Here is a 60,948-nt window from a genome sequence, read left to right as displayed (position 1 = left end):
AAGTTAATCTGCTATTTTATGTGTTTTTTTGTGAAATGATTCTGTTGTTTCTGATTTAAGTAGGAAACAAATGTTTCCTTATATAGGCAATCTGAATATGCATTGCAAAACTAGGGCTTGTTTCAGTTGTTTCTCTTTCTCCTGATTTTTCTGGATAATTTTAAAATTAATTGATTTTTGGGTAGTTGAAAATTAAGTTCAAGTCTTCTGTAGCCTCTTTTGTGACTACTAAATTCTACTTTTTTAAGTATCGGTCTTTATATTCTCCATTACTTATATGATTTTTTTTGCAAATAGGTGTGAACATATCAATTCACCAGCAAAACTTGGCAGCAGCAATCTTAAGTTAAATTCTAATATCTAACTTTTAAAATCAGAAAAATATATTAACTGAAACGTCAAGGAGAACATATGGTGAGGGTTAAATAAAAGATAAATTGAATGTAAGGTATTTTTCCTTCATTTGATTTACTATAAATCTCCTGAGTTTTTCAGTACTGTGTGATAGTTATAATGTTGCAGTCTCCTTTTTAGGAACAAGGGATGGCAGAGATCACCTGTCTCCAGCAGTTGGCAGTAAATGTCAAAGACACCTACTTATGGAACTGAATGTCTTCATTTGCAAGGGGCGTATTCAGTTCTTCCACAGGCAAATAATAAGTTACGCCCATTTTGGTTTCTCTGGTGGGAATAAGATTATGTTGTATTCTACATGACCGTCATAGGTTGAAGTTTGACAGTGTTTCATCTTTGCAAGTTCTTGTTGAAAGGTAATGATTGCTTTCAGAGCATGTTGGAATGTCATGAGCATCATGTATTTCCTCTTCATCATCTGAGTGGGTAAACTCATGCATGGCTGTTCTGCACCGACTGTGCCCACCTCCTGGGACGCTATTTCCCTTACTAACTTTTCTCTCATTGCTTAGTGTTCCTTGCTGAGCTATCATGAATGTGAAGTAAAACAAAGGTGCCCTGCTCAGCTGCAAAAGCATCTAGTCTCCTTTTCAGAACTCAGAGCTTTTTGGTATCTGTGTTACTTGGTCTCCTTCCAAGCCTGAACCTTGTCTTTCATATTCATCTGAAAGTTCTTCTCAGGTTTGATTTAAACAGCAGAGCTATGAGACAGTGGCATATGGCTCAGCATGGGTTGTACATGCTTTATGAAGATATTGGGGACAGCTTCTAGTGGCAGTCCTTGTTGTGTCTTCACTGTGGTCAGTGCAGATCAGAGCAGGCAGTGATCTCCAGTCTACTGAAGAGGATGCTCCTCCTCCATCATCACCCTGAAGATCTCTCCTCTCCTGAGCTGGGCCTTTTCCCCAGCTCTCTCTGGGAGGAGGTTATTGGGGATCTCTGAAGAGGAGGCTGGTTGTCAGGGGGCCTGTAGTGTTCTTTAGCTCAACAGGTCAGGGTTTATGGGTAGGTGGGGAATACTAGTCTCAGCATGCCAGAAAAGGCAGGTGCTGTTTTGTGTTTCTCCAGGCTGAGATGCTGTCATGCAAAGGCATATCTTCAGTTGTCTCATTATACACTTGTTAGTAATTATTAAATGACCAGATTTGAAAGTATATGCCTGTCTAACAACTGTGGAAATTAGGTTTACAACTTTTTTATTGAGAATGGTTTACTTTACTGCACTTGCTGCCTCCTGGATGTGAAAGTTGCACAGTAGTGGAGGATTGCAGTGCTGAAGTACAGACTGCATATTATCAACAGGACTCGTGGGACTGGTTTCTCCTTGCTGAAATACTGAAACTTGACAGTCTGCTTCAGGGACTACTCATACATGATGGAAAGCAAGACCTGGCCTGCAATCAACAGCAGCAATTTATTATTTTTTATTTTTTTGTCTGACAGTGGCTATAGAAAGCCAAAAACCAGCAGGAGGAGGAGGTGCAGTCAGGTAGTACTGAGCAAGAAGCAGGGCAACATAGTGACTCAGCAGGAAATATGAAAATGTAAGTGTCGCCTGGTTAGAGTTTATTTTCTTCCTGGTACAGAGCTGTATTTTGGATTTAATATGAGAACAACGCTGATAACACACTGATGGTTTTAGTTGTTGCTAAGTAGTGCTTACCCTAAGTCAAGGACTTTTCAGTTTCTCAGGCCCTGCCAGCCAGAATGCTGGAAGGGCACAAGAAACAGGGAAGGAACACAGCCAAGTCAGCTGACCTGAACTAGCCAAATAGGTATTCCATACTATGGGACAGCGTGCTCAGTATATAAACTGTATGTGTGTATATGTGTGTTTGCTGGAGCCTAATGATCATTGCTCAGGGACTGGCTGGGCATCGGTCAGCAGGTGGTGAGCAGTTGTATATCACTTGCTTGCTTTCTTCCTTTCCCCTCTGGATTTTATTCTCACTCCCCTTCCATTATAACTTATTGTCGTTATTGTTCTTTCCTTTTTATTCTATTTCAATTATTTTGTTCTTATCTCAACTCTCAAGTTTCACATTCCTTTCCAATCCTCCACCCTATCCCTCTGGGTGAGGAGGTAGTGAGTGAGCAGCTGCGTGGTACTTTACCAGCTAAGGTTCAACCATGACATTTATCCCTTCTGTACCCTTAGTGGTAGAAGGAAAGGAAGAGCAAACTAAAATGTAAGGTAGTCTCAACTTAAAGGCCTAGTTATAGGCCTTGTCTGCAAAGTCCTTCTCCCAGATGCAGACCTATAGCCCGCACATATTAAAATATTGTACTAATTCAGGAGATAATTTGTGTGTTTAAATCTGTTGCCAGCTGTGATGCTCTGGCTTGGATCCAACATAAGAGCAAAACCAGGAATGTGTTAAGAAAAAGGAAAGACTCACTATTACATGGAGATTTTTAGGCTTATTTTTCCTGGATTTGTCTGAACTCACTCCTCACCCCTGTGGTAAATGTTCTGGCAGTCCTGATGCTGCCAGGGAGGGAGTCCCCTGATTGCAGGGTCCAGGGCTCAAATGCAGCTTGCCAACTTAGGGGTGTGAGAGGCTGAGAAGCTTAGCAAGTTGGGCTGAATCCATGTGCCTCCTCAGAAGGAGGATGGAGGCTTTGACACTACAGTATTGATTTGGAAACTGTGAGGGGCTGCTGCTGCTGTTCAGATGGTGAAATGAGATTGCAGCAAGAGACGTGCAGCTGCTCTTACCAAGCTCTTCTGAAGAAAATGGGTGTGCAAGGCTCTGGCTTTTAACCACTTAGTTCAAAAGGTGAAGCTAGTGATAAGAACCTTCTGGAGAATTACAAACAGCTGTTAAGTAGAATCCCTGTGATTCAGGATGGCAGGAAAACAGAGGTGCTTGAAAGATCAGGAGATGAGCTAAAAAACTTTGCAGAGGTTTATATTGTATATACATATACTCAATATACTAATACTATTTTTATGACTCCAGCATTGCATGGTTAACAATTGTGTCAAAACAAGAAAAGACTAGATGGGGCTGGTCATTATGAATTGTTTTGTCTAACAGCATTGATCTTTATGCTAAACAACTGGAAAAAGGGAGGTGTAGGTATTTTGGATAGGTATTTTGTTTTGTACCTAGTATCAACCATCACTGAAGACATCTTGCATACCTTTGTCTTCCCTTTCTTCAGGAGCTAAGCAATGCTCATTTAAATTACTTGGCAAATTACTGCTCCTGTTGTTCAGATTTATATCAGCTTGCACTCCTATCTATTTAAAAAGAAACATAAATCCTTTCTTTCCCTGAAGTGTTATTGTGTCAACCATTGCAAGAACATGCATGCTCAGCCTAGGAAACCACAGCACTAAATTCTGGTATTTGACAGAAGTGGATTGTAAGATTTTACAAATAACATAGTGCTTTTCAGGGTCAAAGATTAGCATTCTTTTTCTTAAAGAGAAAAAAAAAAAAAAGATGACACAAAAAATGTTTCAAATAGTATAATTTAACCTGACAGATTTAAGAATTTGGGCAGGTTTTCTTACATAAGAGAATAGGAACTTATTCCCCACAGCTTACTATCTAGTTTGAATACTGGGTTATACTGCTGTGATATGTTACTCTAGATCTATTTAAGTCCCATCAAAGATTTTACTATGCTAAAGCCATAATGTTTTAGTGTTTGAGGGAAATTATTACTACTGTACCTGCATCTCCACATATTACTTTTTCCACTCTTCCTGTTAATAAAATCATTTAGGTTGGAAAAGACCCTCAAAAGATCACTGACTCCAACTGTTAACCTAACACTACCAAGTCCACCACTAAACCATGTCCCTAAGCACCACATCTCCACATCTTTTAAATACCTCCAGGGATGGCGACTCAACTGCTTTCCTGGGCAGCCTGTTCCAATGCATGACAGCCCTTTCGGTGAAGAAATATTTCCTAATATCCAATCTAAACCTCCCCTTGCACAACTTGAGGCCATTCCTCTTGTCCTAGCACTTGGTACTTGGGAAAACAGACTGACACCTGCTTTGCTACAACCTCCTTTCAGGTAGTTGTAGAAGGCAATAAGGTGTCCCCTGTGGCTCCTTTTACCTAGATTAAACCACCCCAGTTCCTTCAGCCACTCCTAAGACTTGTGCTCTAGACCCTTCACCGGCTTCATTGCCCTTCTTTGAACACACTCCAGCACTTCAATGTCTTTCTTGTAGTGAGGGGCCCAAAACTGAACACAGTATTCACAGTGCCAAATATAAGGGGACAATCATTTCCCGAGTCCTGCTGGCCATGCTATTTCTGATACAAGCCAGGATGCTATTGGCTGCCTTGGCCACCTGAGCGCACTGCTGGCTCATGTTCAGCTGGCTGTCGACCAGCAACTCCAAGTCCTTTTCCACTAGGCAGCTTTCCAGCCACTCTGCCCCAAGCCTATAGCATTGCAAAGGGTTGTTGGACTATGGCACTTATTAAACCTCATACAATTGGCCTCAGCCTATTGGTCCAGCCTGTCCAGATCACTCTGCAGCGCCTTCCTGCCCTCAAGTAGATCAACATTCCCCACCCCCCAACTTAGTGCCATCTGCAAACTTCCTGAGGGTGCATTCAATCCCCTCATCCAGCTCATTGATAAAGATATTCAACAGGACTGGCCCCAATACTGAGCCCTGGGGGACACTACTTGTGACAGGCCACCAAGTGGATTTAACTCCATTCACCACAACTCTTTGAGCCCAGCCCTCCAGCCAGTTGTGTGTTTGTTGTTTTTGTTGGGTGTTTTTTTTTTTTATACCAAGTGAAGCATACACCTGTTCATGCCCTGAACAGCCAGTTTCACCAGAATGCTGTGGGAGATCATGTCAAAGGCTTTACTAAAGTCCAGGTAAACAACATCCACAGCCTTTCCCTCAGCTAAGCAGGTTACCTTGTCATAGATCAGGTTAGCCCAACAGGACCTACCTTTCATAAAACTCAAGCTAGCTAGGCCTGATCCCCTGGTTGTCCTGCACATGCCACATGATGGCACTCAAGATTATTTGCTCCATAGCCTTCCCCAGCATCAAGGTCAGGCTTGACAGGCCTGTAGTTTCCCAGGTCCTCCTTTCAGCCCTTCTTGGAGATGGGCATCACATTGGCTAACTTCCAGTCAACTGGGACCTCCCCGGTTAGCCAGGACTGCTGATAAATGATTGAAAGTGGCTTGGTGAACACATTTTGCCAACTCCCCTCAGTACCCTTGTGTGGATCCCATCCAGTCCCATAGACTTGTCTATGTTTAAGTGGTGTAGCAGATCATTGACCACTTCCCTTTGGATTATGCTTCATTCTGCTCCCCATCTCTGTCTTCCAGCTCAGGTGGCTGCATATGCTGAGAACAATTGGTTTTACTATTAATGCCTTTTTTGCCGCAGTCTTTAAGTACCTCAGCCTTTGTCACTGTTTCTCCTCACATCCAATAAAAGATGAATATTCTCCTTTAGCCCACCTCTTGTCTTTTGCAACAATAGCCAGATGAAGTTCTAGTTGGGCTTTGGCCCTTCTAATTTTCTCCCTGCATAACCTCATGACATCTCACCTCTTCCAAAGGTCATAACATTTCTTCCCCCCCCAAGTTCCAGCCAAAACTGGTCATTTTCTGCACTGGCTCATCTTTCAGCACACAGGGAGCCTGCATCCTTAAGATTTCCTTCTTAAAGAAGGCCTTTGCCCTTCAGGACTGCCTCCTAAGGGATTCTGTCAACCAGGCTCCTAAACAGGCCAAAGTCTGCCCTCTGGAAGACCAAGGTAGTGGTTCTGCTGACCTCCCTCCTTACTTCTGAGAATCAAAAACTTTATCATTTCACAACTGATATGCCCAAGACTGCCTCCAACCACCACATCACCCACAAGTCCTTCTCTGTGCACAAACAGGTCCAGCAGGGCACCTTCCCTAGTTGGCTCACTCACCAATTGCATCAGATTATCTTCCACACACTCCAGGGACCTCCTAGACTCTGTCCTCTCCGCTGTATTGTATTTCCAGCGGACATCTGGTAAGTTGAAGTCCCCCATGAGAACAAGGGATAGTGATCATGAGACTTCTCCCAGCTGCTTATAGGATATTTTGTCTGTAACATTAGGTAGAGAATTAGCGTGCATTTCAGCAGTACCTGTAGTACCTTAAAATGTGTTCAGTTATTGCCAAATAGTTCTGAAGAGGAATTAGCAAACAATGCAGATTCATGAGAAGCTTTACAATTAAAGAAAGGTTTCCAGACATTTATTTCTGGAATTGTACACCAGGTATTAAAGTACAACAAATACAAAATAATGCTAAAAAAAATAAAAATCAGTGTTTATGTACAAATATTAAAACCAATGCAACAATAGCGACTTTCTGTTGAACATCTGATATTAAAAACATGTTCCGATTGTCACTAAATTTGTTATGCACAGGGTATTTTGAATAACTGGAATCTCTATTTTATTAAGAGGACTATAACCATACCTACTGTATTTTACAATTGATAGCATTTTCCTTCTTCCAATGAAAAATAGGGATAAAAAAATAGTAACCTTGTCATCTTATAAATTATTGTATTTAGTTTCCCCATCTGTAGACAATGTGCTTGTAGTGCTGGGCAAATAGTGTCCTGTTGGTCAGTTTATCCATTAGCTTACATTCAAAAGTTGAAATATTCACCTAAATACTTTGGTTAAATTAAGTAGTATCACTGTGTTCTACTTCATATGAAGTTTTCATACATTTTTGATCCTCAGTTTTAAAAATCAAACAGGAAATAATTGCACAATTCATTGACCTAATAGTATACAATTTAGTATCCTTCAAGTAAATTCAGCAGTTTGGCTATGACAAGAGGAAAACTAAACATTTAAAAACCTAGCTTGAGAAGATGACATACAAGTAACTAAAGTCAAAGTATTGCTATAATCACAGCACCAAGTTACACTTCTAAATGAATTTGCTATCCTCTTTGTATTCCCTGTACATAAAAAGGATACATTTACCAACACTGCAATTGCCCATTAAGGATTTTTGGTTTGTTCGTACGAAGGAAAAGTATGGCAGAGGACACAGAATTCACCACAGTTTGTTGTAAGAATTGTGTTTCACTAAAGAACCAAGGCAATGTAATTTCTTTATACGGTTGCAATTCAGTTATCTTCATGTGACTTTCAAAACGCAATTATTTTAATAAACAGTAACAAGTTCTCCATTTGAAATGTTTAAACTGAGAGAAAAATAATTAAGTCCAGCTTCTAAAAGGAAAATTCAATAAATAGCTATTTTACATGGATAAAGTCATAGTGGTACAAATTTATGAATGTCACATCAAGCATGCACAAAAATGTTACTATACACAAAAGTAGTCAGAAAATATTGAAATAGCTATCTAAAAAGATATGAAGAATTTACATATTTACAAAATCTTGCAAATTATTGCCTCATTTTAACAAGGAATTAAAAGTAAACTATACCAGCTAGCTAGCCAACAGGCTAAATAAGATCATCATTTAAAATTCTATTACAATAACTGGAATTCATTTTTCTCTCATCATTTTTTGAATTTTGGTCAAAAGTCTTATTAAATAACTAAAGTGTCCATTCAACTTGCTGACAACCCAAACCTTAGACAAGTCTGTCTACATTAAGAGCCCAGCAATGCATAGATAAATTGAATATGTTACTGCATCAGCTAATATGAATGGGCATGTTCATTTAAGTGCAACTGGTATAAGCATTCGGTCATCTTTATATGATTTTTTTTTTTTTTTTTTTTTTATACAGACCAGCCACTCACTGTAAACCCATAAACTTGAATGTATAACAATTATGGATTATGGCCAGTATTTTATAAAACTACATAAAATGTGCTGATTCATAAATAAAAGAAACAAGGTACACAGATCAGCACAAAACACAGCAACAAGAAGCTGACAACTTGGCTAAAAATCTCAGAGTACAACACAGGGCCAAGGCTACCCATTATTTACTGTGTACTTACTAGAATTACATATTTCAGATGTATAAGTTAAGAACTGATTACAAAGTTATCTTTACTTTTGTCCACTGTACTACACTAGTTTGTTTCAATATGGTAAATGTGCTATTGCATAAACACTTCAAAGCCATCTTCATTACAATGCTGTAAAGAAAACTCCATGCACTGCATCCAAAACTCAGGATGTCAATGCAGTTCACAGTATGCATAATAAATACCCTCTTCCCTTTCTAATATTAAAGTCACTAATTACTCAACATAACCTTGAAGCAACTATTACAAATATCAACAATGCAAGCTTAATCACTTCAATAATGAAAACAAGTTAGTGGCAATTAAATTTGTAATACAAACAGTGCAAAGAAAATATGGAGGGAAAGGGGTAATCCTATCAAAGTAATGTTCTCCCACAAGAATTAGAACAAACATTTGCAAGACAAACATCATGGATGGCTAAATTGCACTCAATGTTCAAAATAAAAATTTATTGAAGTTAAATAGTTGCTTTTATGGGAAACATTTTTACTCCACCTTCCCTATGTGACTAAGGTAGCGAGGTGCCATTTTTGAGCCAATGACTTGCCAAAACAAGTAAATGCAATCCACAAAGACTTTCAAATGTATACTTCAAGGTTCTACTACTGCTATATAAACTAGGTAGTCCCTCAAAACTGTAACGCTTTGAACTGCAGTGCTCCAAACAATTTAAGATGCCTTCCAAAATGTAGACTGTTTAACAGCAAATCCTAAGCTGTGCAGACTGTAGCTTTATACATCAGCTGCCTTAGGAAAGTTGTTACACAGGTGCATTAATCTTCAAATTTGTGGACAAAACCCATCTGAATACCATAGCCTAAAAAGCATCTGTTTAAGAAAGTAAGTTTAAAGTACACAGATATCTCTGGCAGCATAATTACTTCTGTGTAAGGTAGCCATAGCCTATAATCTTGCAACAACATCCAAGTGTAGGTCTTCATACTTTCTTTACTCATGTTAAATCCCTTGTGCTAGCTTCCACCAAGATGAACTTGCTGGTTTTTTTTAAACTGAAGTGCTCTAGTTTAATATCACATGAGAGAAGGTTCCATTTTAAAGAACATCCTTGTATGTTTGTGCAGTTTAAGTTCAAGAAACCCATCCCTGCCTTTAGAAGAAAAAATAAAATAAGCTACGTTGAGCAGAGACCAGGATTGGTACCTGTAAATGTTGTTATTACACTGCATCCATTACAGCAAAAGAAACAGACTAAAAAGCCACTCCAATCAGTTCAAAACTTCTGTGCTGGTTTTGAAATGGTGGCTTCTGTCTACAGACTTTAAAAGTAAATATTGAAGCAGAGCTTAAAGCTGCACCACAGGGTTCTCTTAGTCCCAAACTCTGCCGAACATTTCCACATTTATGGACTGAGAAAAGAAATTACTCTTGATAAATCAAGATATAGTTCTATACATAAAAAGACATCACTGATGTCAAACTTCAAACTTCCAGTGAAAGACTAAGAAAACTTGATAGCTCTCATCAAGTTTACTACTACTGCATAAAGTACCCACTGTTTGTTTAGCTTTCCACAGTCATTCTGAGTGAAGGGCAGTATGTTGGTGAAGAGTGTGGGTATTGATAAAACCATTTGTTTCATTTGCAGATAGACTGCTGAATTCAGCCACCGAAACAGCCATTTTGGCACTGGTAATATGGTGTGTGTGGTTCTCAAAGTCCAAACCAAGGTTATTTACAGAGACATCATTCATGTAAGATTCTGGGACAGCAATTCCCATTTTCAATCGTTTTGCAGGTCTTTCTGTCTCCTCACTGCACATGTTCATTGTGTTTAGCTCTGAATGATAAAAGCCAGTCTCAAATAAATTAAAACAATCACTTTCACCATTACTAGGCAAGTTAAGCAATTCTTCTGTTCCAACAGGCACATGATTAACTGGTGCTCGGGGTAAGCTGTCCATAGGAGGAAAGGCATCATCTAGGCAGTTCACATCTGAAGTGTGGCAGGCTGTAACTACACTGTTTGTCAATGCTGGAAAAAAGATGAACACAAAAACCTGTTTATATAGTTACAAGAAAAAGTGGTTTGGTTTTTTTTGGGGGGGTTGTTTTTTTCTCCTCAGTTTACCTGTGAACTCATTGGCAGTGATAGAGTTCAGAATGTTTAGCTGTTGATCAGGAATGGTTTCTGTTCGAGTATTAGATGTTAAGGCTGAAGAATGTACTGCTCCACCAAGGGCTTCTGTTTCATCTACCAAACGATCCATGTAGTCCCTTAAAGAATACAGCATTCATAATGGGTTATTTAACAGGAAAACAAGGCCTAAAAATGATGATGGATTTAATTTCAGTTACCATAACCACTGCAGCATTACACTGCAGTGATGGGAAGAAAAAAAAAAGATAATCTACATTTATGATTTGCAACAGAAAATATATTCCAATAACATTTAACTTACGTAACTCCTGGATGATGGTTATATCTCTTCTTTCCAAATCTTGTTTGCTGAGCAAAGTAATCATAACGTTCTGACTTCTTCCACATGTAATAGAAAGCCACACACTCGGCAACTGTTCTGGTTCTTACCTAAAAGGCAGCAAGAAGAATTAGCAAGATTATGCAAAGAACTAAGCTTTGTAATCTCCCCAATCCCCATATTCCTGCAATATTATGGTTTTACTGTTCTAGTATCTGGAACAAACCAATTAAAATCAGGAGACTTGAAAAGAGATCTAGTTTCAAATTTCTTTACCAAGAGGATGGTCAAACACTGCAGCAGTCTTCCTAGAGAGGTGGTCAATGCCCCAAGCTAGTCAGTGTTTAAGAGGCATTTGGCCAATGACCTTAGTAACGTGCTTTAATTTTGGTCAGCCCTGAAGTGGTCAGGCAGTTGACTAGATGATCATTGTAGGTCCCTTCCAGCTAAAATAGTTTATTCTCAATAAGTATTACATCTGTTCTATTGTATGAATTATTGTTTATTTAACTAGATTAAAACTGTATCTACATCTGAAGCATTTCAGTTCATGGTTTAAAAAATTGTTATATAGGTTATAAGACAGACTCTCTTAAGATTGAAAAAACTAAGCAAATCAATGACCAAAAAGAAGTGAAGCAGAAAAGACTTTGTTATTTAGACAAATTCTGGTCCGTACTGACAGATAGATCAACTCACATGCTTTATTGCATATTGGGAAAAATATTTCTAAATTATTTCTTTGTATCTCTGGTGAATTACTGTTTATTGGTAAGGTCCATCTAAAATTTGAAACACCCAAATATTTACCATAAAACAAGTTAAGCCAAGTGTTAAGCAGGATTATCTGACTGTTCTTGAACAGCAACCACAGCCCTATCCAGTATACAACAAAAACACCATTCTCCTAAAGAAAAAAAAATTGTCATGGTTTAACCCCAGCCAGCAACTAAACACCACACAGCTGCTTGCTCCCTCCCCCACCAGTGGACAGAGGTGGGGGAAGAAATGGAAGGGTAGAAATACGAAAACCAGGGCGACAGAGGGGTGGGCAGGGCATTACAGCCCAAGAAAAACAAGTGATGCAAATGAAAACAGAGTTGCTCACCACCAACCAACCAATGCCCAGCCAGTCCCCAAGCAACAGCAGCCCCTACCAACCTTCACTCCCACAGTTTTATTGCTCGGCACATCATCATATAGTATAGAATATCCCTTTGGTCAGTTAGGGTCAGCAGTTCCAGTTGTGTCCCCTTCCTGACCTCTTGTGCACCTCCAGCCTACTTGCTGGTGGGGCAAGTGTGAGGAGCATAAAAGGCCTTGATTCTGTATAAGCACTGCTCAGCAGTAACTAAAACATCAGTGTGTTATCAACACTATTTTCAGCACAAATCCTAAACATAGCCCCATACAAACTACTATGAAGAAAATTAACTCTATCCCAGCCAAAACCAGTACAAAATCTCAAGGTGGTATCCTCCATACAGGAGGAGATGGTACAGAAAGTTTGGGAACATACATATTGTCAACTGTACTAAATAATACATATATTTCATTAAAAAAATATAAAAATATCCAATTCCCATTCTTCAGGCACAGAGGAGTCAATCAGAAGCAATCCAGATCAAGATTAGAATTCCTTCGTTGGCCAGAAACCAGCATACTGATGGATGACTACACTTTCTGAAAACACAAAGAACTAAGCCTGTTCCTGGTGAATTACACCCTCCAGGTGATAAAAATATTTAAAGATGCATTTTCCCCTCCCACAGCCATGGTATGGAAATACTATACTTCTAGGAGAGGCAGACATGTAAACTAAAGTATAATATAAATGGAAGTAATATCAACATAAGTAAATTTCAGAGATCATACATGGACTCATCTTGCAATACCTAGCATTTCCAATGACATTGGAGGTAAAATTAGCACAAAAATGCCAAGCCCATTTTAATATGTTGGTTCTTATTTCACTCTTCTGCATGGCTTCCAAAAAATGCATTGCTTTTACAAATTTTCAGCATCATATCATCTACTAACTCTTCCATTTAACTGTAAAATACTAACCTTGTTTTTCTGTATGAGATGAAAGTCTTTTCCATAAATCAGAAGTGCATGTTCAAAGCTTCTGCATTCTTCTTCTGTCCATGCTGTCATCTCTTCTGGACAATTGCAAAAGTAGCATGATAAATATTTCAATTCACTAACCTTTTACAGAGAATAAAGTATTTGTGTTGCTAATGCATGAATATCCATACTCACTCTAAAAGCCCCAATAGTTCAGTCAGTCAGACCCATGTCCTTTACTGTACAGATATCCTACTTGAAATCTAATATTCTTGTTTATAAAGACTCATAAGAGTCTGATTTCTGAAGTTTTTTTATCCTGGAGGGCAAAGGACATTCAAAAGACTTTATTTATTATTTCTTTAGTTTGTCATCAAAAATCCAGGATTTGATAATCTCATTGATATCTTAGGGTGTTATTTTTCTGAATATTTCTTCTTGCATTAGATAAAGAACAGTGGCTGTTGAAAAAAAAGAGTGAAGGAACAACCTCTCTTTAAGATAAAAGTGAACTTTAGTTTTACAAATTAAAACAAAAAGAGTTACTAAAACAGAGCAAGAGTTTTAAAACAAAGTAGCTCAAACTATTTGAGTAGGTCAGTTTTGTCTCAAGTATTGTTGCTTCCCTATCTTTATTATATATGGACACAAAGCCATAATCATGGAGGGATTCAGGCATCTTACATTCATAATGGTGATTTGTTCAGCTGTCATTTAAAGCTGGGGGGGGGGCGGGACAAAAACAGAAAACAGCCAACAGACACATTTCAAAACATTTCTGGAATCAGACACTGAGACACTGGAACCAAGACCTTTCAGCTCCCAGATGAAGGTGATAATCATTCCACTACAAGGCCATTCCCCCCCCCCCCCACACACACACACAAATTTTGCATTCCTTACTATGGAGTTCTCAAGATTCAATAAGAAGAGAAGATCCCCACATAAAGTCTCGCTGTTAAGAAATTATCTTGGGAGATGTGGATTTTAACTCCCATCTTGAGAATAGCAGTGAACTTCAGTGGGTAGAGTAGATCATAGCACAATGGTTACTCTAAGAGACAGGCACTAACAGTACTATCCTTTACCATTTTTAATGGGGTTATAAATCCAATCTGACTTGGGGGAGGTACTAGCCCTTGGTACAAAATTTGGGGCTCCGATACCTCTGCCCATTTGTGTATTTTTCAATCCCAAAACAAGAATCTGAATCCTAGAGAGGCGCATGGTTTAGGATACAACCCTACAACTGTTACTTCCTTATTGTTTAGCTCTACACTCTTCTTGTATGAGAGCTTTCTAAAGCACTACTCTGATATTCCTTATTGTTCCCTTCAGCTTTACTTTAGATACTTAACTTTCACAGCACCTAAATTGTAAACAGTCAAATTCCCTTTGGATCCAGTTCCAAGTAGAAAATATCTGCCCGAATACCAAGTTATACCAGGGTTCATTTCTGCTTTATGCAACACACATTAAAACACAGAACAAAGAACAGCCTTTACTAAATTATAAACTCTGATTTTAATTTAAGGGAGTAATAAAGTTAGGGACAGAAAAAGATGGAAGCTCATTTTCTGTTGTAAACTCGAGCAACTCTCTCCACACTCTAAAGACCTATAGAACTATATGGTACAACCAACTTAGGATTGACATAGCACAATGCTAGTACAGCAACGAAGAGTATGACTCACATGGCCAGCTATGTTCTCCTGATTCTGATATAAATGTCATCATATTATAATTGATCAAACACAAAAAGGAAGCCTACAGAGGGTGGAAGCAAGGACAGGTAGCCTGGGAGGAATACAGAGAAGTTGTCTGAGCAGCCAGGGATCAGGTTAGGCAAGCTAAAGCCCTGATAGAAGCTTTTCTTGTTGCCCTTGACATCCCTGGCCAGATGTAATTCTATAGGTATGTCAGTGATAAAAAGAATAATAGGGAAAATGTGAGCCCTCTCCAGAGGGAAATGGGAGACCTGGTTACCCAGGATATGGAGAAAGCTGAGGTACTACTTTTTTGCCTTGGTCTTCACTAGCAAGTACTCCAGCCACACTGCTCAAGAGACAGAAGGCAAAGGCAGCAACTGGGAAAATGAAGAACTGCCTGTTATGGGAAAAGATCAAGCCTGAGACCATCTAAGGAACCTGAAGGTGCACAAGTCCATGGGACCTGATGAGATGCATCCGCAGGTCACAAGGGAACTGGTGGATGAAGTGGCTAAGCCACTATCCATCATATTTGAGAAGTCGTGGCAGTCTGGTGAAGTACCCACAGACTGGAAAGGTGAAAAATAGGCCAATTTTTAAAAAGGGAAATAAGAATGGCCTGTAGTTTCCCAGGTCTGTCAGTCTCACCTTGATGCCTGGCAAGATCACCGAGCCGATCCTCCTGGAAACTACACTAAGGCACATGAAAAATAAGGAGGTGATTAGAGACAGCTAATATGACTTCACTAAGGGCAAATCGTGCCTAACAAGTCTGGTGGCCTTCTACGACTGGGTTACAGCATTAACAAATCAGGGAAGAGCAACTGATATCATCTACCTGGAATTGTGCAAAGTTTTTGACACTGTCCCAGCACAGCATCCTTGTCTCGAAATTGGAGAGACATGGATTTGACAGGCAGACCACTCTGTGAATAAAGAATTGGCTGGATGGTCACACTCAAAAAGAGTTGCAGTCAACAGCTCGATGCCGAAGTGGAGACTAGCGACAAGTAGCATTCCTCAGGGGATGGTATTAGGACCGATGCTGTTCAAAATCTTTGTTGGCGACATAGACACAGGTATTAAGTGCACCCTCATCAAGTTTACCAATGACACCGAGCTGAGCGGTGCACTTGACACACTGGATAGAAGGGATGCCACCCAGAAGGACCTTAACAGGTTTGAGAAGTGGACCCATATGAACCTCATGAAGTTCAACAAGGCCAAGTGCAAGGTCCTGCACGTGGGTCAGGGCAATCCCAAACACAAATACAGGCTGGGCAGAGAATGGATTGAGAGCAGCTCTGAGAAGGCCTTGAGGGTGCTGGTGGACGAGAAGCTCAACACAAGCCAGCAAAATGCGCTTGCAGCCCAGGAAGCCAACCAAATCCTGGGCTGCATCAGAAGAAGCATGGCCAGCAGGTCGAGGGAGGTAATGCTCCCCCTCTACTCCACTCTCACGAGACCCCCCCCACCTGGAGTACTGCATTCAGCTCTGGGGCCCCCAGCATGAGGAGGACATGGACCTGTTGGACCGAGTCCAGAGGAGGGCCATGAAGATGATCAGAGGGCTGGATCACCTCTCCTATGAAGAAAGGCTGAGAGAGGTGGGGTTGCTCAGCCTCGAGAAGAGAAGGCTCTGGGGAGACCTTATAGCAGCCTTCCAGTACCTAAAGGGGGCCTACAAGAAAGCTGGAGAGGGACTTTTTTACAAGGGCATGTAGCCATAGGACAGAGAGTAATGGCTTTAAGCCGAAAGAGAGTAGGGTTTAGATTAGACATTAGGAAGAACTTCTTTACTGTGAGGCTGGTGAGGCACTGGAACAGGTTGCCCAGAGAAGCCTGTGGATGCCTCATCCCTGGGAGTGTTCAAGGCCAGGCTGGATGGGGCTTTGAGCAGCCTAGTCTAGTGGAAGGTGTCCCTGCCCATGGCAGGGGGGTTGGAACTACATGGTCTTTAAGGTCCCTTCCAACCCAAACCATTCTATGATCTCAAAAAGATACTGTAATATGGGTGAGAACTGCCTCACAGGAGCAAAATCATGACTCCCCCCATCCTTCTCCTCAGTCTGTGCTGTTTTTAAAACAGCAATGGAAGAAAAGGTGTAAAAGCTGATCCTGCAATGTTTATACAAGTTGCAGACTTCTCCAGCAGAAATTTCCATCTGGCCACTGGTCAGATTATACATAATCCATGGAAAGGGATGTGCTTGTCAATCTGAATCTCACTCAAGGTTTTTCTACACAACTTATTTTCTTCCAAATGTACATTTCTTAAAACGCAGGTATTCTCTTACCCTGAGATGCCTTTCCATTTGAGCAGTATCTCTCAATTGCTTCTTTAACATTATGGCTACTTTTGAGAAGTTCATATAGTGCCTATAAAATATAAGAAGTCTTTAGAGTAAAAGTTTGCAAATATCCAATCTAAACTTCGGAAACTAGCCTTTCAACAAGCATATCTAATATAAAAAAAAAGAGGATTTATCTTTATACAGGATGAAAGTTTTAAAACAACCATCAAAAGCAAAACCATCCAAAAAGTTGAGTCAAGGTTTAATTAAGCAAGTGTAAAAACATTTTATGCAATTATAAGAAAATCTGGATTTGTCAACAGCATGGCAATCAGAAACGTCACAGATCACAACACTACAAGTATTAGCATGTTGGCAATTTTAAGCATGTTCTTAAAGTTACAAATAAGATCCTGACCCCAATAACATCTATACAGAAAAAAGAAATTTAATATTGCTGCCTTTATAATACAAGGCAGAGAAAGAGAACACATAGTAATTCCATTTGCGACACTGCTTTGTAACAGGATATAAAACATACTTGTTCATTGTCCCGTGTATGTAGTCCTTCAGGAATTCTACCAATCATGTTTTCATTTCCTGTTCTTAAGGAGGTTTCAAAAAGGTATTCTTTAACTTTACTTTCTGAGATCACATCAGGTTTCCAGAGTAAATGGTCTTCATTTTCATAGGCTGTTAAAAACCAGAAATCCATTAATGCCAGGTGTGACATTTGTAAGGCTATAACATAAAAAGCTATTTCACAAAGACAAAGAACAGGAATACAGAAGTAATCAAATCAAGCACCATCATGCTACTTTTAAATTGCAACTCAATTTTTCCCCAAAAGTCTCAGTTAAGAGACAGACTCTGCAGTGTGGTATGGCAAAGAAATTCAGGTTCCATGAGGATGAGATAAGGGATTGAACTCTTGAGACAGAGTCTTTACAGAGGAGCAGCTTGTTGACAGCTAGATGATTCAAGTCAAATTATGCATATGTATTAATCATCTTCATATAAACAAACTAGCAAAACCACTCAGTTTTACTCAGACGTTTTCAACAAATAAGCTACAGTTTACAGTAAATTAGTGCAGGATATTAATTTAATATTTCAAATATTACATATAAAAGAGACTGTGGCTACTTATCATTTTCAACTAAAATTTGCCAAAACTTTAACAGATTGGAAATCTAGGTCTCAACGTGGTAATTTCTTTTTCTGTTCACTAACAATCAAATGCTGTTAACTTGTACGTTCCATACCTTACAAGCAATCAGGATGCATAGTCCTCCTTCATAGTATACTGAAATCATGTATACACCTCAAGTAGCTTATTTGAAAGACAATATACTGTAAATATTCAAGAGTTGGCCTGAACCTTTGTCTGTGCACACATTTAAATTCTAGATTAAACTAGAAATCCTTTATTCTGATCAATAGATGTTAATAACATTACACATAATGCTTCATGTACTCTTGGCAATGCAAAATGAGTTATTAAATTCAAACACACACAAGCATAATGGCAATTACAGTAGAAGAGATGAAAATTTTAAAATCTCCTGTAAAACTGCAGGAAAGAATTTTAAGCTGAGGCGAGGAATAAAATTACAACTCCTTTGAAAGTTCTGTTATAGCTTAAGAACATGAAAAGCTTTTCGACATTTTACAAGTGTAAGGTTTATAGAAGAGCAAAACTGTCTTCTAACAAAGTACTGGTATCTGGGACTACATAGCAGAAATATAAGTCCCTGTCTGCCATCACAAGCTCTTCAGTGAGTACAGAAGAGGCTTTCACAGAATCCTCTACCCATACAGCCAGGTCCAACCTCTCTGAGCACTGCTGATCCTCAGCTTCAACCTCCATTATCAACTAAGACAACCCAGCACTTCTTGCTGGAGTCCATGCCTGATATTCTCAGGAGAAGCTCCTCAGGCTTTCCCATCTGGGAACTACCTCTGCTCTTGGCCATGCCAGTGAACAATACTCTCAGTGGTTCTCTCTAGCACCACTTCATTCCAGACAAAGTTGTCAGATTAATGCCTTCCTGATCGTCCTCCGGTTATTGGCCCTTCCCTAGTTCTCGGCCAAGGAGAAGTCAAGATGTATAAATAGTAAAAGGACTATACAAGATAAATCTGGTTCTTATTCCTCCATTTCTTACAACTGGTAAGCATCACGCCTGAATCTTAGAAAAGAGGAAACTTCCCTAGGTCTCTTAAGCAACACCAGAAATGTTCACTTGCTAATGCTTCCAGCTCCATCCATACGAAATGTTCTTCTCTATTGCAAAGGATCATTCTTCAAAAAGCAGTTGACAATGGTGAAAAGACTTGATATACTTCAGTAGAATGATATTCCCATGAAGTGTTACAGTTCAAACAACTTAAAGAAAAAACAGAATGCCTTTCATTTATTAACATATCCTCCAAACTGTTCCTTAATTTCACAACTGTTCCACCCATGAGCAAATTTCTTTCAATATTTGCTTTTTGAATTCCACAGCTATGTGCTATACTTTTCTCTTAGTGAAAGTCTCTAAAGATACCAAATAAAACTCCATTAAGTTATTTTTTCTACTCTAGCACAATTGCAGTTTTTAACCAAAATCTACATAGAAATATCATCATACTTAAAACACCTTGTATTTTAAAAAATACGATGTATCAGGACATCTAATCATGCTATAGAAATTTAAAAGTTTATTGCTTTTTCATATTCATTTTGTAACCCACACTGTTGTGCTTGCCAAAAAACAAGCAAAGAAAAATAGCTTACATTGAAGATCTTCAAAACATTAAGTTACATGCTCATAGCCCAGTTATGACTGATTAAAATGTTTCCTTGATCCACAGTTTGTTACCTCCTAATATTACTAGATACTTCAGAACTAACGCTGTAATCCATCCTCCTATGTCTTCTTGAGAGTCTCCTCTGAAAGTTGTAGAATCACACTTCCAAGATATAATTATGTGGTTGTGTTACTTCAGTTGACAAGGGTTTTTTTTTGTTTGTTTGTTTGTTTGTAAGGTCTCTGAGACTTTAAGACATTGAATTTATAAGACAAATTTAAATAACATTTTTCCATCAACTGCTATGTAGAAACATAAGATAAGTAAAACAGTCAGAACAACTTACCCTTTTCATTATCACTGTATCTGCCAAGGTAAGGTGGAATTTCAGCCTGATACTGCAAACCAATCATGATTTCCTGAAGATGTAACAAAAAAAAAAAAAAAAAAAATCACAAGAGAATTAAGGTACTATTTTAGATACGTACTATAAATCTTAATGCATTTTTCTTAATAGTAAAGTTTTTCCTTAACTTTTTAAATGATATAGTTATTACCTTTCTCAACTCTTCAGATGAATTACCACTGTCTGCCTCTACGTCTTCACCATCCGATTCCTTATCTCCATCACACGTAGTGTTTGCTTCAGACACAAAGAAGTTTGGTTTTAGCTAGGAAGAATTTTCAGTTCAAACATAGAACTGCCAGATATTCTTTACTTTTGAAAGGAACCCCTGCTTTTATTCTGGAAGACATCCATCATGAGTCTGTTGATCTACATTTTTATCAAACTAGCACAAAGTCAGAAAGCACTGGTACTTGTATATTGCAGAACTGAAACATTTATTATTACTGCAACTGAGACAATTACTATATTTCTAACAGTCAAAAGGAAGTGAGATAATCTGCTTATTCCTTTTTAATATTTTTTTCCTTAGGAAGAAATACAGTAGAGCACTCCAAGTAATTCAAATACAGTACTCCACAGAATAACTCATGTTTTAGAATCTGGAATGCTGTGGTACTGGGTTCTGAAGTAATTCTATTTTTTATTTTATTCCTGGCAGAATGAAATCTACAGTTCTGATAAGATTAAAACTATTTTGTATTCTCAATTTTCAGTAACAACACGCTCATAAGTAGGGTTGCAATTTTAGCTTCATCACAACTAAATAGAATCATTGTACAGTCTTGACTATTGCCTCTGATGTTAGGCTGAGGCTCCTCTTCTAGAGTCATTACTACAATCACCAGTCTATCTCTTTTTGCTGTTGGAAGTAGCAGGCAAGAAGCTAACATGAATGCATGAAACAACAATATGCCTGGATAATAACATGCAATTATTTTTTCCAGTTAATCCAGATTTAATAAAATAGTCTACGTGTTAGATGTTAGAGAAATGGACAGGGATCAGAAAAAAAAAATAATATATGAAACTTTCAACAGCACAGAAATCTGACATATCCTTCCCTTAAACGGTGGATATTCAATTTTAAAATGCCCAAAAGTTCTAACAGAGAAAGAGTAACATTCTGATAGAAAACCATGAGAGCTGAAAGCAAGGATGACTGTTTCTTAATCCTGAGTAAGATGAGTGGACTCATTTTTTTCCATAAAGCTGCCAGGCATTCAGTGTCATATTCATTAACGCTTAAATATTGCTTGTGAAAAGTGCCAGCAAGGTTGGGGTTTGCTTAACTAAAAAAGGGCATTATAAACTTTAAAGGTTTTTGTATCTCTCTCTCAATAAAAGTGTCTTGCATAACACAATAGGCAGCATGCAAAGGGCTACAATTGGTGATGACTGAGACAGCACATCCCCTTTATCATCCCCCTTCTCTAGTGGGATGAAATCCCCCAGAAACAGCTCAAGATACTTGCCAAATTAAAACTATAATAAAAACCCTCCACGTCGCCTATTGCGGTTCATTTGTTCATTGGGGTATTAGAGTTGGAACAATAAGAAATATCTTTGTCCAGATTGGATAAACGAACAACTGGTTCTTGGATCTTTCCCATAATAGCTCCACGGGTAGTAAAATTTTGGTGGTCATGGGTTCATAGGCCCCATCCCATATAAAACCACTTTGGCTTATGAAGTCCCATGGAAAACTGTTGAATGTGTGAAGGAAAATTACCACAAAGAAACCATGTCCTAGTTCACATCCACAGGCTGAATGAAGGAGTCACTGGTTTAAAAGCAGCAGCAAAAATTTCAGTTGAGAAACACTAATTTAAAAGAATGGGCTACATATTAGTGTCATTCACTAACATATTGAAAATCACAAAGAGTATTCCTCAATACATTAACTATTAATTATGAAAAGTTACTGTATTTGTAGAAAAATTAATTGTACTTGTGCTTTGAGACAGTACTAAATATAGGTCTTTCAGGTAATCAATAATACCAACCAAAGACAACATTAATGTACAACATCCTGCAAAGCACTGTGTCTCAATTCCCAGTAAAGTCAGCATAACTCTGCAATTTTGATATTTTAAACTAGGAAGGTATATATAATGCTAAGACTTTGAGTACTATTATAGAATTAGGTTTCCTACATCTTAATGGCCGAGGAAAGAAGTTGGTAGCCTCATGTGAAGTAACTGATGGCGTCAAGTCGTCAGCAGAGGACTGTGTTTCTTCATCATCACCCGACAAGAGGTCTTTAGCTATTTCCTCCTGTATCATTAAAATAAAACCTCAGACTATTAAGAATAGACTGGTGAGCATTTAGATTCAGCAAATTCTAAGTTCCATTTAAATTAATTTTTATCATAAGCAAATCTAGCAGATCATCTTCTCTTAAGTAAAAAGCTAGTTCATTCCTAAATCTCAGAATAAATATAACCATTAATTTCAGAGTTGAACACAGGGGGTCATTTCCCCCTTGTCTTCTATTAAAATAAATGCACAAGTAGTAACCTCTGCAAGCATCAAATCTCAGATGTTCCTCCAACTGCTTCCAATGGAAAATGCCAGTGGAAATCTTTAAAATTCTGAAATTCTGTCATTCTTTGCATCACAGATATACTAAAGTTCTACCAGGCTGTTACCCCTTGGGCGGGGGGGGGGGGGGGGGGGGGGGGCACATTTCCTCCACTAGCAGACATTTGAATCCCTCTGTATAGATTAGGGAGGGAGAGAACTGTATTAGACAAGCCAACTACATTTCTGTAGCCTCAACTCAATCATGACTCCTAATGAGAGTCAGATGTGCAGTCATCTACTTTCTGTGGAGTTTCATTTCATCATATTTAGAGAAAGTAAAAAAAAAAAAACCAAACAAAAACCACATACTTACTACCTACAGATTTTATAATTCAAATTACTAACAGCATATGCCTTATAGCAAAAAATCAGATTAAATTCTCAGAATTCAAAGCTAGCCTGCAAACCAAAAAAGCTGAAGTTTCATTTTTTTTTTTATATTCAACAACGCAACACAGTCATTGCACATAAAACAATCTCTCTCTCACCTCCCAATTATATGCATTTGGAAGGAACATTCCAAAGCATTCAGGAGTGCATTTTCAAGTTATCCACAAAGGTTTGATATATTATATGTATGTTGGAAGTCAAAATTATTTCTGGATGTTGCATACATTAAAACAAAAATACAAATCCTTTCAGAAAAATCCCACTTCTATAAAAAAAGAAATCTATTTAAAGTTCACTAGATGTGTTTTTAGAAGAACCATCACCTTATTAATTTCTCATTTGTAGTAATATATTGCCACTAAAGTTACTACGCATGTGTGTGATAATTATAATTATAATTAGATTCAGATCCTCAATATCTTTGAAAAAGAATGAATTCAGAGTAGAATCACAGAATCATTTAGGTTGGAAAAGACCTTTAAGATAAGAGTCCAACCATAAACCTAATGCTGCCAAGTCCATCACTAATACAGTAACTCTTAATTGTATATTGAAAATGACAAAGACATGTATTTTGTAACATCAGGAAATAGTGAAATGGAATTTAAGGTCACCTGAATTTCTGCTTTTAAGCCACAACAGAGGGGAAAATAGTTCTGACTTACTTTATCTAGAGTCATATCTGGAAGTTCATCTGCAAGTTCACTTGGAGAGCTATCCACACTGGAAGTGGCCATAACTGGAATTGCGGGTTCATAGCCATAGAATGCCAGTAAGTCTTCCAATGGCATGTTTCCTTCCTAATACAAGGAGATATACAGACATTTTAACAGCTAAATATTTGTAAACAGTTCAGGCCTAAAAGAATAAGACATATTTTGAAAAACAAAAGACAAACTTAATTGAAGGGAGGAATCCTGATTAAAAATCTAAAATATTTTCAGGTACAGGACTGAAATAATTCATAACCATGTCTCTTGGCATATAATGAAGTCCCATCAAGCTATTGAAGAAAATAATTTACTGCATGTAATTAAGGAGTAATTATTAAAAGTTTCCTCCTTATCCAATTCATATTGTAGAACAGGATTTGCCTATATTTCTTCAAGAGAGAAGATATACTAGAAACACTAACAATCCCCCTACGAGCAAGAAACAAAGAAAATCTTGAAGACTTTAGTCATATATAGTTACACCTGCAAGTGTACAGAACACCACAGAAGTAAACCAATACAGCAACTTTTTACCCCTCCTTTCCACCTTCTGCAAAATATATTTCATGATGACTGTTGAGAAGGTTTTGTGGTTTAACCTCAGCTAGCAACTAAACACCACGCAGCCACTCACTTGCTGCCCCCTTGGTGGGAAAGAGGAGAGAAACAGAAGGGTAAAAGTGAGAAAGAAGCTTGTGGGTCAAGATAAAGAGAGTTTAATTATTTTTAAATATTTCTTTTTAATAAACATAAGGAAAAGGAGAAAAAAAACCAAAAACAACAAACACCACAAAACAGAGAGGGGGGAAAAACAAAACCTAAGACAGACAATTGATGCAAGTGAAAACGATTGCCATCGAGAAGCAACTGTTATCCCTGGCCAAAGTGCAAAGCACATTTTTCACATCTTGTCCTGTCCAGACTAGTTCATGCAGTAGCACTTGGGCCATCTCCCCTTTAATTTGTTCAAAGGCTTGCTGCTGCTCAGGGCCCCATTCAAAGCCATCGTTCTTCCAGGTTACTCAATAGAGAGGGCTTACGATCAGACTATAACCAGGAATATGCATTCTCCAAAACCCCATGACACTTAAGAAAGACTGTGTTTCTCTTTTGTTAGCTGGTGGAGACACAGCTGTTATTTTCTTGATCACATCCATTAGGATATGACAACACCCATCCTGCCACTTTATTCCCAAAATCTGGATCTCCTGCACAGGTCCTTTGACCTTACTTTGTTTTATGGCAAAACCAGCCTTCAAAATAGTCTGGATTATTCTTCTCCCTTTCTCAAAAACTTCCTCTGCTGTGTTGCCCCACACAACGATATCACTGTATTGCAGCTGCTCCAGAGCTTCATCTGTATTAATCCACGACAAATGGTAGGACTGCATTTCCACCCCTGGGGCAGTTGATTCCTCTGGGTGTACTGGATACACCTCCACATGAAAGCAAACTGGCCTGCACTCCACTGCCAAATGCATTGGGAACACACATTAGCAATATCAATTGTTGCTTATCATTTGGCTGCCTTTGATTCCAGTTCATATTGGAGTTCTGGCACATCTGGTACAGCAGCACTGTGGCGGTGTGACTTCATTCAGACCCTGACTGTTAGCCTCCACTCTCCATTAGATTTTTGCACTGGCCATATGGGACTATTAAAAGGTGAGCAGGTCCTGATCACTGACCACTCCTTGGTTCTCCAGTCTCCATATCAGCTTATGGATGGGAACCAGGGAGTCTCAATTGGTGCAATATTGTTGCCAGTGCACTGTCACTGTAGCAATTGGCATCTGCTGTTCTTTAACCTGCAGAAACCACACCACAGAAGGATCCTCTGAGAGACCAGGCAAGGTAGACAGCTGCTTAATCTTCTCTGTACTCAAGGCAGCTATACCAAAGGTCCACCGGTACCCTTTTGGGTCCTTGAAGTTCCCTCTCTTGATGTAGTCTATGCCAAGGATGCATGGAGTCTCTGGGCCAGTCACAATGGGGTGCTTTTGCCACTCATTCCCAGTCAGGCTTATTTCAACCTCCAACACAGACAGTTCTTGGGATCCTTCTGTCACTCCAGAAATACAGATGGATCCTGCCCCTTTGTAATTTGACATTATTAGAATACATCATGCCCTGGTGTCCACCACAGCTTTATACTCCTGTGGGGCTGATGTGCCAGGCCAAACCCATGCAGTCCAGTAAAGCCAGTTGTACCTTTCCTCTATTCTTGGTCAGAGTCTTCATTACTTGATTTTTGTAACTGCAAACCAGAAGTCCCTTCATCAGGGTCAGAAGTACAATCAACCCTACACTGGAGCAGTAATTTTCCTGAATGGATAACTTTTGGCTGTTGTTTTTTTCTTGCAGTTCCTGTACCTGAGCTTCTAGTCTCCAGGTAGGTTCACCATCCCACTTCCTCATGTCCTCCCCCTATCATGCAGGAAGAACCACAGGGTTGCACATGGCATGTGCCACCAGTACCCTCCCCCTTGAACAGAAAAAGGCTGAGTCTTAATAGCAGAGACCTTGGTTGGTGTGGATGAGGAAGACCTATCCTTCCTTCTTGGATTGCTGAGACAATTCGTTGGAAAGTTTCTCCACAGCCAAAAGAGAGGCCCCTAGGGAAGAAGCGAGATTATCTTTGTATTCTTGGAGTTGGCTAGCCAATCCATCCATAGTTGGTGCCTCCATGTCTGTCCAGCTCATTATCGCCAGAGTGTTGGCATATGATGGTGTACTTCATACAAACTTTCACCATGTGGACCACATGCACTGAATTTCATCCAGGTCTTTAGATACCTGGTTGTCACACAGGTTGTTATAGATCATCTCCACCACCAATGGACCACCAATTGGTGGTCCATTTGCCTCAGGAATTTGCAAGTTCTTCCTTGAAGAGATACCTGTCCTTCACACTTGACAGGAGTCACCACCAAAGACTGAGGACTCCTGCTCTTTTTCCAATCCCTTTGTCATTGACCTTATCCCTAGGAAGGGATCTCAGCTGCCAGGTTTCCTTACCCTCTAATTCCTGACTATTGGCCCCAATATCAGCACTGGAGTAACCAGCTGAGAATTTGCTTGCCTGGTTGACAGCTGAAATCTCACAGCTCACTTAATGATAGGGATTGGGTGGTTTGTCTCATTTATGATTTCAGTCTCTTCCTCCTCTTGTTCTTGTGACTGCTCTACTGCAGAAGAGGCTGCCTCTTTGATTCTCTATCCTGCTCCCTCTTAGGAGAAGCTGCTTCATCCCTTACTAAACAAGTTGAGTTCCACTTCCATTGTTTTTTTTTTTTAGTTATAGGGGCGACTGATATAGTTGAGGGCTGAGTCTCTGGTTTAGCCACAGTGTCTTTTGGTACGTTTTCAGGTCCAGAGACCCTCTCTTTTCCTTGAGGGGGCTGAATAGTATCAAGCAGTGTTTGGTAGGTGCAGGCCAGGGCCCAGCACAATGTGATAAGTTGTGCCTCTTTGGAATAGCCAAAGCATCTTCCCCCGCACAAACATTCTATCACTTCATCAGGATTCCACACTTGCTTGGGAGTGAAGTTCCAGACCAGAGGTGAGAAGCTTTCTAGATACCTTCCCATTTTCTCCCATATGCCTTGCCACCCATAACCACACTGCCACAGGGCCTGGGTCATATTCCTAAATAGCTTAACCTTAGAAAAAGCCAAAACAATATTCCTAAGAAATACCAATACAAGTATTTTGACTACCCAAGAATGTTCAAGATGCTGAAGAGTTATTCTAACAAGGGAGAAAACATCACAAGAGGTGGTGGTGAAGGTGCTATTCTGTATTTCCTCCACAAAGAGAAAGAAGTATAATTGTTAATTGTCTCCATGCGATGGTACCCAAAGTACAGTAATGGCTTCAGTACAAAGCCCAAATACCAAATTAAGCTCAAGGCCAGCAGTTTAATAAATCTCCCAGACAAAACATCACTAAGTACTACAGAGCACAGCAAACTGCAAAAGGCAACACCAGTCTTTAACATGTACAGCAAAAAAAAGGAGCATGGCACAGATCAGATAAACTAATATTGAGAACAGATAAATCAGTATTGTGACCAGCAACTGTTAACAGATATAAATTCCTTCTAATATGCTCTGGTCAAATCGGTTATTATTTCTAACCCTCTGTGCCCTGTATTGGGCCTTGGCTGGCAACTAAACACCACACAGCTGCTTGCTCACCCCCCCAGGGGATGGGGGGGTGGGGGGGGTGGGGGGTGTCTGGGGAGAGAATCAGAATGGTAGAAGGGTAAAAGTGAAAAAAACCAAACTTGTGGGTTGAGATAAAAACAGTTAAAAATTATTATTCTTAATTATTAAAAAGTTGTAAGGAAAAAACAAAAGAAAGAAGTAGTAAAACCCAGGAAAGACAACCAATGCAAATGAAAAAAATTGCTCACCACCAACCAACACCCAGCCAGACCCCAAGCAGCAGGGCACTATGAGGAGCATAAAAGGCCTTGATTCTGTATAAGCACTGCTCGGCAGTAACTAAAACAGTGTGTTATCAACACTATTTTCAGCACAAATCCTAAACATAGCCCCAAACTACTAAGAAGAAATTTAACTCCATCCCAGCCAAAACCAGTACAGAACGCAATAGGAGAAAGATAGCTAATGATACAGAAGGAGCAAAATCAAGAGAACGGCTTGGTTTATAACTTGTTTTTTCTAACGGCTTTTGATCAAATTATTTTACTAAGTATCATACTCACATCTTAACACAATTAATAAAACAGACTGTGGAGATTTATTTTTTTTAGTTACCAGATTCAAGTCATCAAAAAATTAGAAATATTTTCCAGTATTTATACCTTTAAAGTTATATTACCTTTAAAAATTTGTTAAACTCGTACACTGATTAAATTACATTTACCCATTGTGAAGTCTTTGTAGGACTAAGACCTTAGCTGACTAAAGAAAACAAGTAAACTCATGTCCCAGTCTTTCCAGAATTGGGACATAAAGTAACAGCGTTTAAGATAACTGGCTCTCAGTTCTTTTTCCTTTTATTATAGGGGCAATAAGATCATTTTGTGGAGTAACAACTCAATTTTAATAATTTAATAATAAATTTCAATTATTAAATTGTTCTTATCTCAACCCTTGAGTTTTACATTCCTTTCTGATCCTCCTCCCCATCCCTCTGGGTGAGGGGGGAGTGAACAAGTGGCTGCATGGTGCTTGGTTGCCAGCTGGGGTTAAACCACGACACTAAAACAGGACTGTGTTTCCAGATTGGAAATAACAGAATAAAACACAGCTAGCTGTCACTTAGTAATATGTAAAACATACAATACTTTCACTTTGGAAGAGAAATTACTGAAGCAGGTTTTAGACCCCTGTCATCAAATATCACTACTAAGTTTTATAAGTTGGAAATAAATTTAAGTGAAAAAGAATCTGAACTTAGCTTTTCAAAGATATTAGTGTTATGTTAACTTCAGCCTTTTTGTGAGGATGCACTGCTATATCTTAACCAAACCTGATTATTATTTTTTTTTATTTAAAAAAACTGCAAAGGCAGTTTGCAGGAAACTATATTATACAATACAAACTAAAGAATGGGTTGAGTGTTCTTCTCACTAAAAAAAAAAAAAAAGGTATAACATATACGGACATTTAGGAGAGAGTAAGTCACACTTACCTTTTCTAAATCTTCAATTTCAGAGCTGAAATTTTTGTTTTCTTCCATCATTTCCTCCTCCTCTTCAAGAGTTCGCTCATCATCATAATCATGTACCAGCATTTCAGCAGAAGGGTCAAAGTCATGATCCTCAGACGATAAAGAGCCAACTAACAAAAAAATCCTAATTTGAGTAATATTTTTTTCCCCTGTACCAACATATGAAATTACATCATAGAAAAAAAGAATAAGGTTGCATGGATTTTTGCATAGGTCAGAACACTCAGTGGAATAACTGGAACAAATTCCTAACTACCTGACAAATTCAGCTATTTTAGCTGGCCTTCCCTTTTCATACTTGTAATAGGTGCAGTTTTCTATCTTGCAGTATAGAGTACTTGGGAGAAGTATCTAAACTACTGAAACAAGGTTTCAGAAAATACAATCCCAAATTAATATTTTACTGAATAAAAGATTATTCAAAACACCCTTGAAGTCATCGTTAAAGTCCACATCACAAGATTTCAGATGCTGCAAGACACCGATTTATAGACTCTGATTCTATTTATATAATTTATATGGTAACTAACATAGTTTTTTCACTGATAAACAGCTAACTTGGGTTGTGAATCAGATTCCTACTAACAGCAAAATAAGCAGTGAGACTCGCTTCAGGTTAGTTTAGCCTCACAGATAAGATCTTTTATTAGAACTAATTTAATTCTTAGCACTTGATCTAAAAAAGGAAGAACATAGCAGTTTCAAGAAATAGAGGAAAATATACCAGAAATATTAAAATGCTTCTAATGAATCACATGTTAATTAACAAGTCATTGTGACAGCTGTGGTCCAACAGACTCTTTTTCATTACTCCAGAGTATACTCTTAAGTCATCAAAAAAGTACTGTTATTATCTTAAGTGTATTTTCTCAACTGTTAGAAAGGTTATCATTAGATTCAACAAGTTTCAAAGATGCAAATATTCTTCACTGTAAAGTCAGTGTTCTACAATGAAAATTACTGAAATACAGGGTGGTTTTGTTCTTCAAGGTTCGCTTTCTTAATGCTTTTAGGATGGAGAAGAGAAAAAGATTAGGATATTTCTCTTTCACTTCTGGTTTCCCCCTCTAATTCTTACATACTAGTGCTCTGTTGCAATTCTTGCCTTACAAGCAGCAAAGAAAAGGTTTTTCAAGAATTATTTCCACATAAAAACTTCTGTAGAAATTTTGAAGGAAATAGCTACAGATTTTCAATGCTTTTCTTCAAAAAAAAAAAAAAAAAATAAAGCAGCATCTCTGCATTGCTTCTAGTCTTTAAGGGGACAGTTGCATATACTAACACTTCTGAGTCTTAAGGAACCTAATTAATTTTTAGCAATTATGCTAAATGTTCATTCCTTATATGCAGGTAATTAAAGTACACTTTGTCTGTTTAGCTTGCTTAAGACAATACTGTTAAAATTCATAATGCCATACTGTAGGGAAACATTCAGGCCAAAAATGCTTTTTAGTCACATGCCATTCATATTATGGTCTTATAAAACTCTCAGTATAGCTGATAATACTACTCCAATTATGACATTACATGTTGAATTTTTCTACTGTTGGTCATCACATCCTGATCCTATAGCTCTTAAAGAACCGTCAACTGCCTTCATATGTATTTATATATATGTATAGTAAAGATTACTGCTTCTAATCACTGTTCTAATTAATTTTGAGTAACTCAAGCGGAAGTTCTATTTTACTCACAGACTTTAGATAAAAAAGTACCACTTTTTAGTAGCTCTGAACACTCAATATCTCCTTTGAAATATTTAAAGCCATATTCAAATAATGAGCTCAATTAGTCTTTTTTTAACAGCCAATACTGAAAGCAGTTACACAGAAGCAAATGCATTCCCCAAATACTTCTTCATGAGTAGCTACTGATGTTAAATATGCTTGCTTGTGTAAAGTATTCCAAAGAACCTTAACAGCAGTTAAAGCCTCAAAAATTATGTAGTTATGATTTTAAACATTTTCTGATATTATCAAGAAGTCAAAAATTTACACAAGCCTGCAGTTATCAGCAACAAGAGAAGCAGTTTCTTTCCAGGCTGTATGGCTTTACCGAGACATTGTCTTAAAAGTGCTACAGAACTTTGTTTTCATTTTGGGTTCTGAGCAGCAGATTACTAACTGCAACCAGAATTAAGGTAAGAACTCCACAGCGCATATCTCCTCTTAAAAAAAAAAAATAAATAATCAATCAGGCAGTTAGTTACATGAACATGAAGCATTAGGAAAGCTATGAGGCAACAGGGGATAACTTTGGGAAGGAGCAGAAAGGAGAACGCGGCATACGGGCAGCAGGCTAGGCGCCAGGGCAGGAGATGAGCGAGGACGAACCTGGGCTCGAACTCCCAAAGGAAGCCTGCGGGGAGAGGAGAGAGCGAGGTGAGACGCGGGCTCCCTCCAGCTCAGGAGCCAGGTAGGTGTTCTCCATTTCACGCCCCCTCCCCTCCACCCTGGAGCCGCCCCGCGTACCCCACCAGCCTCGCCTCCGGCTCCCACCCTGCTCGCCCCTCCATCCCGTTCACCCTCTCCCATCCCTCCTTCCCTCGCTCGCTCCCCACCTGCCGTTCTCCTTTCCTCCTCCCCCGGCAGAAGACCCCCAGGAGCCGCGCCCAGCCCGGCGCTCCCACTCCCTCTGGCCCCGACAGGACATGAAAGGGGCAGGCAGCGGCAGAGGGAGCCGGACCAGCCGCCTCTTCCCCGCTCCCAGCCCAGGGCTCGCTCCTCCTCCCTCTCACTGGGCGCTTCTCCATCGCCCGCGCTGCTGCGGCAGCACCACCACCGGCCCAGCCCGCGCCTCCCGGGGCCTGGTGCGGCGGACGCGCCTCCCCTCCGCGGCTTGTCGGCCGCTCACGGGCTGCGAACCCAGCACTCGTGCTGTACAGCACCCGCCGTGCGGCCTAGCCGTGCAGACTTCTACTTCCCCTACGCTGCTGGCCGCCTCACTAGCCACCCCGCGCCGCCTCACCTTCCCGGAAGCGCCTTATGGGGATGGCAATGCGGACGTGGGGGGCTTGCCGGCGGCAGGGCCCCGCAGGGAGCCAGTCGAATCTCGACGCCCCATCCCGCTTTTCCCACTCACCTCCGCCATATTGGGACGACCAGACTGAGCAACAGCGCTGCGTCGAGTGCCCGGATGGAGCTGCTAAGCCAATGGCAGCCGCCGAGCTCCAGCCGGAGCCGGCCAGAGAGAGAGGGAGGGAAGGAAGGAAGGAAGGAAGGAGCGGAGGGGTCGATGGGACTGGACTGGGGCGGAGGAGGCAATATAGGGGCGCCGCAGCCTTCCACTCTGGCCCTACTCCGCCCGAAGAGGGTGTTCGGCCCCAGTCCCCGCCCTCTCCCCGCCCCGCCGCCCGCCCGGAGAAGCCTCTGTCAGCACAGGCTGTCCGTCTCGGTGCGGGGCGAGTGGGGGTCGCTGGTGCCCTCGCTATGCTGCTTCAGGGGCCCTGAGGCTGGGTGGAGCCCCAAGTGACTCGGACACCTCCCGGTTTCGGCGCCACGTCGCGCCCGTCTGGATCGGCTTGTCTGTGACTGCCACGACTTGCAGTCCCGTTCCGGGGCCGGGAATACTGTGCGGGAACGTTACCCCACGGTCGAGTGGTACCGGTTGTGTGATCTGCTCTTCACTCCGTATTGAGCCCCTTCCTAGGTGCTGGTGTGGAGGAGGGCTAGCGTCTGAAGCAGGAAACAACATGTCAAAGCCTTCAAACCTCGCTGTTGTTGATTGTCTGGTGTGGGTTAAACAGAGAAAGTGAAATTTACTATGCAGTGGATACTGCATCTAAAAGTTGAGGCGGTTTATGTACAAAGTAATATCTACTCCTTTGTTTTAGTGGTATTTTTTGCCCTGGTACACAGGAAGTGGGAATCTGGCCATTTTCAGCTTGATACCAGACTATAAAGACTCATGCTTTAAACTCTGGAATGACATGTTTCTGCTTCTGGCCAAAATAGCGTTTGCTATACTTGCTATATCGAATATTCATCTGCTGGAGGGTGTGCATCACAGTAACACTCGGTTGCAACAGTGCCCCAGACTGTCCCATCCTGAGAATTCAGGAGGCTAAAGGCTGTATCCTGAAGTGAACAGTTTCTTTGGATGCGTCCTAAATTGGATTTGCAGACAGTGCAGAGATCCCAAGCTATTTTAGGTACTTAAGTAATGGAGCTCTATACTGTTTAATTTATTCTGCTATTATTCTGAGAAGCAGAGTAAATGAACTTGTGTCATGTGCTGCACTGCTGAGTCTAGTCTACTTCCAATATATAAACTGTTCACATATCTCCAAATTACACAGCAGCCTAAGATGTACCTAGGGGTAAGATGTTCACAACATAAAAATCCCAAGACTTGGCAGAAATGCATTTTTTAGGAAAGTTGTCACAGTCACAAGCAGCTCCAGCAGGGATCCTCTGATCCATCTTTGCCTTTTTCCAAAGTTGTATACACAGATTAGGGAGTTATCAGGTAAAAATGATCAGCAACAGACAGGCTATGTCAGAGCACACTGCATGTACTCAAAAATTAAGGAAGATTTTATACTTTCCACCTTTGATCTAGAATGCCATTATAACTCACTAATGCATTTTTCAGGTTTGTTCCCTCCAGATAGAGCAAACCCAGTTCCTGTCCCAGTTCCCTTGAAGCCTCGGCTCTGGCAAGGCAAAATAGCTTCCCATGAACACAGAATGTGTAACACATGAACAGGTCTGTGTATCTAATCAACATAATAGCACAGAAAGTGCAGCAGGAAGAATCTCCAATTCAGGGAAGTACATATTTGCTACTATACACATTTTCTCAATAGGAATTCTCCCCGATTTGGATGCAATTAGCTATTTCCTAATTTATGATGTAGTTTACTTCACAGTCTTTCAACTGTTTAATGTAATTAAGTTTTTCAGTTGTGTGCAATTTTACAGAGAAATCTTCTGCTGTTAATTTGCCACTTAAAAACTTATATATATTAAAGGGAAGGTTTTAAATTATAATTCAGACCACTTAATAATATGAACTCATAGCTCTACCACAGCAGATCATTAGATGTGTTCCAGAGCTGTCATATAAGTTGCAGCAAGGATTCTGGAAAAACTACAGTGCTCAGAGCTGTAGTGGACAGGGGGCTACAAGACAGGAGAAAAAATAAAACTTACCTGGTTCTAAATCATATCAGTGATAAAAACGAGCATTTTCTTTTCTTGTCTTTTCCTGAGATTCGGTTTTGCACTTGGAAATTGAAGCTATACAGAAAAACTTACAAATATTTGCAGACTCCAATATCTACAAAAAGGTTGGTGAAAAACTGGATCCTGAAGATTTGAAAAGGACTGCTATGATCCTGTATCTGAGTTGGGGCTGGATTTTGATAGCAATATCTACAGTGCAATTATGTTCTATGCTGTAACAATACATTTTACCTCCTGGTGCTTTTCACTGTGTACAGATCAAAATAAAGAGTAAGGACTGGTGAAGTTACTGTGGTAAGCTTGTTTGAAGGGGGTGGAAAGGAACAAGTATGTGTTTGTCCCACCTCTTTCTCAATTAGCATTTTTCTCCAGAAACAGGGATGAGAGCATGATGTGCTCTTAAAGTGTAGCTTGGAAGCCAAACCACCTTGTGCTTTTCTGGAATATGGTATGGTGCTGCATCATCAGGAGCTTCCACTGGAGGCCAGTGCTTTCACAGGTGTGCTTCTGCTCTCTACCTCACTTCCTTGAGCAGAAGGACAACGTGAGATTGCTCTTTCCATTTTACAAGGACTCTGAATTAGAGATGGCTGAACAAAATAAGTGTATGCATATATACAGTGAGTCAAATAGCTACATCAATGCAAATGCAGTTTTCCATAGCTGCTGGGCATACAAGAATGTACAGAGTTCTATATTTCAAGGTGTCTTTTCTCTTGAATTAGAATCAAGAAGATGGGACAAAAATCTGCCTAAACTGTTCCTTCTGAAGTAATGGAGGAAGATACATTTTTTTCCATATTTTGAATATATTTTATCATCCAAGTTAATCTCAGATTAAAAAAAGTTAAAAAATTTTTGAAACAATCAAAAAAAGGAAAGAACTAAAATTAATTGAGAAGAATCTAGTCTTAAAAAAACCCAACAAAACCAATAATGCAATTAAGCTGAACAGTTATAGATGAGTTGTAAGATAAAGAGTTCAGAAGCTCTAGAAGAAAATTTCTTGAGATCTGTAGTATTTATTCTCCTTTACCCTTAAAGAATGATAAAACTAAGTATCAAGTCTTTTACATTCTGCTCTCTTAGGTATATGCTATCATGGATATATTCAACAGATGTATGATGTTCAGAGAATACCATAACCATGTTTGAAATCTTGGTCTTGTATCTGGGTGGTATAAATGATGTGATATTTTTTCACTTCAGTCCACACTCCTCCAGCAAATATGTTGCCCAAAGCCCTAGATTAACATCCTCAAATAGCCTTTTTCTGTAGGCATAACAAGAAAAAGTAAACCTTGTTTGTTCAGGAAATAGAGCTGGTCTTAGACCCTTAGGCTGTATCTCTAATAGTAAATTAAATATGCTCAGGGATAATTCCTAGACATTAAACCCACAAAAAAGCACAGAACTGCACACACTTCTGCTAGCAAAACCTCTGCTTCCTTCAGAGACCGCCTGTTGCAGATGGACCATTGAACACAATAACTCCTAAAGGGTACTGAAGAAGCAGACTGGTGGAAGCAAGGCACAAAGCATATGGGGACCGGAAGAGGGTCCCCCGTGGAGAGTCAGCCAAGTCACGACAATCACACCAATATGGCTACATGCCGTGCTCCCTTTATTAAACAAACAGGTCACCCGACTTTACACACAGGTGATTGGATAAAAGTCTCTGGCCACGTGGGCGTCCGTGTCGCTGATTGGTGAGCATGCTGCAGGCGCCTGATCAGAGTGTGCCGATGAGAGTATGTTGATTTCGCAGTTCCCAGGACTTGCTCTGCACCTGGCTTCTTGTTTGTGCAGAGCTTGTTTTCTTTCTCAAACTGCTTGTTTCAAGGACAATATAAAGTTGCTCTGCAGCTTCAACTAACAGGCCTGGGTTGTCCAACCCGGACAATGGTAACATATGTCCTCGGTCCTTTAAAAATCCCTCTACATATCCCCCTTTTTCTTTTTGGACAACCCATGTCTGTTTCACAATAGATGGTAAACGTTTCTTCACACAAGAAAATAAACAGCTAAAAACTAAAAACATTACAACAATGATTATAACAAAGTATATGCCTTCCGTCAATAATGTCTTTAACCAACCTGTTATCCCCAATCCTCTCAACCATTCATCGAAGGGTTTATCATCAACAAGAATATGCTTCATGTTTCCCTGCAGTTGCGACAACTTCTTGTGCATCGATATGGAATGATCGGAAAGGTTCACACAACACATCCCTTCAAAATCCTCACAACCGTGTCCATGTGCTAATAACAAACAAATCTATTGCAGCTCTATTTTGTAACGTAGCATGCCTAGTACTATCTACATCAAGCAATAACAAACTTAAAATCTGTGATGTAAGATTAAATTGTTTCCCTCCCCAGCACGCTAACCTTCGGATATTCTTAGCATTTAATGCTGCCATTGCCCCCGGCATAAATATGGAGGCCAGGACATTTGCTGTTACTGAATGTAGATCGACTTGGTCATTACATGTTTCATCAAAGGTGCGCCGTGCCCTCTGTGATCTGTGAGATTGTGGAGCCATTTTCACTAAGTCTTTCATGTGTGGAGCAAAGAAAGTCAAACGCCCTAAATAACATGGTCCACCAACAGGATACAAAGGAATCCCTGGCCATGCTCTGTCCCCACATATAAAAAAGACTCCCAGTGGCAACTGATAACCCCCTGATACATTTACATGGAAACCCCCAGTTTTTAATTCACCCCAAATAGGTGAACCGGTTAGATTTTGAAACCCTGTATAAAACCCCTGTTCACCTTGATGTGTTAGCCATAACTGCCATGGGTCACCAAACCAAATTACTCCAGTGCCATTCAGGGGTTGAAGTGGTGATGACATGTGGGTACAGTCTGCCATATCAGTTGCAGTAATATTAGCATATTCAACAGGTACAACGCTAGCCAATAGGTCTAACTCCTGCAAAGCTAAATGATGTGGCTGATTTAAATTCTCAATAACTGTCTTCTGCCACGCTGCATTACACATAGAAGGCCAAACATATTGCCCATTTGGACTCATACATGTACCATTCTGATTGGAAGTCAGATTCCATGCTTTAACATTCCAAAACCTATCAAAACTTGTTTCATTCTCTTGCAGGGGAATACCAATTAAACAAGTTCTAAAGGGGTTGTCTGCCTGTTGTAGACTTAAACAAAAGTCTGTTACTCCCGTGATATTTGCCCATGTCACCCATATGTTTGTCCTAGGCAAGATGTCAAAAATACTTTGGCCTATAGGTAAAAAATTCACCAAGACCGTAAACCAAGTCCACCACTCAAACATGTTTACTCTTGCAATTTCCACAATTTTTTAATTTTTTTATTTTTACATTCCACCCCACAAATCTATGCTTTCACAGATTCTGATGATGTATACTGTCTCCAATCAGCATGGTATTACACTAGTCATATGTTTTCTCTTGCTTCATGCCCGGTTACTAATCAAACGCACAGTACTCAATTTACTGCCCATACACTCTTCAAACCATTTAAATTTAAATTGGTTTACAGTACAGTTTTACCCCACATAGCATACATTGGAAGAATACCTGCGGTCTACATCCTTACAACAGAGACAGTTTATACTGTCTGCTTGCTCTGAGTCTTTTCTTCAGTCTTCTGATCTTGACATACAGGTCGCACAAACTTGCTAGGGACCCATATAGGCCCTTTATCCGTGGAGATACAAAAATAACCTCTACCGATAAATAACACTGAATTAGGTCCTTCCTATACGCCTGAAGCCATATTTTTATACAGAACATTCAAACCAGGAACTGTAGTTGTTTGGTTCCCTCGCGCTGTTTGGTGATGTATAACAACAGGTGGTCCCTCTCTATCCTCCGTTAGGGGAGAGATAGTTTAAGGTAAACAACACCTTAGTCAACTGTTTAGTTACATCGATGTCGTGCGATACTTTCTGTCTCTGAAGATAATCCTTCAGGGTACGGTTTGCCCTTTCAACAACTGCTTGCCCCGTTGGGGAGTGACGAATCCCTTTAACGTGCTTAATTCCCCAAGTTGTCATAAACCTAGCAACTCGTTGGCTACTATACGCTGTGCCATTGCCTGTCTTTATTTCTACAGGTACTCCCATGACAGCCAAACAAGACATTAAGTGTCTCTCCACATGTAATGCCTTTTCACCGGTCTGTGCAGTGGCCCATATAAAATGAGAATAGGTGTCAATTGTGACATGCACATACTTAAGCTTCCCAAAGTCAGGTACATGTGTTACATCCATTTGCCAAACCTGAAGTGCCTTCAGACCTTTTGGGTTAGTGCCCACCCCTAAACCAGGTCCATGATGACTACATGGAGGACAGGAGCAGACAATACCCTTTGCATCTGCTATGGGCATTTGATACTGTCGATGTAAAGACTTTGCATTTTGATGGAACATCTCGTGGCTGTTACGAGCTTCTTCAAAGTTATTTGTTGGAGGAGTTATTGCCAGACAGCTGACTGCTTCATCAGCTCTAGCATTACCTTCACCCAACCCAGTGGTCCACTAATGACTTCTAATATGCATAATACCAATTTCACGTTTTCTCTGTCGAAGAGTGCTATGCAGTTGTATAAACATGTCACCAAGATGTTGGTTCTTTGTCTCTCTCAACAAGGCATCTTCAATGCGCTGTACTACACCAACTACATACAATGAGTCTGATACTATGTTTACAGGTGTATTGTTCCAGCTTCCCAATGCCCAACACACTGCTTTCAGTTCTAAGGTTTGAAGGATGTCCCGTGGTTCACCGGTGATCACGTGTTTCTGCCACTGATTATCGGATTGCCAAACCAACGCAGCCTTCTTCATCTTTCGTCCTACATCTGTTAACACCGTTGGCCCTTCAACTGGTCTTTTTGAGCATAACGGTCTCGCAATCCCCTGGTAATGCTCTAACATCTTCCAGAGAGGTCCTTTTGGCCGGTTGTTGTGTACAACACCTGTATAGCCCATCAAGGCTTCCTGTATGGCTGTTGAATGTCTCAGGAGCCACTCATAATCATCACCACGGACTGGAATACTGATATCTGCCAGTTCAGTCCCATCAATTTCAACAATCCTGTATCTTCCTTTTCTCACCAAGGCCGCTACTGCTTCAGGGCGACTTAAAATAAGATGTCTGGGTTGCAATGGAAAAACAACCATTCTAAAACGATCGCTGTATTTTCCCCCTTTTTCTTTTGCCATTGTAAAATAAAGGCAAAAGGTGAATTGGCAACGTTACAAACCAAAAGAGATAACGGAAGATTCGCCATTCAGTGACCACACCAGCCAGTCTGAATCTTGCGGGACACAACTTCTAGGGCAGCCTGCTGTTCTGGTGAACAAGTTCGAGGGCTGTTGGCTTTGGTGCCATGCAACCAGGATCGGAACGGTTGCAAATCAGCATTAGTGAGGCCAACTATATTACAAACCCACTGTAGGTCTTCTAAAAGCCTTTGAGCATCATGCAGAGTAATTATTTGTGTAGTAAGAGTTACCTTCTGAGGTCAGATTTGAGCATCCTAGATGAGCCAGCCCAGATATTTCCATGGGGCCAAACGTTAAACCTTCTCAGGTGCCACAACCAAACCACATGATAGAAGGTGGTCAACAAGCCATTTCATTTGACCATATGAAATCCCTTGTTCAGCAGCTAATAAAATATTGTCCATATAATGGTAGATCAGGACATGAGGCCAACACTGCCGTACTGGAACAAGTGCCCAATCTACAAAAGTCTGACACATTGTAGGGGAGTTCTTCATTCCCTGTGGTAAGACAACCCATTCATACCGTTTGACTGGAGCGGTATGATTTATTGGTGACAGAGTGAATGCAAATCTTTGCGTGTCATCAGGATGTAAGGGAATCATAAAGAAACAGTTTTTCAAGTCTAACACAACAATTTGCCAATTCTGAGGGATCATCATAGGAGTTGGAAGACCAGGCTGCAACGCTCCCATCGCCAACATCTGATCATTAACCTTCTGTAAATCATGTAAAAGTTGCCATTTCCCAGTTTTCTTTTGTATCACAAAAATAGGAGTATTCCAAGGACTTGTAGAAGGTCAAATATGACCTATTTTCAGTTGTTCCTGAACTAATTCCTCAGCAATGTGCAGCCATTCTTCTGTTATCAGCCACTGGTCTACCCAAATTGGCTTTTCTGTTAACCATGTAATCTTCAGTATGGGTGGCTGCTGATCAGTGGCTGTGGCACAAAATGCTGATCAGTTGTCATAACTAGTCCCAATTGTGACAAAACATCCCGTCCTATCAACCCTGATAATGTATGTGGGAGTTGCATTACATATGGCCGAACTACAATAGCCTGGCCGTCTTCAAACTGCAATGTAATCAAGTCTTTACTCTGTTTTGGGGCTTTTGCACCTCCTACTCCTACCGCTTGGGTGACTGGAGCTTGCAGTTCCCAATTCTGGGGCCATAGATGTTGATTAATGATGGTGACATCTGCCCCAGAGTCTAATAGAGGTTCCAGACTAATTTGTTGACTGCCTTTCTTCAATTGAATCTTCTGATATGGTCTTTGATTAAGATCTAATGTGAAAAACACCTCATGTCCTGTAGATCCAAAACCGTCTTGTCCTCTTATCTTAGATGTCTGGCCTTGTTGTTTGAGTTGCTCATAAGATTGTCGATGCGCAATAAGGCTTTCATAGGGAAGTATTTGAGCAATTATACTTCCTTTTGGAATAGTAACAGGTGGTTGTAACGCATAGGCCATAACTTGTACATGTCCCATAAAATCCGCATCAATTACTCCATTAAAACAATTACTCCTTGCCTTCCTGTCGAAGATCTTCCCAATAAAAGTCCTCCAACTGGAGAATTCGCGTTAGACAAAGGTCCTTTCACTTCAGTTGGAATTAAAGTCACTTCTTTATTATTCAAAGTTACTTCTACTATGGTTGCCACGTCCACCCAGAGGCTCCCCTGGGTGGGTGGGATGTGCTGGTATAAGAAACCACATTACTCATCTGCGTTGCTGGAGCCTGTATTTGTGTCTGCGTATAGACCCGTCGTGCTGTGCTGCATGTTCCCCGACCTTTTATATCTACAAGCAGCAGTAGCATGTGAACCTTAATTACATGTGTGACACCAAACAGTCTTTGAACAAGTACGCTTCATGTGTCCAGGTTCACCACATCGATAGCAATTACCAAATCCTGGTTTACCATCTTTCCCTTTTTGATGTCCACCTTTATGACTTGTTAAGGCTGCTGCAATTATATGCCCTTGCTCCTTCATCGCAGCAGCAAAGGAAGCCGCTTGGTTATTTTGTTCAGCTCGAGTAGCTCTAACCAACATTTCATCTATGGGACTTCCTTGGGGTAGTGTTGCTAAGATTGCCCTTGTTCTTGGATTAGCCCCTTCACAGGCGAGGGTGCAGAACAAAGGTTCCTGCAGATCCAAAGGTAAATCAGAATTGTCCTTTAATGTTGCAGACAAACGGTCTACAAATTGTCCATTGGGCTCGGTTGTCCCCTGATGAACAGTGGTATAGGAAGCAGGTTTCTTCTTGTCTGGCACAGACAAAAGAGCTTGATGCACTAAAGTTTGAGCAAGTTGATGCATTTGTACAGGATACTGCAACTGAACCTGCGTAGTAGAATAAGGTCCTTGCCCAGTTAACATATCTGCCTGTACACCATAAAGTAGATCTCCTATATTTGGATCCTGATGTCTATTTGCTTCCTCTACGGCTAGTCTCTTCCACTCCCTCTCAAACATTAGATATTGTGAAGGAGTTAATAGCAGGGAAGCAAGTCCAGCACAATCAGTAGGTGAGAGAACGTCTGCTGTGAAAATAAACTGTATGATCTGTCGCGTAGCCTCTGAACGCAGGCCATGAGTAGTGACTGTTGGCTTTGCCTGTTGCAATATTTTCTAATCATTTGGTTCCCATTGTGCACCAAGATTATTAATCAATACTGGACAAGCTAATGAGCTAGTCACCTGCCAGTCACCTTCCAAAATAGCATCACGAACAACACCGGACCAACACTGTAGAATTGGATCTTTTCTCGAGTTCAGCATCGGAGAGGCAGTTGGGCTAACTGGAGGAACTACAGGTATTGAAGTAGTAGGCAGGTTCATTTCAACTCACTTTTCCAGGTTTCTTAATTTGTCTATTACCTCCTGTAAAGATTTCTCTGTATTTTTATCACAAAGCTTCTACCTGCCTTCCTCCTCAAATTCGTCCGATGATGTTTCAGGAAGAGGAGGATACGACACCAGACAGTGCTTTTGCCCTCCCTAATTTGACCTACAAGCTGTAGCCACCCTCCGTTTTGGTCTTGCTCCACCCACAACTCCAATTGGTGCAGCATAACTTGTTGCTCCTCCTTCCTGTGGAGGCTCAACAGACTCTTCCAGTTTCGGCTCATGTGGTGACGCAAGTCGAGACGGACTTAAAAGAAACACTATGTCTGCGTGGCTGGGTTCGGACAAAATGGCCTTTATTGTCTATACAAACTATTTATATGTCTTAGACAGTGCAGGTGTCAGACCCTGATAGGTTTTTGTGTCCTTCTTCTTGCTTGCTATTTGCTGTTGCTGTAGGTGCCCGTATGCTGCGGTTCTAAGTTCCGATTCTTCACATCCTGTTTACATACCTGACAATTTGTGGGTGTCTTAAAGGTACACGGCTAAGTCTTTGAGGTCAACTAACTTATCTGCAGACCCGCTGCAGACCCCAATTCCCCCTTTTTGTTTTTTGAACAGCTAGTACCAGGTTTGTCATGTTCTGCAGGGCCCTTGCAAACATGACGGCAACCAAGGTAATAGCAAACAAACAATACTGCCAACTGAGTGAATGGATGCCAAAATGGCTGACATTTTCTCAGATTTTGGTAACGTTGCTACAATGGGGCGCCTAAAATCCATGCAGCACATACCATCAAAATCCTCACAGCCATGTTCTTGAGCCAACAACAAAAAGCCAATAGTTGCTCTGTTTTGTATATAATGGTGGCAAATTTGACTCACATTCTTAACTGCCTAACAAATAAGGTATCAACATTCAAAGTGCAAACAATATTGACTTCTTTTGGGTTAACATTATACAGAGGTAATCAATTACCGAAAATATCAAGAATTTCAGTAAGATTCTTCATTCCCTGCATACATTCACTTTTTTGCAACAATGTCTGCAAGTCAGTTTCAAGGAAGGGCACACCAAACAAGGACTGGTTCAGTAAGGAGGCCACACATTAGTTGTTGGGTTGACTGGCGGCAGCAGCACTCCGAGGATCCGGCACACTAAGCTTAGGCCGTACACAGTGAGCAGGCATCCATCACGGACCTTCATCTGTAGAAACACAAGCATAACCTCTCCCCCAAGTTAACAATTCATGCGGTCCTGACCAATACCCGGTACGACACCTTCATGCTTTCTGTAATCGTGCCTCTGGGGTCATTCCCTTCATTCCCCATTATTTTTTTATTTTTTTTTTTTTAGTTAGTGCCACTTTATTAATAGACTCACACCAATGTGTACCCCCAGCTAAAAATACACACACTACGCAGACTTTGTTATTTAAAAGGTGATAGGTTAAAACTACTTGTTCACACGCTTCCATCTCATCCTAGTTTCTACTCATACTCCCTTAAAGTTATTTAACTCTTTACTGCAGGATCTCAGCTGCACAGCATTCAAAGCAAGGCCAAAACTGCACATTATCAATGTCAAAACAATCCACTCTCTCTGTTCCGTACAATTCTACAATTCCTTTTTTTTTTTTTTTTTTTTTAACAGCAAAATACATTTCAAGCACTGTAATACAGTAGATTATAGACAGCTTTTCCGCATGACTGAACACAGTCACCCTGTACTGCGAAACAGTTTTTTTCAAGTCCTGTACTACTTTCCAAGCAAAGGGTGTATGAACGTGAGGATTACCAGCAGCCGCATCTCTCAATACAATAGGATATGCGTGCGGTGCATTGGTGGAAGGAGTAGAAAGATCAAGGAGCGGTCCGCCTATCAGTTCTACTAAATCCCAGTTCCTGTCTTTTAATGCCCCATCTCTTATAGCCTGCCAAAATCGCCGAGGGTCGCGCGTCATTACTGTACAACTGGAAACTGGATTTTGACCACCACCAACTTTTTCATTGCCTGTGACTGATAACGTTGTCGTAGCTGGACCCGAATCTGGGTTTTCGGCATTTCCACCCTGTGCAGTCAGGGCCGGAGCCGAGGGGGCGGGTGGGATGGGCGGCGCTGATGATGCGAGCGGGGGGCCCAGAGCCGAGGGGGGAAGGCGTGCTGGCTGGGGGGAGTCAGGGGGGCTGGGATCGGTCCACCGAGGCTTCTGCTTGTCGTCCTCATCCTCGGAATCGGTATCAAGTATAAGTCGATGCAGTTGGAGAGATTTAGGGGATTCGGGGCATTGGGGAGTGGCGTCTGGTAAGGGACACAGACTCTCCCCCTCCCCCACCCCCTCATCCTCTTGTCTGTATTCTGGAGGGGGATACAGGGGAGGTTTGAAAGATGTACCTTCATTCACATTTTGCTGAGTTTTTAAGCCCCCACTTGCGTCTTGCGGACTCTGCAAGTCTCCACTCGCATTTTGGTGATTTGGCAAGCCCCCAATCGCAGTTTGCGGATTTTTCAAGCCCTCATTCACATTTTGCTGATTTTGCAAGCCCCCATTTGCATCTTGCAGATTCTTGAAGCCCCCTACAACATGTCTAAGCAGTCCCCATGTAGGCAAAAACCCGGACGCCTCTTTGTCCTCTTTTTCCAGAGCTTCTGACAGTATTGATCCTATATTGTCCCAGGTCCACACACTAAGAGCAGTCGCGGGGGACATTTCCACTCCATGTGTTTTGGCCCACAATAATATATCTTTTAACCGAAGCCCATCTAAAGTAATTCCACGCTTCTCTAATACTAATTTCCACATTGATAGCACCATGGTATCTTCTTTAGATAACTTACGCCCCATGTTGTCCCTGGTGGCTCACCTTACCGGTGTCACGTTCTCCCGGGATCTTGCAGCCGCTCCCTGCACTACTCCGCTTCACCAGGCTCCGCCTCCCCAGCAACCCACTGGTGACAGTTTCAGGATCACTCCTGACACCCCTTACCGGGGTCTACATCGGTACAGTCTCAGAATCTCTTTTTGATACCCTTTACTGGGATCATATAGGCACATCGGGGTCACCAAATGTGGTGACGCAAGTCGAGGTGGACTTAAAAGAAACACTATGTCTGCGTGGCTGGGTTCAGACAAAATGGCCTTTATTGTTTATACAAACTATTTATATGTCTTAGACAGTGCAGGTATTAGACCCTGATAGGTTTTTGTGTCCTTCTTCTTGCTTGCTATTTGCTGTTGCTGTAGGTGCCCGTATGCTGCGGTTCTAAGTTCCGATTCTTCACATCCTGTTTACATACCTGACAATTTGTGGCTGTCTTAAAGGTACACGGCTAAGTCTTTGAGGTCAACTAACTTATCTGCAGACCTGCTGCAGACCCCAACAGGCTCAGTTACAACAGACCCCCAAGGAGTAACTTCCGGTTTGTCCGCTGTCTTATCTAAAAGCTCCTGCACTGTTGAACACGCAGAGGCTGACATATCCTTCATAGGATGAGTGTGCCCAACTCTGAAAAATGTAGCCAAGAGAGAAGGCTTAGGTGAATCACCCTTCTGCTCTATTGGCTTTTCTACCACATCTCCTCCCAACGCTACTATAGCTGCGGCCGCTACTTTCTTTTCCGCCTTCATAGTTTCCAGAGTGTTAACTATCGACCGCCACATAGCTCCTAATGCTTTAGCTTCTTTTCCTTCTTTACCTCCCTCGATCGTAGTATCCCAGAGGCAATTCCCCACTTCTCTCCATTCCGTAGTACTAAATAATAATGTGGGCTTGGGAATTTTATTCTTTTTTCGTGCCCAGCGAACTAAAGCCTCAACTTCTGTTTCCTTAGTGCTCTCACCTCTCTTAGAGAGGATACTAGTTAAGAGCTTAATTGCCACGTCTAATTCCATTGCGGTCTTCCTTAGTGCTCTCCCCTCTCTTAGAGAGGATATTAGTTGAAAGCCTAACTGCTGTGTTTTTTTCGTCGCGGTCTTACCTCAGAAGGGGTGCGATCTGCAGCTCTACACCGAACTCTGGACTCTGTTTTTCACCTTCCAGGTTCTGCCCGCCTCCGACCTCCAGCTCCCTAATCAGACAACTTCTTTTCGGGTCCGATGCATGGAGACTTCTGCATTTAAGCGAACAGCATTTAAGCTAAACCGCATTTAAGCGAACCACATTTAAGCAAATAAATGGGTCACTGTTTGGGCGCCAGACGAAGAGGGTCCCCCTTGTAGAGTCGGCCAAGTTACGACAACCACACCAATATGGCTACATGCCGTGCTCACTTTATTAAACAAACAGGTCATATTTATAACTTAAACCAACCGCTCACCCGACTTTACACACAGGTGATTGGATAAGAGTCTCTGGCCACGTGGGCGTCCGTGTCGCTGATTGGTGAGCATGCTGCAGGCACCTGATCAGAGTGTGCTGATGAGAGTGTGTTGATTCCGCGGTTCCCAGGACTTGCTCTGCACCTGGCTTCTTGTTTGTGCATAGCTTGTTTTCTTTCTCACCCTGCTTGTTCCAAGGACAATTTAAAGTTGCTCTGCAGCTTCAACTAACAGGCCTGGGTTGTCCAACCCGGACAATGGTAACATATGTCCTCGGTCCTTTAAAAATTCCTCTACAGGGACCATCCTAACAGTTTGATGTTATGGATGGCCATGTGCCAGCACGATTTAATTTATTGGAAAAGCAGAGAGTATGTTGTAAAAATACAAGTCACTATCTACTGCAAATCTATACTCTTTGAGCTTCGAGGTAAGAAGGAAGGAATCCCATCTGTGTATAGCTGACATCACTTACTACTGCTAATCACATTGCTTATTCAGATATACCATGGTTTTGAGGATTGTATTTGCAGTAAAGAATAGACATGCAATGTAAGTTTTTTAATCCCCTAGTTTTATTTATCTCCCTGTGCTTTAATTTTCATGATTCCAAGTAACACAGCTTTCTGCAGTACCAACTGGACTTCTGTATAATGTAAGAAATTTAGACTTATTTAAATAGTCTTGCTTGGTTACCTTTCATGCCAAATTTTCAAAGGGAATAGTTTCCCTTACCTCCTTCCCAAGACTTTTAGTATTCTGCTATTTTTATTTTTAAATAAAGTTTAATTTTGCCCTAAAGAACATAGAAAGTTTTAACTGATTTATTTTTCATAGTAATAATAATAATTTAGTTTTAGTAATAGGCAAAGCAGCTTATTATTTCTGAAGCTTACCAACAGCCAGCAGACTTACAGAAAGGGGATGTTTTACCAAGACTTTCAGACAGATACAGCATATGCATGTAATAACATCACTGGTAATTACATAAGAAATAGTATAATGTGTGCATAGCATATATTTTAATTTAGGGGAATTTGTAGAGTTTCTTTTATGAATTTAAACAATTTCGTTTGTATAGAATCATAAATAGTTGTAAACAAAAAGGTAGTTATTGTAGTAGGAACTTAGGCAGCCTGACTCTCCTGGACAATTCATTCCCTCAGTTCCCCTCTACCAGGAGGAAGAGATTTTTAGTTAACACTTCCTTCTGAATCATCCTTATTTGAATCACTGGTTTTGTTTACTTTTATTTGTCATTTGGTTTGAAGTGCCAAGGGGTTTCTAGCTAGCCGGTATCTTGGTCAGTTTGCCCTTCAGCCTCTTTTATGTGTTGCTTGCACAGCCCCTGTATTGAGTTTCTCCCTCTATCTAGACTCCAGAGTCTTCCCCATCTTTTCTGTAATGTGTCTTCTCACTTGTCCAGATGGCACTTTCCTGCCTGTTCCTTAGCAGGGATTCACCCCCATGAAGCTCCTGCCCACAGGAGCTCCCTTGGGCATTTTACAGAGACAGTCTAAGGAAGGCTTCTTATCAGGGACCCACCTCGGGCTGTACTCTACAGCCCTCCTGGTTTTACCACTGGAGGGGTGGGATAATACTGGTGTGAAGGGGGTGAGCCCCGTGCTCCCTTGAGGGCCCAGCTTTCCCCAGGAAAGGTTTCTTGCTTAGAGAAAGCAGCTTTCTGACTGTCATGGTCTGCACACTGAAATGTGGCTTTACTTGCAATATAACTGAAAACAAGTTAGCCAGCTACATATAGAAAAAAAGATGACCCAGTACCTCCTCTGTATGCCTTACTATTGGGCAAGGAGGAGTATAGGAGTTTTTAAATGAAAGGGTATGTGTGTGATTAAATTGTAAAAAATTAAGAACCACAGAATGGTCAGGGTTGGAAGTGACCTCTGGAGATCATCTAGTCCAACCCCTGCTAAAGCAGGTTCTCCTAGAGCAGGTTACACACAATTGTGTCCAGGCAGGTTTTGAATGTCTCCAGAGAAGGAGACTCCACAACCTCTCTGGGCAGCCTGTTCCAGTGCTCTGTCACCCTCAAAGTAAAGAAGTTCTTCCTCACATTCAGATGGAACTTCCTGTGTTTCAGTTCGTGCTTGTTGCTTGGCACTACTGAAAAGAGCCTGGCCTCATCTGATCGATGCTTGCCCTTAAGATATTTGTATGCATTGATAATATGCCCTTTTGGTCTTCTCTTCCCCAGGCTAAACAGGCCCAGCTCTCTCAGCCTGTCCTCATAAGGGAGATGCTCCAGTCCCCAATCATCTTCGCAGCCCTCCACTGGACCCTCTGCAGTAGTTCCCTGTCTTGCTTGAACCGGGGAGCCCAGAACTGGACACGGCACTCCAGATGTGGCCTCACCAGGGCAGAGTAGAGGGAGAGGATAACCTCCCTCCACCTGCTGGTCACGCTCCTCCTAACGCACCCCAGGATATCATTGGCCTTCTTGTCCACAGGGGCACACTGCTGGCTCATGGGCAACTTGCTGTCCACCAGAACTCCCAGGTCCTTCTCCACAGAGCTGCCTTCCAGCAGGTTAACCCCTAGCCTGTACTGGTGCATGGGGATGTTGCTCCCTAGGTGCAGGACTCTACACTTGCCTTTGTTGAACTTCATTAGGTTCCTCTCTGCCCAACTCTCTAGTCTGTCCAGGTCTCGCTGAATGGCAGCGCAGCCTTCTGATGTATCAGCCACTCCTCCCAGTTTTGTATCATCAGCAAACTTGCTGAGGGCACACTCTGTCCTTTCATCCAGGACAATAATGAATAAGTTGAACAGGACTGGACCCAGTACTGACCTGGGGGAACACCACTAGCTACAGGCCTCCAGCTAGACTCTGTGTTGCTGATCACAACTCTCTGAGCTCTGCTATTCAGCCAGTTATCAGTCCACCTCACTGTCCATTCACCTAACCCACGCCTCCTGAGCTTAACTATGAGGATGTTATTGGAGACAGTATCAAAAGCCTCACTGAAGTCACGATAGACAACATCCACTGCTCTCCCCTCATCTACCCATCCAGTCATTCCATCATAGAAGGCTATCAGGTAGGTAAGGCATCATTTCCCCTTGGTGAATCCATGTTGAGTATTCCTGTTAACCTTCTCTTCCTCCACATGCTTTGAGGTAACCTGCAGGATGAGCTGTTCTATCACCTTTCCGGGGATGGAGGTGAGGCTGACTGGTCTGTACTTTCCTGGGTCCTCCTTCTTGCTCTTTTTGAAGACTGGAGTGACATTGGCTTCCCTCAGGCACCTCTCCTGTCCTCCATGACCTTTCAAAGATGATGGAGAGAGGCTTAGTAATAATATCTGCCAGCTCCCTCAGCACTTGAGGGTGCATCCCTTTGGGGCCCATGGATTTATGGGTGTCAGGTTTGCATAAGTGATCTCTCACATGATCCTCCTCAACCAAGGGAAGTTTTCCTTTCTCCAGACTTCCTCTCTTGCCTCCAGGGTCTGGGAAACCAGAGGTCTAGCCCTGGCAGTTGTTGAGGTTTAACCCTAGCTGGTAATTACCATGCAGCCGCTTGCTCACTCCCCCCTCACCTAGAGGGATGGGGAGGAGAGTTGGAAAGGAATGTAAAACTCGAGGGTTGAGATAAGAACAATTTAATAATTGAAATAGAATAAAAACAAGAGCACAATAATAACAATTATGACAATAACTGTTATAATGAAAAAGGGGTAGGAAAGAATAAAATCCAGAGGGAAAGGAAGAAAGAAACACATGGTGCACAATGTAACTGCTCACCATCTGCTAATTGATGCCCAGCTAGTCCCCGAGCAACAAACCCCCCTGCCCCAGCCAACCCCCCCAGGTAAATATACCAAGCATGACATCCCATGGTATGGAATACCTCTTTGGCTAGTTCAGGTCAGCTGACCTGGCTGTGTCCCCTCCCAATTTCTTGTGCCCCTCCAGCCTTCTTGCTAACAAGGCCTGAGAAACTGAAAAGTCTCCCACCAAAGCCAAAACAGAGCACCATACTAGCTCCTAAGAAGATAATTAACTCCATCCCAGCTGAAACCAGGACAGCAGTAAAGACTGAAGCAAAGGCAGCATTCAGTAACTCTGCCTTCTCTGTGTCCTTCATCACCAGGGAACCCACCTCATCCAGCAGAAGGCCTACATTTTCCCTAGTGTTCCCTTTGCTACTGATGTCCTAAAAGAAGTCCTCCTTGTTGTCCTCACAAGATGTAATTCCAAACAGACCTTAGCCTTCCTCATTGTCTCCCTGCATGTTCTGACAACATTCCTATATTCCTCCCAAGTGGCCTGTCCCTTTTTCCACATCCAATAAATGTCCTTCTTCTGTTTGAGTTTTTCCAGGAGCTCCTTGCTCATCCATGCAGGCCTCCTTCCCTCTTTGCTTGATTTCCTACTCATAGGGATGTATCTATCTTGAGCTTGGAGGAAGTGATGCTTGAATAGTAGCCAGGTCTCTTGGACTCCCCCTACCTTCCCGAGCCCTAGCCCATGGGATTCCTCCAAGTAGGTCCTTGAAGAGGCCAAAGTTAGTTCTCCTGATGTCCAGGGTTGCAATCTTACTTATTGTCCTGCTTCCTCCACACAGGATCCTGAACTCCACTATCTCATGGTCACTGCAGCCAAGGCTGCCCCCAACCTTCACATCCCCAACCAGTCCTTATTTGTTTGTGAAGACAAGTACCAGCAGCACACCTTGCCTTGTTGGCTCCTCCACAACCTGTGTCAAAAAGTTATCATCAGTGCTTTGCAGGAGCCTTTCAGACTGCATGTGCCTAGCTGTGTGGTCTTTCCAGCAGATATCAGGGTGGTTGAAGTCCCCCATGAGAACCAGGGCCTGTGACCGTGAGGCTACCGCCAATTGTCTGTAGAAGGCCTCATTGACTTCATCTTCCTCATCAGCTAGCCTGTAGCAAAGACCCACAGCTGTGTCACCCATTTTGGTCTGCCCCTTAATCCTTACCCATAAGCTCTCATCTTGTTCTGCATCTACCCCTAGGGAGAGCTTGATACATTCCAGTTGCTCCCTCACATAAAGAGCAACTCTACCACCTCACCTTGCTGGCCTGTCTTTCCTAAAAAGTACATAGCCATCTGTGACAGCATTCCAGTCATGCGAGCTATCCCACCATCAGAGCATGATGAGAAATAATTTCTCCTAATTGTAGTATTAGACTTTGCTAATTTTTGTTTTATAGCATTAGCAGATGTGTCCACATTGTATGGAGGAAAAAACATTGCATTTTTCAGTGTCTCTTAGAATATTTGAAACATACACAATAGCCATCATAATTTGAAAAATATTTGCAGGACACTTGCTTTTACTTAGTAACGTGTACTTTTACTTGTGTTTTGAGGGTGTTTTGCCTATTTCTTTTGATCCAATTTATAATAATTAGCGAGTTTATAAAAAGTATCATCATTATCTTCCAAAGAGTTTACAAAGAAACAGGGATTTATATTCTGCAGATGTGGAAACTAAGGCTCAGAAAAGTTTAAAACCTCAGCCAAAGTCTAAGGCAGGATATCTGGCAGAAGTGAAAAACAAAACAAGACAATAGTGATTTGAAGCTATTGCATCATCTTCATAGACTGACGTTTGTATTTCAGAGATTTGAAATTCTTAATTCTTTTCCACTTATTTACAAATACCAGGAGTTTTTAATAGCAACATACAAAAATGTCACTATATAAGTGTATAAGTATCACTTATGTTGGGCAGGTGTCCAGTCAGAAGGAACCATACCTCTAAATTCCCAATTCTGAATGAATAATAGAAAGCCTCCGAAATTTGTTCAGAGGGATCTGGAAAATAGCATAACATAGCTCCAGGAAGACAAGTCTGAGAAAATATTTCATTTGCACTTGACACTATTCACAGCCTTTCATGCCATTAATTTATTTGGCAGGGTTTTTTTGGCAGTTTCAGATGACAGAACCATGCAACAGATAGGAGAAATCTGTGCTGCCCAATTTTGTCCATGAAGGGAAAAACAGAGAAGAGTCACAGGTGAGAAACAGGTAGATTTCACTCAAACTTTTTGCATTTAGCCTTCTCTAGGATACTAGATCTTTGCTGGGGCATTCCAGCCTGGTTTAAACATGGATGGAACTTTCTGCTAATCAGAAAGCTGGTTTTAGTCTTTCTTGAAAATTATTGTAGTTGAATCTTATTTTGGTCATAGGTGATACAATTTTTTTCTCTCTAAGGCTGATTGGTAATAAAGGTAAAGAACTGCAAAAGCTGAGTCTACTGTATCAACCTTGACAACAGTTCTTTTTGGAGATCATGTCACAAAACTCAGATGATCTTTGAACTGTGAGTCATATCCCATAGTGTTTAGTGTATCTGACAATATCTAAGCTTCTAGTGGTTCTAGCAAACAGATCTAAAAAGTGGTATAGATTTGTGTAATCTTTTTTTGGGGGGGAGGTGGACAGAGAGATTATTCTATTAATTAGATCAGTTAATATAGCTGGGAAGACACTGACAGGCTTTTCTACATGCAATTCCTTCATCAGGTTTGTCTTTGTAGAGAAAAAACACATATGTTGGGCCAGTTTCCTAAAGTAAGCCTCTGTAGTAGCTACACATACTTTTAAGAAACATGGTAGTTTGTACATTGTGGGCAAAACTTGCAGAAAAACCTTTCAAAAATTGGTTTGTTCACTTTACTTGGATGTGAAAAGTTGCTAAATTAATCTGGTCATTAAAAAATGGGGGGGGGAATATGTCAAGTTAGTGTCAATAGAGCTTTTTTAAAGAAATAGGGATAACACAAATAGAATTGGCTGTGAAATGAACCTACATTTAAATATGAGATCTGCTCATATTTAGGTATGTGCAAGATCCTATCATTATGCTGGTCATCAGGTCTCCTTATTTCAAAATTAACATGCTCTAAGTTCACAAGTTAGGTGCATTTTAGGGAAAATATAGGAATTTCATTTAATAGAGAAAAGGGTATGGTAAAGATAAGTAGCTAATGAAAAAATAGTAATTCAGTATTGTACGTTCAGTTCATAATTCCTTCAACTTGTTCCTTTTCATCTAAATTGTTCCTTGTGATTAACAGTTATTATTTTGAGCTCTTTGTAAAATTTAGAATAGTGGACATTCACTTGCTGTTATTTCACTTTCCTGGATGGAACAGGGAAAAAGTTGAGTATATTTAGGATTTACTTGCTTATTATTTTAGAGAAGGTGTATAGCATGACTTTATCCTTCAATGGAATAAATGTCATATAGACAGCATTAATTTGGGACATATTTGAAGAACAGTTGCAACCTTTTAACAGGGGTCCTCAAACAACGGCCCGCGGGCCGGATACGGCCCCCCCAGGGTCCTCAATCCAGCCCCCCGGTATTCACAGAACCCCCCCGCCGGGGTTGGGGGGGGGGGGAACCAAGCAGCTGCAGATGATTTCCTGCCACTTAATCCGCATGCCAGCCCCCTGTTTAAAAAGTTTGAGGACCCCTGATATAGTGGTATATAATCACAGAAGGATTGTCATGATGAACCCTGTGAAAGGCAGCAGCAACTGTAAGCTGGCACATCATGGGACTGTTGCGCATGCCCTGAGGAAGCACAGTCCAGTGATACCTCCGCATGGGTTCTTGCTGATTGCCGGTATAGAAAAGGCAAACCGAGGTGCATCATCCGGATGCAGGGGAATAGTAAAAAAACAGTCTTTTAAGTCAATTACCACGAGAGGCCAATCAGCAGTTAGCATTTCTGGCGATGGCAACCCTGGCTGAAGAGCTCCCATAGGTTCAATTACAGCATTAACAGCTCTCAAATCATGCAACATCCTCCATTATCCACTTTTCTTGTGGATGCAAAACACTGGGGTATTCCAAGGGCTATTTGTGGGCTGGATACGTCCTGCTTTTAGCTGCTCATCTACCAAATGCTAAAGATGTTCAAGCTGTTCTTTATGCAGGGGCCACTGGTCAACCCATACCGGCTTGTCAGAGAGCCAGGAAAGCTTAATAACTGACAGTGATAAATCTGGGTTGGACAGCTGTTCAGTGACCCCTATGAAAAAGATGCCTTGTCCAGTTAATTTACATGAATAATAGTTCCAAACTGACTGAGTACATCACAACCCCACAAGGTGCATGGCACCGGCATAACAAATGGGGCAGCTTGAGCCAGCTGCCCCTGAGGCCCTTGAATAGTTAACAAATAGGTGCTCTGTCGAAGGTCTTTGTATTCCACCCACCCCGAGAATAGTGGATGCAGGCTCATTTGTTGGCCATTCCGGGGGCCATTCAGAGCTCTTGATAATAGATACATCAGCTCCAGTGTCTACTAAACCTTGAATTTTTTGCCTTGAAAGTAGCATGTCAAAAAAGGCTGTCTTTGTTTTATCGTTGTGGACCAGTATACCTGAGGGGCTCCTGTGCTACCAAAGCCTGCTCTCCTCCTCCTTTTTCCCTGTCCCTTTGCCGCACCACCGTAAAACAGCACTGAGCTATCTGCTGCTTTGCTGGAATGTGGCAAGGTGGCACCGGTATCCAGGCCATGATTTATATTTCTCCTGTATAATCAGCATCAATAATACCCAGTAAGACAAAAAGACCTAATTTGGTGGTAGATGACTGTCCAATCAATAATGCATGCATTCCTTTGCCAGTAGGGCCATATACCCCAGTCGGCAATACTGTTACTTTAGTATCTCTAATAATTACTTCATGTCGGACGGCCAGGTCCAATCCTGCACTGCCGGCAGTGGCAGGTCAGAGCTCACTGGCCAAGCGCTCGCATTTCTTTTGTTGGTTGGGTGCGTGGCTTCGCCCCCCAATTCCTGTTTCCCAACGGCACGGCAATCAATTGCCCACTAGCATGACAATTGGAGCCACACTCCCTGGCCCAGTGTTTCCTTTTACCCGCACCAAGGACAGTTACAAGCTGGCTTATCCCCCCTGAGCCCTGCTTTAGGGCATTCCTTTTTTAAGTGATCTACAGCGCTGTAACAAAAACAGGTGGCCTGGCCAGCTCTGGATCCTAGTTTTATTTGAGCAGCCAGCACAGACGCAAGGGCTGCCGCATGATGTCCTGTGGTCCCTATATTTTGACATGCTCTTACCATGTCAGACAGTGCAGGGTTGCAATTGCGAAGGGGTTGTAATGCCTGCTTGCAATCTTCAATGGCATTATCATATGCTAGTTGCTTTAAAAGCAACTCTCACGCTTCCTCGTGTTGTTTCCTTACCTTCTAGAGGTCAGATCATATTCCTCCTTTGTTTCTGTCTCGTGGATTTCTTCTCATACTCCCTCAAAGTTATTTACCTCTTTGCTGCAGGATCACAGCTGCACATAGTCAAAGCAAGGCCACAGCTGCACATTATCAACATCAAAACAACCCACTGTCTCTGTTCCCTACACCTGGAGGCATGGCTATGTGAATTGCAAGGAAAAACAATCACAAATGGGGGTTCTTCCAGAAAGGCTGCTGCTCCAGTCTCCAGTGGGCAGTTTCCCAGAAAGAGCGGAAGGGCTGATCTTAGTCCTGATCCTAGGCAAGGGAGTTCTAATCCATTTTTACAAGTAGTAAGTGGGCAAGACTGCTCCACAATACAGCAGCTCCATACCACTTGCTTCACTGGTGGAGAATCTTATGACCAAGATTAGAGGGGCCCTGCCTCCAGCAAGGTGGAGGAGAGGGATAACCAGGTTTACTGGACTGTGTGGATCCAATGGCCTGGCACATCTGACACACAGGAGTATAAGACTCTAGCGGACACCGGTGCACCGTGTACCCTAATGCCATCAAGTTATACAGGAGCAGAAAGCATTTGTATTTCTGGAGTGATGGGGAGATCCCAACAGCTAATTGTATTAGAGGCTGAAATAAGCCTGACTGGGAATGAGTGGCAAAAGCACCCCACTGTGACTGGCCCAGAGGCTCCGTGCATCCTTAACATAGACTGTCTCAGGAGAGGGTATTTCAAGGACCCAAAAGGCTACCACTGAGCTTTCAGTATAGCTGCCTTGGAGATGGAGGAAATTAAGCAGCTGTCTACCTTGCCTGGTCTCACAGAGGACCCTTCTGTTGTGAGGTTATTGAAGGTCGAAGAACAGCAGGTGCTGATTACTACCACAATGGTGCACCGGTGGCAATATTGCACAAACCGAGAATTCTTGATTCCCATCCATAAGCTGATTTGTTGACTGGAGAGCCAAGGAGTGATCAGCAGGACCCGCTCACCCTTTAATAGCCCCATATGGCCAGTGTGAAAGTCTAATGGAGAATGGAGACTAACAGTATACTATCATGGCCTGAATGAAGTAACACCGCTGTTACACAGCTTAGAATGCTGCTGTGCTGGACATGCTAGAACTTCAATATGAACTGGAGTCAAAGGCAGCCAAGTAGTATGCCACCACTGATACTGCAAATTAATTTTTTTCAATCCCTTTGGCTGCAGAGTGCAGGCCACAGTTTTCCTTCACTTGGAGAGGCGTCCAATACACCTGGAATCGACTGACCCAGGGGTGGAAACACAGCCCTACCATCTGCCATGGACTGATCCAGGCTGCACTGGAACAGGGTTAAGCTCCGGAACACCTGCAGTACATTGATGATTTCATTGTGTGGGGCAATACAGCAGAAGAAGTTTTTGAGAAAGGGGAGAAAATAGTCCAAATCCTTTTGAAAACTAGTTTTGCCATGAAACAAAGTAAAGTCAAGGGACCCGCACAAGAGATCCAGTTTTTGGGAATAAAATGGCAAGATGGATGTCGTCATATCCCAATGGATGTGATCAACAAAATAACAGCTATGTCTCCACCAACTCGTAGGAAAGAAACACAGGCTTTCTTAAGCACTGTGGAGTTCTGGAGAATGCACATTCCAAACTACAGTATGATTGTAAGCCCTCTCTATCACTTGACCTGGAAGAAGAATGATTTCAAATGGGGCCCTGAGCAATGACAAGCTGTCATGGTTCAACCCCAGAAAGCAAACAAGCACCACACAGCTGCTCACTCCCTCCCCCCCCCCCCCAGATGAATCGAGAGGAGAAACGGAAATAAATGTAAAATTTGAGGGTTGAGATAAGAACAAATTAATAATTGAAACAGAATAAAAATGAAGGAAGAACAACAATGATGACAATAACAGTTATAATGAAAGGGTGGGGGAAAGGATAAAATCCAAAAGGAAAGGGATAAAGAAAAGCAAATGACGCACAATACAACTGCTCACCACCCGCTGACTGATGCTCAGCCAGTCCCCAAGCAATGATCAGTTGTAGAAGGATTTTTAAAGGACCGAGGACATATGTTACCATTGTCCGGGTTAGACAACCCAGGCCTGTCAGTTGAAGCTGCAGAGCAACTTTAAATTGTCCTGGGAACAAGCAGGGTGAGAAAAAAAACAAGCTCTGCACAAACAAGAAGCCAGGTGCAGAGCAAGTCCTGGGAACCACGGAATCAACACACTCTCATCAGCACACTCTGATCAGGCGCCTGCAGCATGCTCACCAATCAGCGACACGGAAGCCCGCGTGACCAGAAACTCTTATCCAATCACCTGTGTGTAAAGTTAGGTGAGCGGTTGGTTTAAGTTATAAATATGACCTGTTTGTTTAATAAAGTGAGCACAGCATGTAGCCATATTGGTGTGGTTGTCGTGACTTGGCCGACTCTCCACGGGGGACCCTCTTCGTCTGGCGCCCGAACAGTGACCCATTTATTTGCTTAAATGTGGTTCACTTAAATGCGGTTTAGCTTAAATGCTGTTCGCTTAAATGCAGAAGTCTCCATGCATCGGACCCGAAAAGAAGTTGTCTGATTAGGGAGCTGGAGGTCGGAGGCGGGCGGAACCTGGAAGGCAAAAAGCAGAGTCCAGAGTTCGGTGTAGAGCTGCAGATTGCACCCCCGCCGGTGGTAAGACTGCGTTGAGTAAATCGCGGCAGGGCTCCCCGCTGATTTCCTCTCTGAGATCGTGGAGAGCACTAAGGAAGACCGCGAGAAGTGAGGCGGAGCTCCCCACAGAGTTCCTCTCTGTGAGAGGGGGGGGAACTACGGAAGACCGTGACGAGTGCGGCGGGGCTCCCTGCTGATATTCGTTCTGTGAGAGGGGGGAGCTCTGAGGAAGACCGCAATGGAATTAGACGCGGCAATTAAATTGTTAACTAGCATCCTCTTTAAGAGAGGGGAGGGCGTTAAAGAAACGGAAGTGGAGACCTTAGTTCCCTGAGCATAAAAAAAGAATAAGATCCCCGAGCCCACGTTAATGTTTAGTATTACGGAATGGAGAGAAGTGGGAATTGCCTCTGGGATACTACGATCGAGGGAGGTAAAGAAGGAAAAGATGCTAAAGCGTTAGGAGCTACGTGGCGGTCGATAGTTAACACTCTGGAAACTATGAAGGCAAAAAAAAAAGTAGCGGCCGCAGCTATAGAAGCATTGGGAGGAGATGTGGTAGAAAAGCCAATAGAGCAGAAGGGTGATTCACCTAAGCCTTCTCTCTTGGCTACATTTTTCGGAGTTGGGCATACTTGTCCTAGGAAGGGTATGTCAACCTCTGCGTGTTCAACAGTGCCGGAGCTTTTAGATAAGACAGCGGACAAACCGGAAGTTACTCCTCGGGGGTCTGTTGTAACTGAGCCGAAACTGAAGAGGCTGTTGAGCCTCCCCAGGAAGGAGGAGCAGCGAGTCATTCTGCACCAATCGGAGCTGTGGGTGTAGCAAGACCAAAACAGAGGGTGGCGACAGATCGTAGGTCACATCAAGGGGAACAAAAGCGCCGTCCAATATTGTATCTTCCTCTTCCTGAAACATCATCGGACGAATTTGAAAAGGAAGGCGGGGAGAAGCTTTGTGATAACAATACAGAGAAATCTTTACAGGAGGTAATAGATAAATTAAGAAACCTGGAAAAGTGAGTTGAAATGAACCTGCCTACTACTTCAGTACCTGTAGTTCCTCCAGTTAGCCCAACTACCCCTCCGATGCTGAACTCAAGAAAAGATCCATTACTACAGTGTTGGTCCGGTGTCATTTGTGATGCTATTTTGGAGGGTGACTGGCAGATGACTAGATCATTAGCTTGTCCAATAGTGGTTAATAATCTGGATGCACATAACTGGGATATGATTTATGGATGGTTAGTGATCAGATTTTAGCGATGGGAGTGTTGCAACCTGGTCTTCCAACTCCTACAATGATCCCTCAGAATTGGCAAAATTGTTGTGATAGATTTGAAAGACTGTTTCCTTAAGATTCCCTTATACCCTGATGACCTGCAAAGAGCCTCACTAATGATGATTTGCAACCGTTCCGATCCCGGCTGCATGGCACCGAAACCAACAGTCCTCAAACTTGTTCACCAGAACAGTGGGCTGCCCTAGAAGTTCTGTCCCGCAAGATTCAGATTGGCTGGTGTGGTCGCCAAATGGCGAGTCATCTGTTATCTTTTTTGGTTTGTAATGTTGTCACTTCAACTTTTGACCTTATTTTACAATGGCAAAAGAAAAAGTGGGAAAATACAGCAATCATTTTAGAGTGGTTGGTTTTGCCATTTCAACCCAGACATCGTATTTTAAGTCATCCTGAAGCAGTAGCGGCCTTGGTGAGTAAAGGAAGAGACAGGATTGTTGAAATTGATGGGACTGAACTGGCAGATATCAGTATTCCAGTCCGTGGTGATGATTATGAGTGGCTCCTGAGACATTCAACAGCCATACAGGAAGCCTTGATGGGCTATACAGGTGTTGTACACAACAACCGGCTAAAAGGACCCCTCTGGAA

At 41.6% G+C, this 60,948-nt stretch overlaps 1 protein-coding gene across 3 annotated transcripts; it reads right to left on the bottom strand.

Moving 5' to 3' along the window:
• Positions 1-6,641: 6,641 nt before the first annotated feature.
• Positions 6,642-32,849, bottom strand: LOC129782588 (mesoderm induction early response protein 3-like). Of its 3 annotated transcripts, none has more exons than XM_055792998.1 (13): positions 32,621-32,849; positions 31,873-31,897; positions 29,501-29,649; positions 23,789-23,923; positions 22,304-22,424; positions 20,299-20,384; positions 20,088-20,160; positions 17,487-17,638; positions 16,949-17,030; positions 12,943-13,034; positions 10,858-10,985; positions 10,527-10,672; positions 6,642-10,430 (listed from the first exon to the last, which is right to left on the bottom strand). In XM_055792998.1, exons 1-13 carry the CDS (start codon positions 32,627-32,629, stop codon positions 9,973-9,975), a joined length of 1,656 nt encoding a protein of 551 aa, XP_055648973.1. In that variant the 5' UTR covers positions 32,630-32,849; the 3' UTR covers positions 6,642-9,972. The 3 variants fall into 3 exon arrangements, with proteins under 3 accessions (XP_055648973.1, XP_055648972.1, XP_055648974.1); XM_055792997.1 differs by having other exon boundaries at positions 12,943-13,037; positions 32,621-32,848; XM_055792999.1 differs by having other exon boundaries at positions 12,943-13,037; positions 32,507-32,635.
• Between the last annotated feature and the right edge of the window lie 28,099 nt (positions 32,850-60,948).

Source organism: Falco peregrinus, chromosome W, assembly GCF_023634155.1.
Source record: "Falco peregrinus isolate bFalPer1 chromosome W, bFalPer1.pri, whole genome shotgun sequence".
NCBI lineage: Eukaryota > Metazoa > Chordata > Aves > Falconiformes > Falconidae > Falco > Falco peregrinus.
The sequence above is the reverse complement of the archived record's forward strand: the minus strand, read 5'-3'. Positions and strand labels throughout refer to the sequence as shown.

Bases quoted from the DNA above. Each gene is read 5' to 3' on its own strand.
- LOC129782588 (XM_055792997.1), bottom strand. The intron at 23,924-29,500 runs GTAAGTGTGACT...TCCTTGTATTAG, and splicing joins AAATTGAAGATTTAGAAAAG to GAAGGAAACATGCCATTGGA. The intron at 10,431-10,526 runs GTAAACTGAGGA...TCTTTTTTCCAG, and splicing joins CACTGCCAATGAGTTCACAG to CATTGACAAACAGTGTAGTT.